At 45.1% G+C, this 71,838-nt stretch overlaps 3 protein-coding genes and 1 non-coding gene across 4 annotated transcripts in view; 1 reads left to right on the top strand and 3 right to left on the bottom strand.

Annotated features, from left to right (window-relative positions):
• The window catches only part of LOC119397350 (uncharacterized), a 9,749-nt gene extending 531 nt beyond the window's left edge, over nt 1–9,218 (bottom strand). The window contains exons 1-2 of the mRNA XM_037664782.1: nt 9,108–9,218; nt 1–1,683 (exon numbers count right to left, since the gene is read on the bottom strand). The exon at nt 1–1,683 is cut by the window's left edge and continues 531 nt beyond it. Coding sequence (XP_037520710.1) covers nt 1–1,683; nt 9,108–9,218 — 1,794 coding nt within the window. The remainder of the gene's footprint in view (nt 1,684–9,107) is intronic.
• Nucleotides 9,219–27,263: 18,045 nt separating this feature from the next.
• Trnal-cag (transfer RNA leucine (anticodon CAG)) lies at nt 27,264–27,347 on the bottom strand. The gene has a single exon. It is a non-coding gene; the product is annotated as a tRNA-Leu (tRNA).
• Nucleotides 27,348–28,250: 903 nt separating this feature from the next.
• LOC119395893 (charged multivesicular body protein 1b-2) lies at nt 28,251–57,368 on the top strand. Its single transcript, XM_037662906.2, has 6 exons — nt 28,251–28,503; nt 31,961–32,058; nt 35,674–35,889; nt 45,468–45,619; nt 48,379–48,454; nt 56,556–57,368. The coding sequence occupies exons 1-6, from the start codon at nt 28,485–28,487 to the stop codon at nt 56,595–56,597; spliced, it is 603 nt and encodes a 200-aa protein (XP_037518834.1). The 5' UTR covers nt 28,251–28,484; the 3' UTR covers nt 56,598–57,368.
• Nucleotides 57,369–62,946: 5,578 nt separating this feature from the next.
• LOC119397349 (uncharacterized) lies at nt 62,947–68,668 on the bottom strand. The gene is made up of 13 exons (XM_049416537.1): nt 68,388–68,668; nt 68,233–68,312; nt 68,012–68,102; nt 67,867–67,955; nt 67,703–67,778; nt 67,611–67,646; nt 67,514–67,552; nt 67,213–67,257; nt 67,031–67,084; nt 65,641–65,843; nt 65,208–65,367; nt 64,355–64,443; nt 62,947–62,982 (listed from the first exon to the last, which is right to left on the bottom strand). The coding sequence occupies exons 1-13, from the start codon at nt 68,620–68,622 to the stop codon at nt 62,947–62,949; spliced, it is 1,233 nt and encodes a 410-aa protein (XP_049272494.1). The 5' UTR covers nt 68,623–68,668.
• Nucleotides 68,669–71,838: the final 3,170 nt, after the last annotated feature.

Here is a 71,838-nt window from a genome sequence, read left to right as displayed (position 1 = left end):
GTACAGGTTGGGAAGGACGGCATCGCGAGATGACAACGCGAACGCCGACACGTCGTGCTGGCGCCAGATGTCTCCCCAGAGGAGCATCTTTTGCACTGCGTTGTGCATGCTCCGGAGGCTGTTTTCTGGTGCGACGCCGAACGATGACGTCTTCGCCAAGCCCCGGTGAACGTCGTCCCAGAAGGCGCGTGGTATGAAGCTTAGGTTGTCAATGAAGTCGTCGCCGAAGTCTGGTAGGTTTGCGGCAGCTGCTTGAGAGGGCTCTTCCGTGCCGGCGGCCTCGTCGATGAGGGCGGCTTCGAATGCGAGGCCGCTCCGGTTAATCCTCGGAAGCGCTTCTGAGCGCGCAGCGTCGTTGAGCCAGGCCGCCGTTCGCAGCGAATCCGCGACGGTCCGCTTGACCGCGTGAAATACTTTAGTGGCCTTCGCGACGCGCTCAGAGTCGAGCAAGAGCGCAATGTATCGTGCAGACAGCAAACTCGGCAGCATCTGATCCACGATCCCGTAGCACAGGTCCGAGTGGCGACCGACGCGGGTGCTGTCATCGCCGTATATGAGAGCGGCGAGCTCATGGCTGACGAAACGACCCAAGCCTTGGACCACGCAGAGACCCGCGACGCGAAGTAGGTCTACCTGCCTCGCGTTCGAGCCGAAAAGACTGCCCAGCACGCGCATGTGCTCCTTGTTACGGACTTCGACACGAACCGCAGTAGGTAAGAACTCCATGCCGGTCTTTTGCCTTGTTAGGATCCACAACCAGCGACGACCGGACACTAATGGCGTGAGATCGCTGGCGAAGGCGTCGATACCGTCGTACTGAGTCCACGACTCGTCTTCCGGTGACCCGCTGCCAGTACTTGTTGCTGTCAGGCCACCGAGAACTTCTCTCTGCAGTTGGTCGAGCTGCTCGCAGGAGACCGACTCGGAATCATCGCCAGGCTCCTTGAGGGTGTCGCGCAGTCGACAGATGAGCTCGGCATTGTTCTTGCGCAGCTGGCGTTCTTTCTGCAGAAGACGTGGACCCATGCCCAGGAAATCTTCGGTAAAGACAACTTGGACAGACGGTTGCTTGGACCCCCCCTTTGATGCCGATGTCAGTGGCTCGGAGACAAGTATATAAACGTAGAAGAACAGCGGGAAATGCCAATTCATCACGAGGTCAATGACCACATCGATAAGGCTTGCACGTGTGTCTACTCTGGGCCAGGGCAGGCGGCGGTCCCGCAGGAATTGTTTGAATTCGCCGACTCCATGGTTCCCTTCGGCCATGCAGCTCTTGTAGAGCATGACCGCCTTCTCGTGGTTGCTCTGCGACTGCCGCGGTGGTGAGATCCCAGCGACGCGTTTGCCCACGCTCCTGCGGAAGCTGATGGCTGAGTCTTCGAGCATGGAGCGACCTCCGAAGCTGGGTCGCCAGCGGTCGCACACGTAGCCGTGGAAGTCCTGGCACGGGTCCTGCGAGGCGTTGATGGAGGCAGCCAACGCGTTGACGAAGGCGCGGCACGGCGGGCTCCAGCACGGCAAGTGGTGGCGCACAGGACGGCTGCGCGTGAGCAGCAGCACGACGAGCAGCAGCAGCACCGCGGCCATGACGACGCAGCAGCCCAAGGTACTGCCCGTGCCAGCCGTCCAAGTGATGGCGGAGAACATCCGGGACGTCTGGGAATGCATGGGTGGACGAGACTGCGGGAGACAATTGAACACAACGATGGAATACTTACACCATAAACCATCTGTCGGGCAGGATATGTTAAGATGAAACGCTCCAGTCAGCACTGCTGCTCAAGTGACTGCACTCGTATGTTACCCGCCGCGGTGGTCTAGTGGTTATGGTGCTTGACTACTAGACCCAAGGTCCAGGGATCGAATCCCGGCCGCGACGGACGCATTTAGATGGAAGCAAAGCGCTAGAAACCGGTGTGCTCAGGTTTATAGGCGCACGTTAAAGAACTCCAGGGAGCCGAAATTTCCGGTTCCCTCAACTATACGGCGCCTCTCATAATCATATCGTGGTTTTGGGACGTAATACCCGAACAGTTATCATTATGATTACTCGCAAGTTCACCAGAACTTGCATTTGCGATTTTCCCTTTAATTTTCTTCTCGATTCGAATCATTCGTTGTAATGACAGCATGTACTTCCGCAAATTTTGTCACGAGCTAAAAGAAATCCGCCCATTGGCACATTTTATCGATGTTTTTACACGACATATTATAGACAATACCTCCAGTAGGCACAATAGTAAACACGGTCACCATATGGGCAGCGCCATATGCATGGCGAACATGTGCGGTGCTTAGACGAGTCCATTCCTTAAATGTCTTTCCCGCATTTCATTTCACTGCTACGTCTCAGAAAATGGGTGAAATCGAAGAAATAATAGGAATGTTCAAACAGCGTAATTTCCGAGCCGGGTCGGAATAGAAACCTCGCTGAAACGAAGTAAAATGGTAAGGTTTTCAGTGTGCTGAGTATCAATACTCTACATAATCTGACACATGCACATTTAGATGGCACTGCAGGATTACATGTGGTGTACGGTCACATTTAATTTGTAAAAGGAATATCAGTACGCCTTACGGGAGATCCAGTGTGGAGTACAGTGCTCGTTCAAATAAAGGTTACAATGTCGTTAAAGGAATGCAAACATATGATCAATAGGTGGGCTAGTTCCTATTGCAGTTTCGTAACAAAATTTCGAGTGTAGGAAAGACGACAGACGAAGAGTGTTTCGCGCAACGCGAGCGCTCACTAACGACTCCTTTATTTTGGGCACGGAAAACAAAGTACATATAGGTGGACGCATTGCGCATGTCAGAGGAGCAACGACCTAAACGTGTATATAAGGCGTGTGTATAACACTGAAGAATAAAGTTGAATTCACCGTCACGCACTGATGCAGGTGGCTGAATCCCGCATAGATCGGCATTCTTAGGGATCAATACAGTAAAACCTCGGTGATACGAATCTCGCGGGCTTACCAAAAATATTTGTATCATCCAAAATTCGTATCACCAGAAAACATGGAAAATTAGTATGTGACAAAAGAAAATTGGCATACGTTTTGATTTAGTGTTTCTCAGGGCCGCAGCGACGTCATGAACAGCTCTGAATGATTGCCAGTAAGTTTTTAGACGTCAACGATCATAATTGTACTCGTAAATATACGGTGCATGCGCGTGTGTGTATATAACGAACCAGATGTGCTTGTGCCCCGTGACCGCTAGTAGCCCCTTCCTAATCTTACTACGCTTTTGTGCATCTTACTACACTAGAATCTTACTACACTAGAATACTGCGGCGAAAGTGACTTAAGAGGCGCTTTGCACACGATAGATAGAGGCCCAGCTCGTTCGCCAAGGCCGTCCGCTTCGTCTCTTGGGGTCTTCGTCCACCTTTAACTGGGACTTCATGACGGAACCGCAGCCCAAGTTTCAGTCTTGATTCATAGAACGTCTAATTGCGGGAACATGGCTTCCATCGACGTGGCAGGCACGTGTTAACACAGTACAAAGACGCTGCTGCCTCGAGCATAAGAGCACGCGTCAACGCGTCGGAAAAAAAAAGCCTGACGTCAACGTCATCTGTAATCTAAACGCGAAGGCGCCTAAAGGCCTCAAAAATTCGCATGCACTATCTCGGAGGCAACGACGCGACGTTGGTGGTCGCGCATGCCCGCGCCCGCGCGTGATTGCCGGGTCATCCGCGACAGCGCGGGCAGCACCTGTTCGTACCTGTGCGCTAGCGTACGTTCGTATCAAACGTCGCGGGGTGCAAATCGGTTCGCAACAACCGTACTCCAATACATTGTAGGCTATTGGGCCTTGGCCGGGACCACAGAAAAATTCGTATCACCCCGAAATTCGTACGAGCCGTGATTGTATCACCGAGGTTTCACTGTATATAATTTTTACATAATTCTCTCGTCGTGTGTCGTTGATTCTGCAACAAATATAACTGTGCTTTCGAACAGATGTTTACGACGGCACGATATGCAACGTGACGCAGAATCAGAAGGCGGTGCACTCGTTACTTGTGATACCCTCCTCTTTATCTGTCACCTCATCAGCGCTTTAAATCATCCCAAAAAAGAATGCAGTAGCGAGTGGAATAATAATAGATGGAAACGAGAGAGCGAATTGCCAGGCTCCATAAAGGCAACGCATGCTCCCTTAAAATGTTGCATAAATGACTTGATGTGCGCCTGTTCAGGCCTCCACGTCTCCCTTGATCAAAAGAAGAATCGAGGAGGTGGAGAAGGCTGCCATCAGAAGTGTAGCCAGAAATTTTTTACAGGGGGGGGGGGGGTTCAACCATCTTTTGTTTATGTTCGTGCGTGCGCTTGTATGTGTGCGTGTATATATACACATGCACAATCGAAAAATTTCGGCGGGGTTTCAACCCCCCCAACCCCTCCCCCCCAGGCTACGGCCCTTGCTGCCATAGCCTATGACTAAGTGCAATAGAGCAAATTATGAGTGATGCTAAGGCAGCTGTTCAAAACATCACTCGAGGACATCAACCCCCGAATTTTTTTATATGACATGTGTATATATACGTGCGCATATACAAACGCATGCACGAACATACATGAAATATGGTTAAATCGCCCCCCCCCCCCCCCCCCCCGAAAAATCTCTGTCTACGCTACTAAGGCACAGCCGCACACAAAAGACAAATTAACTTGGAGATGACTCCAAACACAGACGTTCCAAAGTCCCTTCCTGTTCCACTTCGCAATCTGCTGGGGCAGTTGGCTCATTATTTTTTTAACACGAAAGTGTGCTATGCTGGCGCCCACCCAAGACTTCACTGACATCACTTCCGTCACAGAAGTGATGTCGTTAAAGTGTACACGAACAGATAATGACAACGAAAAATCACAAAAAAACGTTTCGCTGATTTGGATGACATGGGAAATCGAACCCACCCCCTCCCAGTCCGCGATGACTGCTACACGGCGCTCTACACACTGCGCCACCCATGCACATGCAGGAGGGTTTACAAGCGCGCCTTATACGTCTCAAACCTCCCTCCCCCTCCCCCCCCCCCCCCCCGTATTTTCGTTGGCGGGGCGGTGTCGCCGTCCAGAAGCGGTAAAGTGAAGTACTGCATTATGGCACTAAAGAATGCTGACAGGGAGCACTTCCGTTTCAGCACAACGGACGCTTTCGATGCATTATTGTAGGAAACTCTGCGGTTGCTGCAATGCGCCGTGCGCGATGATCCGGTTGGGCGACGAGGTAGTACGTGCTTTGCCTTTTGCGTCGTTTTAGGTTTTAGCGTGACGGCTCGCCGACAGAGTAGTGCAGCTTCCACATGCACCAACGGCGTTTCTCCGCCGCCTGCTGCTTCGATTGCGATAGCACCGGCTAATTAAACTGCTGGGTGTGTCCAGATAAGATCGAACACGAGGTCCCGGTCACCATTCCCAATTTTCATGAAATTTACTGTAGGTCTAGGCATTAGACCCAGAACAATGGCCTCGCAGTTAGCTTTGCGAAAAAAAATTTTGTTCGCCTGGAAAAAAATATACAAATTTTGGCCGCAAAAAACACTTTTCCGCCAATTTCGCGATTTCTGAATTTTGAGCGCACCTAGGGAAAAAACGGTGCACTTCTTCGTCACAATATTTATTCCCCTTAAAGAGCAAGTAAAATGCAATCTTATGAGTCTTTTATTTCCCTTGCTTGTCGAAGCACCTTTGAAGAAAAAAATCACAAACTTTGCAAATCGCACAAAATACCTTGGTTTCGGGAATTTACTGCTGCATGCACGTTAAAGTGAGGATAATAAAACTCGGTACATATTACCTTTGATACTTTTTCTCTCTTTTAAAATAATTTGCATGGTTTTATCGCGTTCTGTTTCACTCGTTAAGTGGGCTGAAACGTAAGTGATTTACCAAAAACGCCGAACTTTGAAAATAATTTTCTCAAAAAGGCCATTTTTAATTTTTTTTTAAATCCCTCTGATTGAAGTCAAGGACGTCATCTACAATTCTGCAGAAAAAGATGTTGCATTATTTTGGTTGCTAACAAGTTATAGTGCGTCGAATGTGACCATGCCAGCCTAGCGGCCGCGTCGTTCCTTATCTGCTGAAACTCGGATATAAGTTGCTAAAAATACTTGTACGTGACATAATCACAAATCAGTAGCTCCACACCAACAATGCGCAGCCAGGTGTCATGGTTAAGCAAACTTTGTCTTGGGATCAGCCGCTTGACAAACCCGCAGCAGCGGCCGCTCGATGCTGCGGGCACTCACATTACATGAGTGCCACTTCGAATGCGGATAAGCTCCGCTTGTGCGCCAAACTACGCTCAGAGGACAAACGAGAGAAGGAATGCATCACTGTGAAAGTTAAAGGCCGTTAAGTGCCAACAAGTTTCATAATATGCAACGAAAACTCTGGCGGCAATTTCCCAGTGAGCGCCTTCATTACAGCACGCATGTATTTTTTTCCCTGCTGTTATGCGCGAAGCCGCAAAATATCGTGTAAACGCTCGACTTGCATAATTTAAACTTTTTTAGCGCGCACAAAAGACAAGGACAAGCAAGAGACACACGAGCGCTAACTCTCAACTGTTTATTTTTTCAAAGGAACGATACATATAAATACCCAAAAACCAACATAGAGCATGTGCGGTGCAAGTCATGTGACACACTGTCAGAAGGGCTAACCAGAATTTAAAAAAACAAACTCTTTATCTCAATAGGTGTGCAGAGAAATGCATCAGTCACCCTTCGGTGGCTCTAACAGATAAAGAGTTTGTTTTTTTAAATTCTGGTTAGCCCTTCTGACAGTGTGTCACATGACTTGCACCGCACATGCTCTATGCTGGTTTTTGGGTATTTATATGTATCGTTCCTTTGAAAAAATAAACAGTTGAGAGTTAGCGCTCGTGTGTCTCTTGCTTGTCCTTGTCTTTTGTGCGCGCTAAAAAAGTTTAAATTATGGATCCATACCAACTTGCCCAGTTATCTGTCTTACTGCTCGACTTGCGTTGGATATTCTATCTGCGGACGCACAACAATACAGTATTGTAAAAGCGGTTCTTTAATGAAGCAAAGGACTTGGACACACTTCTTTTCACAGCCGGCTGACAAGTGTTCTGGCACGGGATGAACAACTGCAGTTTGAGTAGTTCGACCATCGGAAGCACGTATAGGTTTTCTTTAGATGTCAATGGCTTTCTTTTGTGTCATATGTTGCTCATAGAATGAACCTAATTATCTTTAGGCCATCCGAAGAGAGAAAGCAACACATGAGTGCACTACTGGAGGCGCTCACTGGGAAATTGCCGGCAGAGTTTTCGTTGCATACTATGACATTTGTTAGCACTTAACAGCCTTTAACTTTCACAGTGATGCATTACTTCTCTCGTTTGTCCTCTGAGCGTAGTTTGGCGAACAAGCGGAGCTCATCCGCATTCGAAGCGGCACTCATGTAATGTGAGTGCCCGCAGCATCGAGCGGCCGCTGCTGCGGGTTTGTCAAGCGGCTGATCCCAAGACAAAGTTTGCTTAACCATGACACCTGGCTGCGCATTGTTGGTGTGGAGCTACTGATTTGTGATTATGTCACGTACAAGTATTTTTAGCAACTTATATCCGAGTTTCAGCACATAAGGAACGACGCGGCCGCTAGGCTGGCATGGTCACATTCGACGCACTATAACTTGTTAGCAACCAAAATAATGCAAAGTCTTTTTCTGCAGAATTGTAGATGACGTCCTTGACTTCAATCAGAGGGATTTTAAAAAAAATTAAAAATGGCCTTTTGAGAAAATTATTTTCAAAGTTCGGCGTTTTTGGTAAATCACTTACGTTTCAGCCCACTTAACGAGTGAAACAGAACGCGATAAAACCATGCAAATTATTTTAAAAGAGAGAAAAGGTATCAAAGTTAATATGTACCCAGCTTTATTATCCTCACTTTAACTTGCAAGTAGCAATAAATTCCCGAAATAAAGGTATTTCGTGCGATTTGCCAAGTTTGTGTTTTTTTTCTTCAAAAGTGCTTCGACAAGCAAGGGAAATAATAGACTCATAAGATTGTATTTCACTTGTTCCTTAAGGGGAATAAATATTATGACGAAGAAGTGCACCGTTTTTTCCCTAGGTGCGCTCAAAATTCAGAAATCGCGAAATTGGCGGAAAAGTTTTTTGCGGCCAAAATTTGTATATTTTCTTCCAGGCGAACAAAATTTTTTTTCGCAAAACTAACTGCGAAATCATTGTTCTGGGTGTAATGCGTAAACCTACAGTAAATTTCATCAAAATCGGGAATGGTGACCGGGACCTCGTGTTCGATCTTATCTGGACACACCCTGCTGCAATTGATAGCTTACACGTGACGTCACGGGTGCAGCTTCTTAATGTGCTGACACTCTGACATGGCGGCTATGGTGGCGTCAAGGCAGCATAATCGCGTTGCTGTTAACCTGCTTCGCGTGATAACGACGTGGCCGGAACGTTATCCACCCCGGTGCGCGAATAACGAAAGAACCTGCATGCGATATACTGGTAACCTTAACGTGACACCACAAACATCGCGTGCCAGCATGCTCGTACTTCAACATGACGGTTTCAGTGACCGTAGGAGGAGAAACCGTAGGAGAGGAGAAACATCTGGCGTCTTTCGTTAAGCAGCTGGCGTCTTTTCGTTTTGCTTTTAGAAAACATCTGGCGTCTTTCGTTGGTTTATTTCATCAATCAACGGCGTTTTGAACAAAATTTTTATTGTTCAATCACGCACAGGAGAAATCTCACCAGGCACTACCTTGGAGGTAAACAATGGCTGCTAATGGGAATGCGAGACAGAAGAAGTCAGCTTTTAGCTAACACTTACACTTCTACTTCTACTAACGTTTCCTACTGGAACATGCAAATGGCTGCTAATGGGGAATGAGAGACAGAAGAATTCGGCTTTTAGTTAACGCGCACGCTGCGAATTTTTTATTGTTCAACAACGCACAGGAGAAATCTCCCACCGGCACCACCTTGGAGGTCAAGATCTGGTACTAGCGTTAAGACTGGTTAAGCACTACGACGGGGACGAACAGGTGCCGCTTTAAGGAGCTAAAAAGATAAGAAATACTCACGCTGGAAGAGTACTCGTCGGGGCCGGAGGGCACATGGTCCGTCTTCCGTTTCGACGAGTCGACGAGTATGGACCGCAGTGTGCCCGGCGATGCCGGCTGGCCCGAAGACATGGCACAGCAGGGTCACGGCGCTGGTCGGCGTGAAGACGAGTGGCGTCAGGTCGCGAGAAGTAGAACGGAGGCGTCAGCACCTGCGTTCTCCCGAAGCCGAAAATTCTCCGAGGCAACCTACAGGGAAAACTGCAAGCGAGGAACAAAGAATGTTCGCGCAGTCCCTCTGGCAGCAATCACGTATACGACTGTCCGCTCGCGATGGCGTTCCTTCTTCGAGCACGCTCTGGCTCGTTCTGCTCGAGCTAACGCTGCGTGAGGGTGATAAAGATGGCGATGGCGATCATCTTTGCGATGGCACATATCCGCACAGCAGAAACAGAGAATTAAACTTGATTTGCTTGACCAGTCTGTTTACGCCCGGAGGTGGGTGGCCACCTCAGTGTAAGTAGCGATGAGCTTGAACTTCTAGCCTAGCCCTGTTCACCAGCTGTGGCTGGTCTTCGGTATTTCAGCTCGTCAGCTGTACCTCCCACTGGTCTCCTGTCGGTAAGTAGATTGGCGTTGTTTGGAAATTCTGGTTACATTCCCAGGCCAGGTAGAGTGTCTTCGGCGCCTTGCGAAATTTGCGGTTTCCTCCATATGATTACATCGCATGCAGCAGTGTTGCGTGGAGGTAATTGTCCACTTGAAGTCGGTGCAATATGATGGCTTATCCTGTGTTTAGTTTGCAGTGTGGTGCTGGTATTTCCGCCTGTTCTTCTCGTAGTGTTCTAGATGTCATTGTAGTTTTTTGCGCCATTTCATCTCGTTCTGGCGGTAGACGATGTCCCGGTGGGGTAGCCCGGTGTACATGCTCTTGGGCGGCAGCGTAACCCGCTTGGTTTCCTACCAAGGATTCATGTCCCGTGCAGTGTTGCCAGGTCGAAGAGACAAAGAACAGCCAAGAAATTGAAAAAACCAAGATGGAGCCAACATGACCTAAAGGCAGTGAAATTATCCAAAGGTAGGCACGTGTGCGTGAACACTGCGACTTCCTATTTGAATGCAAGAACCTTTTTTATGGGAACGTAAGGAAGTACAGCAAGAACCTTTCAAAATCGTGACTGCTGAGATTAAAGCATGAATTGTTTACCTTAGCACAATTTCTCTGAAGGATTACGTGAAGGATTTCGTGAAGGAAGTTTCTTTCGCTCTTGCAGAAATGACACTCGATTCACGCGTCTTGCTTGACCTTTCAAAGGACAACAAGTACCAGCCTTATGGCGAAAATAAAGATGAGTACTGCATGAGTGCGCTCAATTAATGGGACTGAGGCATAATTTGTAGTAATTTTCGCAATTGTTTTTCGCGTGATGATGAAACCCGGGCACTTAATATTATCGAGTCGCAGTCCGTACCTAATCCTAAGAAATAATTCCCACGATTCGTCGAATATCGGATTCCTAGTGTCGATGAGTGCAGAGCGTCCTGTTTGCGGAGCGATTTTGATTGTCCTGTTCACTTCCAATAGGATTGAATAACGTGTTCAGCAATAGGTGGTCATTGGTCTTCATAGTCAGGCCCCATACGACAGTTTTCCCTCTAGTACCAGCCACGAATTCAAGGAGGAGGAGGAGAAATAAACTTTATTATCAAGCAGCAATTTAAGTTCCTTGGCCTAGGCCTCCCACGTGGGGACGCAATGCAAGCGCCAAATTTAATTTTGGGAGCCCGAAACAGGCCTCGGCTGCAATGTTTTGACACCGCATACTGGAACGCCAGCGGCTGCGACGTCACACGATGACAATAATTGGTTCAAATCGAAGGAACAAAGAAGTAGCCGAAGAAGTAGCCAAGACGTTTTTTTGCCGCCACCGACCTGAAAAGTAGTCAAATCTGGCAACCCTGGTCACGGGATCCAGACAATGTGCGTGTCAGGGATATGTCCTGATTCTTTATTACGTTTAGTGCGGTCGAGGTTATTCTTCCTGCCCTGAAATAAGGACGCAGAGAAATAGGGAGGAACAACTTTATTGAAGTTGTTTGCCGGTTAATGTGGATGGAGCCTCTCTTGTAGGGCCCCACTGGCTATTGGGGCTCGCCTATCTTGTTCAAGTGTCGCCTCGCCGACTGGCTGCCCTAGTCCAGTTCGGAGAGTCGCGCCTCCCACGACCACTTGATGAGTGTGTCTGTATGCAGTGGCGACCCGGTGTCTGTCGAACGCTGCGTGCGCTGATATGCAGTGTTGGAATTAGCAAAATTTTTCCGGACCAATACAGCGACAAATGTCCGTGGTGCGACTCCACACAGCAGGATAGGACATGACTTGGCTACGTCGGAGCGCCAGCACTGCGCTAGTTTTCCAAAGCAGCCGTGCATGTACAGGCCAAGAGTATGGTGAAGCAAGTAAACTAAAAACAGTGAAGTGCTCCACACAGAAGAAAATTTTCAGTAAAGATTTCACAAAAAAAATACAGGAGTCCTTGCCCTATCAGGAAAATGGGGGCGAGCTACGCTTGGCGTGGGTGTGGAACTTTCTTTCTTTCTTTCTTTCTTTCTTTCTTTCTTTCTTTCTTTCTTTCTTTCTTTCTTCTTTCTTCTTTCTTTCTTTCTTTCTTTATTTATTTATTTATTTATTTATTTATTTCGCATTGGGCAATGCTCCCAACAACTGTTTCCTTCCTCCATGCCGGATCCACGTGCTTAGCAGCGGAACACTTCAGTTGATACAGGCAACAACGACGGTCATGCATGCATTCACATGCACGCAACAGTGCAATGTGACAATCTGAAATGACCAGTCTCCTCGCATAAAAAATCAGACTCCCGTGTCGGATTCCTGTGTGTGAGGATAGTTTTACTGTGACGAGCGATGTGGTCAATCTACTGGTAGGACAAAAAATCCTCGCAGGTTGACTCATTTTGCTTAAAAACAAACATGTATAACTTGAAATTGTATTAACAGAAACATGTGGCAGAAACATGTAGGGTTACGAAGAGAGTTCACCTTAAATTGAGGACGACGCAGCGAGCGATGGAAAGGAAAATGATAGGTGTAATCTTGAGAGACAGGAAGAGAGCGGAGTGGGTCAGGGCACAAACGGGGGTTAAGGATATCATAGTTGAAATCAAGAAGAAGAAATGGATATGGGCAGGGCACGTAGCACGTCGGTGGGATAACCGGTGGTCATTAAGAGTAACTGACTGGGTTCCAAGAGATGGCAAACGCGTGAGAGGGAGACAGAAAATTAGGGGGGTAGATGAAATTAAGAAGTTTGTAGGTATAATGTGGCAGCAGAAAGCACAGGACCGGGTTGATTGGCGGAACATGGGAGAGGCCTTTGCCCTGCAGTGGGCGTAGACAGATTTTAATGCACGCGGGGTCTGAAGAGGATATATATATATATATATATATATATATATTTGTTTATTTATTTATTTATTTATTTATTTATTTATTTATTTATTTATTTATATGAAAAACGTATACGCTTCTAAAAACTGTTTATTGGTCGACGTTTCGATCGGAGACCGATCTTCATCACGGCGAAATTTAGTCAGAGACTGCTGCGCCGCGCGGTGCACGAGTCGCTCCCCTTCATAACAGACTCCTGCACCGCACGGAAGTGACGTCATGCGTTTTCCGGTTAGGCGCGCTGTTTGGATATGCCATGCATTCCCCGAGTCGGCAAGCGACAAGGCAAGCGAGCATGCCTCCCCATCGGCCTCCCGTCAGCCGGACTTGCTGCTGCTACGCTGCTGGCGGTCCTGTCCAGAACTTAAAGTCAGGGGGGGGGGGCTCGGGGGGGCCCGCCCCATCTCCATTAATTAAGGAGGGGCCCGCCCCCGCCCCCCTTCGGAAGTTCAGCTCTAGGTCTGCAGCACCCATTTGATAAGTGCTGGAGCTTATTTTTTTTTTACCAGTAGTAATTTGTACGGGGAAATTATAACTCCCCAATTTTCCGAACAATGATTTAATCGCGATTATTCGTTTTACGTGGCGTCAGCAAAATACACCCAAAAGAACATATATTGCCGTAGAGCTGAATGGAGATCCAGACACTGCACACCATAGGTTACCTCCCGGTCGAATAAGCTCCTTGGCACAGCATACTGTTTCACGAGGCACCTGAACGTGGAGCTACCTCATCGTGAATCAGTGAAGGTTGACCTTGGTCTCAGTAGGTTACCAGTCGATTTTCCTTCCTTTAGTTGTGCATTACGAGCCTGGCATAATGCCAAAGACATGCATTTTGCCTACTTTTTTTATGCAAGTAGGTGTCAAAGAAATATAGCGTTGTCGTGCCTGAGGTTCTCAGTGCAGTGAGTCAGCTAATGTATGTTCTGCGTTGCAGCTGGAGTTATCTGCTTTCAGCTCATATGTCTTTAAGGTATGAGGCCAAGTGTGGGAAACATTTTATAAAAAAAAAGCGATAAGCACAAGAGCCTATTAGTCTACATTATAAAGCACACCTTTTTAGCTCATGTGAGCATTATAAAGCAAGTCCTATTTCTTGTTAATTTTTCATGATTGAAAATTTCATTACAAATGGGCCTTACGCGAACACTCCAAATTCACATTCCTCTCAATAAAAACTTAATTTGTTGTAGGAACATAAAATAAGCCGTGTTCAGTGCAGTGAACCGAAACAAATGAGATCAGATAAATATTAAATACATAGTGATTAAATAACCAAAAAATTAAGCACTGACACTAGGGGCACCTTCGCGTAACAGGCAGTCATATCAAATATTGTGGCACGATTTTACTTATTAAAGTTCATTGCACACCTACTAATGTGATAACGAAGTGTGCTATGTTTCAATGAAAATCTTTTTTAGCAAAAAAGTTATCGTTCGCGTACGGAAAAATGCCAAAAATATAAGTTCTGAGAAAGTCAACAACAAAAGATTTGAAATAGGTGCAGTGCTAACACAAGGTGATGCGCAGCGCTGCAATCCTCGACATTTATAGCTAGTTCCATCGTGGACCTTGCTCTCGTCTGCCTTTGCTCGAGCAGCACATCGCCATTTTTAGGGGCGAAGCTCCTTAAGGCGGCACCCGTTCGTCCCTCGTAGTCGTAGTCGTAGTCGTAGTCGTAGTAGCCGTAGTGCGTAACCAGTCTTACGCTTTGACCTCCAAGGTGGTGCCGGTGGGAGATTTTTCCTGTGCGTTGTTGAACAATAAAAAATTCGCAGCGTGCGCGTTAACTAAAAGCCGAATTCTTCTGTCTCTCATTCCCCATTAGCAGCCATTGGCATGTGCCAGTAGGAAACGTTAGTAGAAGTAGAAGTGTAAGTGTTAGCTAAAAGCCGACTTCTTCTGTCTCTCATTCCCATTAGCAGCCATTGTTTACCTCCAAGGCAGTGCCTGGTGAGATTTCTCCTGTGCGTGATTAAACAATAAAAATTTTGTTCAAAACGCCGTTGATTGATGAAATAAACCAACGAAAGACGCCAGATGTTTTGTAAAAGCAAAACGAAAGAACGCCAGATGTTTCTAAAGCAAAACGAAAAGACGCCAGCTGCTTAACGAAAGACGCCAGATGTTTTCTAAAGCAATGGTTTTCTAAACAATGAAAATTCACAGCGTACATGTAAAATTAAAGTGAGCTGCAAGTCGTCATAACTCATCGAACCTTTAGAATAAAAGCGCCCGATCTCACGTCGGTGATGATGTAGTGGGCAGAATTCACGGAAGATTCACGGTTTACCGATGAACCTCCGCAGCTTCGCCCACTCATCATCATTCACTCCGTGGATATGCTGTGATTTTTTTTTCTAGCTCGCTCTGCAGCATCATTGTTGCCACGGAATGCTTTCGCGATGCGGTGCCAATTATTTGTGAGGGAAGCATTTGCAGTGTAGAGGCCAGGCTCGGTATGCCAACTTGCTTCAATATATCAAATACGCTTCTGTTACCATTATTGAAATAACACACAGTGTCCTACAAAACAAATATGATTATTGACAGGCACATACGTCTCCTTGAGCTTAAAGAACACATGTACGATGTTGCGCGTCCACCTGGTGAGAAGTTTAACTATTATGATAAAACATTTTGTATTGACAATGATATTAGAGCGTTATTACATGCTCCCATTTGATCTATGATTGTTAAATAGCCAACAAAATATTACGTATCAAGATAATCTTCTGATGCACACAAAACTGGCACTTTCAGTTTCGGTTTCGCATATGACGGGTGGTCTAAAATTTTTGCTTTTATTTTTTTACAGGAACTGCGTAAACAGAAACTTTATGCAGCGAAATAATGGGCGATAAATATTGCATGTAACATAACCAAAAACGAAAAAATGACATTTTGAAACAAAAATTCGATTTTTCCATTTGGCCTCATACCTTAATTTTAGATGCGAAGCATCTCTTGCTCGGGTGTATGTCCCGCAGCCTGGTAGTCCGCACCCACACTACGCATGCGCGACTCTCCTCCTTCCCTCTCTCCAACAGCTGCGCGTCACTCTCTCCACCTTTCTACCAGCACCTGCTTGCGCTTCTCCTGCGCTCTCGCTTCTGCTCTCACGGCGCATGCGCTACTCTCCTCCTCTAGTCTCCTCACCTTCAAATGGTAGAGCGCTGCGCGCGTTCAGTCCAGCGCTTGCTTCGGTTGACTCCTCTGAAATGCGGGCTCGACATGCCGAAATTCTCTCCTGCGCAGCGCCGCGATGAGCGCCAGTGCATGCGCGTCCCCTCCCCCTCTCTCTCCTCTTTTACGCTGCCTCCCTCTCGCGCACCTGTCGACCGCGTTCCCCGCTCGCCCTGTGAGAATTAAGGCCAGGCTAGAGGGAAGACACGACGCGCGTAGTGTTCCTCTTCGCGTTCCACGACGCGAAGTTGGTATCATGCCCGAGGTCGGTAGCATGCCCAACGAACGCCAACGGAACGCGATCGTGCAAGTGCTCCGGCTTCGCATCGCTTCATGGTCCCCTTTAGCGGGAGATGGTGTAATTTTTTGGCAGCGTCTCGTACGCCGCGCGGTGCACGAGACGATCCCACAGAGAACTGGCACCTGCACCGCACGGAAGTGACGGCACCTCATTAAAATAAACTTAAAGTAACTCACTTGGACAGATTATTACTTTATAATGTGTTAAACCTACAGAAATATTAAACAAAAAGTGTTTCACGAGTTAGTTTATGTACATTTGTTAATTAATGACATATCGCAAACACTTTAAATCAAGGGGGCACGGCGAAAGGTAACAGTTTTCTCACTATGATGTGCGCATTGTTGCGTTGCTGTTGGAAGTACTGCATTTTCTAGTTTGCGAAATTGCGATGTCAAAACATGGTGTCGTCGAAGATGAGAGTGTCCTTGCAGCCGAGTACCTCATTTTGCTTGTCGCGAGGGCAAGGTCGACGATGAAATAAATGTTGCACAGTTTGTGTGAACGTCCGGACCCGCAAGAAATCCCAGTGCGGCTGCGAATGTTCTTACTAATCTTGTGATCTGCGATGGCCAATGCTCCTGCACTGCAGACTTTTCGCAAAGTGCGAACACGTATCGGCCGTTATCATCTGTCGCTAGTTGAATCATGCTGTGCTATCACCGGCCGTGTTATTCAGCAAGGCAGACAAACTGTTCCGCACTGTTCTGTAGGTAGGTGGGCTAAGGCAGTCGGCTGTTGCCATTGGGCATCGTTTATCAAGCGCTGATCGCCTAGGGTACAGCGTAGCATAGAGCATCACGGCGACACGTCAGTATTTTGAAGCGACTTAGTCTGCCGATTACTTCGTGAGGCTGTGACGGTACACTGATCGACATAACAAGGTTTCGTGTTGCATATTTGGCCTGGCTACAAGAGGCGAAGAGAAACATTGACTGCTAGCTGCTAAAAAATGATGGCAGGAAGCGTGTCCATCATTATTTGTTATGGTTATCATCTGCCAGTCATGTCTTGCACTTGGAACACACGCAATGCGATAGTGCCAGCCGGAGCAAAATTCTACCGCTACGGTGGCGCCGGCCGAAAGCACAGACTCGCCCAGCGATAGACAAAGCATGTTGAAGTTCGACTGTACCGAAAGCCACGCATTACGCTGTTCGCGTTTCTTTTCATCGCGACAGTACATCACCACGAGCCGTTCGCGAAATATAGGCGCCAAGTGACTCAACCCTGAGACCACGTCTGTAGCAGTGCGTCTTCCTGTCATCAGAGCCTTGATAAACCGTGCAAATCAACATTCTGGACGCGGCTGCCGGATGAACCGATGCAGCCATCTGCATCTGAATTTTGTGTGTCCTCGTGCGTTCGCCGAGAATGTGCATTGATTCATAAAACCGCGTATCATAGTAAATATAGCCAATTCTGCGACGGTCACCAAACACCGAATATCAAAGGGCCTGTAGACAGGACCATCAGCAGCGCTGTAGCAGCAAGTCCGGCTGACGGGAGGCCGATGGGGAGGCATACTCGCTTGCCGACTCGGCGAATTCATGGCATATTCATACGGCGCGCCAAACCAGAAAACGCATGATGTCACTTCCGTGAGTCGTTTCTGTGTGGGAGCGGCTCGTGCACCGCGCGGCGCAGCAGTCTCTGCCTTTATTTTAGCACTGCTGCCACAATCCAAACCAAGTTCATTCATCCAAAAGAGGCGATAAATATCAATTTTATATGATGATGATGATGATGATGATGCTATGGCCGTACTTTTTGCAACGCCTTGGCGTAACTTCACTCCGGACAAAAGATAGTAAAATAAACAGGAAGTAATAGAGAAGAAAAAAGAGAAAATAGAGAAATAAATGTCTGTTTAACCTATCTTGGCTTTGGGCTGGGTTACAGTGTACAGCGAGCGATGGAAAATAAAATGATAGGTGTAACCTTAAGAGACAGGTAGAGAGCAGAGTGGGTCAGGGAACAAACGGGGGTTAAGGATATCATAGTTGAAATCAAGAAATATCGGCCGGGCACGTAGCACGTCGGCAGGATAACCGGTGGTCATTAAGGGTAACTGACTGGATTCCAAGAGATGGCAAACGCGTGAGGGGAAGACAGAAAATCAGGTGGGTAGATGAGATTAAGAAGTGTGTAGGTATAACGTGGCAGCAGAAAGCACAGGACCGGGTTGATTGGCGGAACATGGGAGAGGCCTTTGCCCTGCAGTGGGCGTAGACAGGCTGATGATGATGATGACAGTGTACTGGAAGGAGCAGCGTGGGGCAGTGGAAAGAAGGAAGCGGCTGCTCGGGGTGCTGTCGAGAGCGTCTGCATTTCGCGCGCTCGCGTCGTAGCCTGCGAAAGCGTGTCATTGCGCGTTTTACAGCGAAAGCTGTTATAAGATCATTTCACCGGCCGTTTTTGGTGCCGTAGTTGTCCGCCGCAGCCGGTGTCCGTAACCAGTATCGCTCGAAATAAGAAAAAAAACGAAATAAGAAAAAAATTCCAGTATGGAACGAGGTTCGAACCTGGGCCCTCTACGTGGAAGCCCAGTATTCAACCTCTGAGCCATGCCGGTGCTTGAAACTGCGTTGCAAAAAGGTCCTATACAGGTTTCATGTCGGGAAGGAACCACATTAGTATATGCAATATAGCGTGGTAGAAGAGTAAAATAAGCACCAAGCGTCGCACAACGCGAATTCTGTAACCAGGCGTCACACAATGCGAATTGCGCAACGAGTAGGTTGTTGAATGCTTCCAACCAAGGAGGTTTAAACCTCCTTGCTTCCAACCCATTGCAGGGCTCTGCCATAATTCTTCGTCGTCATCAGGCACAGCATGAATAAAGTGCGCATAATGCCTTACATGCGTTTAGCAGGTACCGCGGCTCTCCGTAGAATGACGAAAAATGGCACAGTGCCTGCTGCCCTACTTCTCAAAAATTACAATAATTTATAGCGTAGTGGGTTCCTCGCAAGTGCACTTGTATTGGTTGCCAAGGAAGCCCATAAGCGCATGATCCATTTTCTCAGGGTCTCAGTAAAATTACAATAATTTAGAGCGTAGTGGGTTCCTCGCAAGTGCACTTGTACTGGTTGCCACGGAAGCCCATAAGCACATGATCCATTTCCTCGGGGTCTCAGTAAAATTACAATGATTTATAGCGTAGTGGCTTCCTCGCAAGTGCACTTGTATTGGTTGCCAAGGAAGCCCATAAGCGCATGATCCATTTCCTCGGGATCTCAGTAATGTTCTTCGCCCCCCCTCCCGTCTCTCTCCCACGTCAACGTAGGTTATACAGCATGACGGGAGAGGGAAATAGCGACCGGGCGTCGCCCGATGGAAATTACATAACTGGTGGGCCGTTTAAAGCTTCCAACCCATTACAAAGGGCTGAGCCGTAATTCTTCATCGTCATCAGTCGTCGCGTCAACAAAGTGCACATAATGCCTACAGACGTGTAGCTGGTGCCTCGCTTCTTCGCAGAATGACAAATAATGGCTTAGAAGGTGCTTCCCAGCTTCGGAAGTATTGTGATTTATGGCGTAGTGGGTACCTTTCTAGTGTACTTGTATTGTAGCCCCAAGAGAGCTTACAACGGGCTCTAGAAACGCCGCTCTTCCAGCTTTCGCTGTGACTGTGCTGCGGTTTCAGCGCAGGCCTGGCGTCTTTTTTAGCATGTTTAATGCATTACTGAGTTTTAATCGGTGTCTCAACGCCTACCACGCGCCCTGGTGCACGAGTGAATATGCAGGCGTACCAAATTGAGCCCGCCGACCCAGACCAGGGAGGCGTCAATTGGAATTCGTACAGACCCGTGCACCTAGCTGCTCACTGAATGTTGTGCGATTTGCAAGCAACCCTATGAGCCGCGCAACGTCATAAGAGATTAACGGAGGTATAAAGAGTGCACAGAATTTGACCGAAAGCTGAGCTAGTTGGAGGGTTGCTTGCTGGGCTAGTTGGTTGATTGCAACATATGTAACAGCGCGCAAAACTGGAAAGGGCGACGACAGAACGCAAAGGGTAACCCGGGCCACCTTAGCTTAATGGTGGTGATGAAAACCTGAGTTCAAAAAAAGTGGTATTGTTTATCGCCACGAAGACCAGTGCGTCAGGGACATAGTTGAGGCGGTAGAGGTTGCTCGCGCGGGATACAAAAGTCAGCATGCCATCGCTTGCATTGACCAAGGATGAGCCAAGGTTTTAAAAAGTTGATAATAATTCTTTGTTGATATCGCCCTTTGCATTTAATGCCGACTATTCGATGCATTGCTTTTGTTTTTACTAATTTAGAACGTACTAATTACGGATGTGTTAATTAAATGTATACATAATTAATACTTTAACCATCGGGATCGTGATCATTAGGGCTATGATAATTACACCTTGCTTATTACCAATGTCTAATTAGCAAGACATTATTTACGATAGTCTTAAATAGCACGGTTCTAATAAACAATGTACTAATTATGTAGGACTTTATTTGGTAAGGTCAAGGGGCGTAGCCAGGGGGGGGGGGGTTCGGGAGTTCAAATCCTTCCCCCCCCCCCCCCGAAATTTTTCAGTTTTGCTTGCGTATATACACACGCGCACATACAAACGCACGTACTAACATACATAAAATATGGTTGAACCCCCCCCCCCCCCCCCCGAAAAAAATTTCTGGCTACACCCCTGTTTTCTGTATAACTTGATGGCAGTGTAAAGAAAAAAAAAGCTGATTGCAGTGTTCAAAAGAAGCGGGGGTGGTTTCGCTTCCTATAGGAAGCCTAGCAGACGACAGCTGCCCAGGACTGCTCATAGCGCGCATGCGTGTATTGTCGTTCATTTTGCTGTTGCACCCCGTTGTACGGCACGGCACTTGTGAACTAGGCGATCGACGCTTGCGTGTTCAGGTTCAAAAAATGGCCGGCTGTACGTATACCTGGTATCGTCAGCGGAATAAACACTTGGAAGTCAGGGCTCTTTACACTCTGCCTCTCTCGTCGTCCTTTCCAGTTTTGCGTGCTGTTACATACGTTGAGCTAGTTGGTAAGGATTCATCATAAAAGATGAGACGTGCATACGCGGACACGGAGAGAAGGGAACGAGACAGATGCCGACTACCAACTCAAAGGACACACTTCAGTGGAAATTGAAAAGACGAGAAAACTTATCTGACAGTGCCACCTGCCAATTCGGCACACGAATGTTCTACGTATATCTTCCACGCCATTTTGGAGCTGCTAAAGACGAATAGACATCGTCGGTGAATTTCCTGCTTTGCATACAATGAAACACTCGTGGATGGGTCGGGCCATGCAGTACGTATTGGCACCTTGAGTCATTGTCACATGTCTCCCTTTTGATTTCAGCCTTTGATGTTTGCGGAAGTTGCCTTCCTATCGATTGCAGCTATACGGTGTGTGCTTTATATCTGACTCATATTTGAAATTTAAGCATTCTTATACCGCTGACGACACATGTGTGAAAATTCTGTTTGCGGTTTATTTTTGTGGCAGATTGGACATTTCCTCTCCTACGAACCCCCCTAGCGAACTTGAGAAATTAGTGAAATGTGATGTTGTAAAAGTATCGCATGGGACTATTTAGAAGAAAGTACGACCAACACAACGCCTTTGTTTACAATTAATTCCTCAAATTATGCATTTACCTCCTTACACACTCCGATGCTTTTCGCCACTTTGGCATCATTCATTCAATGATCCTCGAAAGTTGATAATGTCTCTGTTTTTACCGAGATGCTCTTACGCAAATGAGTTCGTTGCCACATACTGGTCATCTTAATGTCTCCCTCACCATTTTCTAACGTACTTATCAGAAAGTATGTTTGAAGCGTACGTAAGCGTACTCTGCAAAGCTTATGTGAATATTAAATACATAAATAGTGCTTCTTCGTCTGAGGGCTAGAAAGTGGAGTAGCATCGGTAAACTGCGTACTTCTCCACTCCAAACTTAAACCTTCAACCATAAAAGGGGGACCACACCACAGTTTTGACAAGGGACAAACGCAGAAACAGCATACACTGGGGCGCTATTTCATTATCTCTAATTTCTCTGTTAGTTGCCGAAATTGCACTGCGGTTTGCCTGTTATGCAAGAGCAACTGGCCCAAATTCACGTTTTATGAGCCTTGAAACATCGCTGTAAACGCAAGAGAGCGCTGTCATTTATGATCAGAGTACAGTAAGAGTGCATTGTGCTGTTTGTAAACACAGGAGCGAAAAATTGCCAATTGCCCAGTGTACCTGTGTTGATCTTATGGAATCCTCCCGGCCCCACAGACTGTGGCGCAACGACAATATGCTGTTCATAGTTTTCTCTTGCGCTAAAAAGAACAATTAGAACAGAGAGACGAATACAACGCCTAGAATCCAATGTCGTCGTCTTTCTGTCCCCGTTCTTGTCCTTGTAGTGTAATAAGAATCTGTGAATATCAGAAAAAAAGTTTGCAAGCAAATTGCTAACTTGCAACAGCCTCAACAATGAAACTATAAGGAGGATTTAAATGTGTCAAAGTGTCTCAAGATACAAATGGCAAGTATCCTATCGGATACATTTATTCTGCTAATATCTTGTAGTTGTATCTCAAATGCTTATACTTTGGTTATCTTGTATCTTATTTCGATACAAATCACGGTGTAAGAATATTCAGGTGTTGACACTGCGCGCGCCTAAGCGGCCAGATAATGTTCGGTCATGGGTCCGTTGAGCGGGGCGCCATCTAATGGCTCGAGGCGGAGAGCGCCCGCGAGTAGCCTAACCACGGTAGTGCCGCGTGATCGCCGCCGCGCTCGCCGTGCCCTCTCCTCTAGCTCTCTCGATTTCGCCCTTCGACGCCGCTTAGCGGCGCCGCCGAGCCACAACGCTCTCTAGCATACGCCCTTTCACTCGTTTTCGGTCTTCTGCTAAAAAGAATCACGAACGTTGACCGAAGTTGTTGCTACGGCAGTAACGAAAATAACAATGAAATAAACTGTCAATACGACTCTTCCATGACTACGCAAGCACTCGTTTTATTTTTCCGCATAAGACCCACCCTGTGCCCATAATATGTTTTCGCCTTCATGAGGAACTGCCCCTACCTTTCAGATGTTTCAGCCCACATACAAGCTTTATGAGGCCTACAATAAAAATTTCGCTCGCACTGTGTGGTGCGTCTATTTTGACAGTCGAAAGTTTCAGACGCAACCGAGTCTGTTCCACTGCTCCAGACGATCCCTGTCGAACGGCGCTTTGAAGAGAAGCACACACTCCACGCAAATCCGATAGCCAGAACGGCAGTTCGGTACGGAGCACGTCCTACCCATTGCAAACACCTTTCAGCAGTTCGTTGCCACCCTCGTCGATACAAGAGCATAAAACCACCGTGCATAAAACGCACACAAACAAAAATCCCTGGCTTCAAAACAATGTGGCTGCACATGCCAGCAAAAGGCACATTATCAGCAGCATGCGGAGACGACTGCCCCGCTTTTCGTAGTGCCCTCCAAGAAGGCGCCGATGAAACTGCAAGTGAACTGATAATAACCCGAACATTATCTGGCCGCGCGTGGATTGCGGTTTTTCATGCGTTGGGGGAAGAGTGTCAGCACCTGAGTCTACTCTTACACCGTGATACAAATGCAAGGTATCCTTGCCTAGCCCTGCTACTGCATGAGTATACTAATTCATTTTCTGACAAAGTAATATAATCTACTTTGCAAGTCTTTTTTTAACACTCAATAAAGGACAACTAAGAGCTGCTGCCTTTCATACTTGCCCTGACGATACGCACGAACACTGTAAAGGCTGTAGTCAAGCTAACACGTTTGTCCCACTCCACCGTTTTCATGAGAACAGCAGGTCAATTTCTTAATTCTAGACGTAGACATGCAAAGAAACACTCCACGAGCCTAATATTTTTAAATTAAAATCATCCAGCTTTATTCGCTAATGCCACTGAGATGGCAAGACAAGTTAAAAGAATTAAAAGTTCTAAAAGTTAAAATAACATTACAGTATATTGGAAGTAAAACTTTACACAAAGGTGCCCACTCTGTCCAATGTTCAAGTCATGCAAAACTTGGATGTTTCATTGGAAAAAAGATTGGTCATCTTCACTACTTTCAACATCTGTGCCCTCCACTTCCGCATTGAAATCTTCACAGTTTTCTTTCAGCCTTTCTTTCTGTAACTTTGCCTCCAAATTCTGCAGTCCTTGTGCCACCATCTTTATGTTCAGACTTTTTTTCCTATATTTTTCAGACTTTGGTGTCGAGGATTCCAAATTGGTAGCATAACGTCGCTTACGGATGCTACGCATGATAGCAGCTGCTGCTACTGGCGATTCTGATGAAACACTGGATACACTAGAAAATGAGAACCGGCTTTCCGGGCTAAGAAGTGGGGAAAACAGTGGAGGTGTTTTCATTGTAGATGTGTCGATATCGAACAGCTCATCACACTTTTCTGTCACGAAAAGGTGACCAGGGATGTTTCCACCTACATATGACCGGTGCATGTCATCACAAGCTTCCTTCGCTGCCAGTGCATCTGCCAGCTTCTTGACTGCGGCCTTACGTTTGAGGGTGCCCTTTCCGGCTGTTATTGGCAGAAGTGCCTCCGTGCATTCACTTGCTTTGGGCTTCGGAGTCCGACTTGCAGACTCTGTGCTGCGACCTCGCTGCCATGGCTGTGGCTTCACAAAAGGCTCACCTTGTTCAGAGCGACCCTTTTTCGGTGCACCTGAGACAACCAACTTGGGTGCGTTTTCAGTATCTGCCTGAACTACAGACGTGGTTGCAGACTGCCTTGTTAATGCTGTTCTTTGGTAGTTCCGTGGATGAACCCTTTGGTCTGGAACTTTATTCCTTTGGTGCGACTTCTCTTTCGCTAGTATAGTATCTACGCTGTCTGTTTTAGTGACAGCGCGTGACGGACGCTGCTGCTTCTCGAGTCTAGTTGTTGCTTTCTTCTGCTTTTCAGATGCGTTGTCACGGGACGTGCGACTGCTGTTTGTAGCACCTGTTCGCTGCTCATCACTTTCTGCACTCTGAACATCGTCCAAGCTCTGCTTACGCGTAGCTGGCGACATATTCAGCAACTTGCACTGATAGCAGACACCACTTCTTGTCCGCACGCAATCATGTCCGCATTCAGGGAGAAGGTCAGAAGGCGTGCTGCTGCTCGGTGAAGCTCCCGGGGAAAATGCAACGCGGCTTTGTAGTCTGCGCCGCTGGAAGTTGAACGCGCCGTCTCGCTGCATCTTCTGGAAACTTCTATCAGTCGACAAACGCTGAAGAGGAAGTTACTTCACTGTGCTTTTGGCTTCACGGCAGTCCGGGCCATTTGAGTCCTCTTGTTCATGCCAACCCCGTACGACTTGTCTCTGCAGTTCCGTGGTACATGCACAAATGCATCGCCATGCACAAATGCGTCGCTTGCCAGAATGCGCCCTTCAGCAGCCGAAACTCGGTCGAACTGCTCCGCAGGATATACGTGCGTTACGTTTGCTGTTGTTCGGAACCGGCCTGTCCTTTACAATAATTCTTCGGTCCCAAAGTCGTAGGCGCTGGAAGGCACAATTCCCCACTCGATCAATCGCCTCATCCAGGAAGAGCTTACTGCAAGGGCCACACGTTCAGACGCTGTCCGCTACAGCGAAAGCTCGAGCGCATATTCGCGTCAGAAACTAAAATTGTGCAAATGCATGTGCGGGCAACGCCTCCTTTACCTTTTAAGTAGAGAAGGCGCTGGGCAGAGCGACACTTTCGTCACGTGACGTGATAAGGCGATAAGGCTTGGTTGCTCTAGTGGTGATTTTAGAATGCTGCTTAAATATGTCCGATGTTGTTTTCGTGGTTCGTGGCTTTTGTCAGTTGGTCTACTCCAGGAATAGTATCGTCCTGCGCCGAAAACGTGGCACTTCTTGCGATGACGATTATGTGACCATTTAACGCAAGAACTGCACTTTGGCACTGCAGATTTAAATTTCGCGCGCCGGGCGCACCTTTCGATCGTGGCGTTTTTTGGTGGCGTCATTGCAAAGGTAACCACCGTTCTTCCATTATTTTGCTGCGAAGATGGCACACTACTTCATTCTAGTACACCATAGTTAGGGAGTGTGTTCCAATTAGAGTGTACTAGAAACCATAGAGTATATTAATTCAATGCTAAAAACAAGTGATGCACAACTATCGATGGTACTATCGATACTATCGATAGCTGCGTCACTATCGAAGCTATCGATAGTGAAAATACTATCGAAAGCCCTATCGATAGTATAAAATCAACAGCGCAAACTCATTGTCGCATAAACTTGGTTCCCCGCGCGCGTGGTACATAGTGGAGCCGGGGGAGCAGGGCTGAAGGGCGAGCAAGCTGACATGCTTGTGTACTTCGCCAGAGTGCTTCGCTGACACGTGGTCATAAAGTCAAACTATTCAGCTGTAGCGGAAAGGAAGCCGTTACATGTGGTGGAACTGCGCGGCTTCAAATTTATATTGGATTTTATGATTTCAAAATTTAAAAAATTATCAAGAACTTTAAGTTTGTTGATTGTAAGGTGTAGCTGGCTGCTTTTGAATATGAATTCATTGATGGACATATTCCGCCATTTTCACTGCGGATATAATTTATTCCTCTCGCCAGAAATTGCTCATAAATTAAGCGAAGCTGACAGTATAGGCTATCGCAAATATTTTGGCAATATGGCCAACCTCGCACCACTCTGGATAGCTTGTCACGTGGCTGTGAGGGCGAAGAATGCTGCAGAAAGACTGTGAAATACGAAGCTCTTTATTTGGGCGAACTTGTGGTTCCTTTCCCTCGCCTTGTGTACATGCACTTTTTACCGAAATAAATCCAGTTGGAAGTCAGTGCTCTTTTCCCCTGTTTGTTCTGTTGTTAATAATGGATCCATGCCAAAACACCCGAGCTCCAACTCTTTCGAGAATCAGATGCGCAAAACCAGACAACGAGGTGAAGTTCTTGTTTCATTTCGCGCACTGAATTCTTCACGCGCTCGTTAATGTGTAGGAGAAGAAGAAAGAGGAGGAAACGAACGTCAACTAGGCGCGCGTCCGGTGCGATAGATATGCGCGACGAAAAAAAAAAACAAAAGGAATGTCACTCAGCTCTTGTGCTGGGATACTTCTGTTCGATCTAGTAAAGTGTTCCATCGAGCTAAATTTAATAACTTCTTCTTGAACAAAAAAAAAAAGAAAAAATTTTTTGTCAGAAGTGGGATTCGAACCCACGCCTGGAAGACCAGACTGCGACCTGAACGCAGCGCCTTGGACCGCTCGGCCATCCTGACAACACGGTAAGCCCGCCTGGTTAAACCAACCAAACCATTATGGCCTTTAATCAAATAGTAAAAATTCTCTAGTAATTAAAGCAATGGAGAAACTTAGCGGCACTGCAGCGCACGACTGCACTATCGAACGGCTAATACAGCAACCTTGTTGCTGTATTCAGAGGCTTTGTTGGAGACCAGCCAGGTATGTTCTGCATATATGGCAAGTTCAGCACACTGCACATTGCAAAGTAACCCTTGTTTTATGTGACTCGTGTCTCACGACAGCGCGATATGATCGGTGAAAAATGTGGACAGCCCGCTTTGCCGCAGTTTCATTGCAGGGCTCCCAGTTCGACATTCCAGCTTGCCATTATCGAGCTGGTCTGAAACGATATGGGGTTAACTTTTATCCAGACAAGTTCGCCATTCATGTCCTTCATGACCATGACGCAACACTCTTTAAAAAAATGGCGCGATGCGATAGCGCTGCGTTCTCCATGAAAGGCGAGCAAGACAAATTGAATCAGCACACAATCTGATCAGAAAGCCATGACCGCCATTAGGCACCTCTTGTGAAAATGCGCAACAAATTTACGTCACCGTTACCTTCTTTTTTATTTATCTAGAATGAAATGGGTGATCCCACACCGGCGCATTGTGATCGTGATCTCCATCGGGTGGCGTGACTTGTTTTTTCTCTTACTCGAGGTATTCTAGTTCACTGTACTCGAGGTAACCGCAGGAAAGCAAACTAACTTCACTGCCGAGAAGCCTCAACGGCTTGCATTCGTAGCTGTGATTCAAACCAGTGCGGTTAAACAAACTTATTATGAACTACAGTGTATGAACTTTACGGAAAATTCAATACGGCTACATTTGGCCGGAAGTTTGGCTTTCGTCGAACATAGCGGTGCTGCACTTCAGTAGCCATTCCAAGTCGTTACGGTAGCCGCTTCTGCCGTATGTTTTCGAAGGCGCACGGTAACAGCCAGTTTGTCGTCGCAAGTTTTCTTCACTTGATGTTACAAAGTGTGCGCAAGCAAGATTCCGCGGTCGTGTTGATTACACCGTCTCCCTTGAAGTGTTGTACGGCGCATCGTTCTGATTGTGTTGTGAAGCGTAAGAAGCGCCCGAGAGTGACTCATCACCGAAGAAATGGCTACGGCCATGGAAAGTATCCTTTCTGTCAATGGCTTACGTCACTCCTTTTCAATCGGAAGTTTTCCTTTTCTCTTATATTTTTTCAAGGCGCGTCGTCATGTAGCGCTGTATAGTTATGTTTGTTTTCTGGTTTCGCGTGTTTGGCTACGAACGAGTCGAGCTGTAAAACAGTGTGTTAAAAACATGCAACTGCTTTCGCTTCACTGGCGTAAAATTTTATCGCTGCTCGCGCTATCGTAGCAGTTATGTCAAGGGCGTTGTATTTCAGGTTCGTTCGTGTATTCGCTTGTCTGCACTTTTCTGCTTCCACTAGCCAAGTTGTTAATGCAGTTGTCCATAGATCGACATAGCGGTTCAGCGCTGTCGTCATTTGCCGTTCTCGAGTGGTCGGGTCAAGCGCTTCGTACCGTACTCTGTGTCGAGGAGTTCGTGACAGGCGTATTGCTTGCGTCTGCAAGGACGTGAAGTTATGCGCTAACTAAGGCAGTGTAACTTGCATTCGCCTTGGATCTCGAGTTTGGCGAAACGGAAGTATGGGTGCGGTGACGTTTGTCGTAATGGCATTGAAGATCCGCCTCGCAGTTACGTATCACTGAGGCAGTTGACATTTTTATTGTGGGGCTCTAGGGTCCGCTTTTTCACGAACCAAAAACGGCCATCATGGAACCCGACCGACCTTTTCCTCTTGTCGAAACCTAGAATCAAACATGATAGGGGATAAGATAGCATCCTCTCTTCACTTCCAAAAGCGTCTTGATTATCTTATGAGTGATAGTACAGGCCCCTGCTCTCCTCGCTTGGATGTTGACTACACTGTGGGAAATAGATAGCAGAACACATCCTAAACACTGAAGAAAATGTTACTGCTTGGCTGCTTCTCTAAATTTTAATGTGTGTTTCAAAATCTTTCCGGGACAGTGACAGTCTTGATAGAAAGTGGCCTAGTAAATATCAATTTAGTTAATGTACAGCCCCATCCATCCTGTGTAGAGCGCGTGAGCAGCCGGCCTTGCTCTAGGGGCAACACCATGCTGTGGTTGCAAGGTCTGACGTGGTTTGCCCAGGATCATGCACGTTCTAATAGACATGCAGACATGCTATGTACGAGTTATAACATTGAAGAGTGCCGTTGTTTAATTGAATTTGCACTCGGCCTCAGGGCGCTTGCAGCATCTCAATGCACAAAGAATGACACGTTTGGGCTGAAAACACGTGCCTGACTCTTTCAGAAAAAAAGCTGCACACTTTGTGGCTGTTCGAAGGTATGCAGTCGCATGAAAAAGTGATAACCTCAGGTAATGTGCACTGCCAGCAAAACAAAGGCACTAACCAACATCATTACTGGTTTAAAGCAATGTGAGCAGATCTGCATGTTTATTAGGCCACGCATGCTCCTAAGCACACCACATCAGAGCCTGCAACTGCTGCAGAGTGCCACCCCGAAAAGCAAAGCCGACTGTTGAATGCTCTACACAGACGTGGACAGGGCTGTACGTGCTTTGGTGTTTCTGGCAAAACAGTAACCTAGTTGAAGGGACACTGAAGTGAAACAGTAAATCAGGTTGTGCTGATAAATTATAATCTAAAAACACTACTGGTTGTTAATTTCACCATCATAGGTTTATTAATACAGGAAAAAATCAAGGTCGAAAACTCGTTTTCAGATTTCGCTGAAAATCTCCGCACGTGACATCAGAGATATCAAAGCATTTTTTCGTATTTTCGGGACACTGGCTCCACGAAATTTTCTGAAATTTGGCACGTTAAGTTTCTGACCCCCTCATAGGACAATGTACTCCATTTTTATTGATTAGGAACTACGTAAGCCCAACTAGATGCTGTCAAAATTTATGACGTCACGATGGTTGCTGCGGGACTTCAAGGTGGTGTTGCCACTCGTACTTTATTTTTGCACTTTTTCTCGCTCACCAGGCATCTTCTCGCTGCAAGCATGGTGATTTTGGTGTTGTGAAAGAGTAATTTACTGATATGAGCAAAATTGTTTATTTCTTTAGTGTCTCTTTTAACTCTTTCAGACGCCACTTCTGAAGAACCGTCTGTAAATGTGTCAAATCGATACAACGTTATTTCAAGGCTCTCAATAGTCTATTGCAACGAAAATAATGTCATGATATGTTCATTTATGTGGGTTATAGCAACTAATCCTAATTAAGTTGTAATTAAATATCTATTTATCCTGAAGTCATTGATGCTCTCTTTCAGCATAAATAGAATGAAATCTGAGGCCAGAAATGTAGTGCAAGTTCATTTTTAGTTATGTCCATATTGAGCAAGGAAAAATTATACTTTTCACATGGCTCACAGGAAGCGGCAAGTCGAACGACTCGTCGAACATGGTAGTGCGTTCAGCAAAGTGATCACATGCAACAATACACTGCAAAATGAAGTTAAATGAAGACAAATTTATTATGCAGGAGGTTCGATTCATCCAGAGCTCGATATATATCTCTCTTTTTTAGCCCCTAGTTTATACAAATAGCAAAAGCAAGTGGTGTACACAATTGTGTACATAGCTGTATCACTGGGCAGCCTCAAGCGTTCGTTTGAAGAGATTTTGCATTTTCAATAGTCCTATACTAGAAAGCAGCTGCACAACAAGGGAGCATTTCTATGTGGGCGTATGACCAGTTCTTGAAATGGTGCATAAATTGCAAAATGTTTGAGATACCATTCTTTCTTTTCAAGTGATCCTAATCATTGGTGAGTAGGAATGTTTGCCCCTCAGTCAGGGCAACACTGCATGTGATATTCTAATAACTTTTTGAAAGGGTGCAAAGGATCAGCTAGGCAGCATCTGTTCAGAGTAATAAAATGTCACTCTCTCCACTCCTCTCTCTCTTTCCAGTCAAGGAGCTAGCTTCACCGCAGCACACATAGAAGCAGGCCTTTTCAGGTGTTAACACTTGTGTGCAATTGTTACACGAAGACTCGCTTTCTTTCTGTTTTACAGTAACAGCTCTTCTGACTCCCAGTGATTGGCACGTCCGTGCGCCCACCTGTCTGTAGTCTATGCTTCAAAAATTGACGCTGCCGCATTATAGTTTCATTCAGAGTGTTCTGTTTTCCCACAATCTCAACCAGTGTTCCTAAGCTGCACTATTTAATAAATGCTTTGATAAATAGCACAAGCTTCTGAGGCTAATGTGTATGTGCTGATGTGCACATGCTTGACACTTCCTAATGTCAGTTGTGTTTTAGTTCTAGTGTTTCCTAAAGCCACCTGAAACTGATTTCGTGAAAGGAGGCCATTCTAATACCGCCAAGACACCACTAAAAATATTAAGCCGTTAGTCACAGAACTACGGAAATGTAACCTTTAAACAAATCTGCCACAGATTTCAAAGTTGTAGCCATCAAGTTATTTTTGTGAATGGCCTAAAAGAGGCACTTGTATAGAGCGGACATCTGTCTCACGCTTGAGTGCGACTTCCTTGACAAAATGAGCACAGAGCACCTCTTCAACCTCAAGTTTGCAGCCAAGGAGCTCGAGAGGAATGCCAAGAAGTGTGAGAAGGAAGAGAAGGTGGAGAAGACCAAGCTGAAAAAGGCAAGTCATTGCTGTGGCCCTTTTACTGTGGCCCTTTTACTGGACACTTTGCAGTTATAACAGAGACAGTTTGGTCATTGCAAGCTTCCAAGGGTAACCAGTGCGAGAACTGATAAATTGGCCGTTTCCTCAGAGGGCCTCTCACGAGGTCATTTGGCAAATTTTAATTACACACTGGAACTTGTAAAGTGCTGTCTGTGGAGTGTTTTACCAGAGCAGTATTTGAAATCAGGTCAGTACTGGAACAGTTGTTAGATTTTTAACGGCACTGTCACCATGTGACCAGCAGGAGATAAGGGTGGCAATTTGGGCTTGTTGGTATAGCATTTGATGGTAGCGCAGGCTAAGGACAAAAGAAAGACACATTGGACACCACACAGCGCTGTGTGGTGTCGAATGTGCCCTTCTTTTGTCCTTGTCCTTAGCCTGAGCTTCCATCAATTATCAGGAGGAGATAGCCACTGTCAGCAGAAACACACTTCCCATTTTTCTGTTTCGATTTGGTTTTGTTTGTGGGTTTAATGTACGAAAGCGACTCAGGCTATGACATATGCTGCAGTGGAGGGCTCCAGATGATTTCATCCACCTGAGATTTTTCTTTTTTTTTTTTTATTTCATAATATGCTCCGGGCCAAAGGCATTATGGAGGTGGGGGGGGTGGAAACATGATTTTCTTTGCTGCATTCTCCCATGTGCCAGAGATCCTAGGAAGCGTATCATGTTCCCTAACGAGCCTTGCCTCCTCCTTTGCTCGTTATTTGATATTGCTCAAGTGCAGTGACTAGTCATGTTCAAAGCAGTGCCAGAAGTGTAGGGCATAAGTAGTAAGCGCCCTCATAAGGAAGGGTGCTTCTGTTTTAAATTTCAACCACTTTCATGCCACGCAACTCTTTCATGCTTTGCACACTTGCTGCTGAGCGATCTGCACACTCCACTGGTTTATTTGAAATGCCCAAGCCCAGTTAGAATCCACTTCAGAAGCAATCAAGACTGGGGCATTTTATCGGCATGAAGAGCTAATAAAAAATTGTGTTTCTGCTTTTTCATCCCTTTGTCTTGTTTCGCCATAGTGTCTAATGTTACTCGTCTTGGTCAAACTTCATTTTAGGTGTGCCTAATTATAACACAGACATGAATTCATTGTAAGCATTTACAATAAACTTCCATTGAGACAAACTCTCTCAGGATGGAACTCTTGTATACAGTTGAAACCCGCAATAACGAAATCGGCGGGGAAAGCATAAAATTTCGCTCTTGCTGGAATTTCGTTGGTGCGAGAATGCGGCAGAAAAGACATGGATTTTACTAAAAACACATTTTATTTCCAAAAGTCAGTAAGTTTGCTTTGGTGGGCCTTACCATGCAGCAATTTCATGCCTCTCGATCGGGAATCTCGTTTGCCATGGCACAAAGTTTTCCTCATGCACTGGTCAGTGACGGCGGCACTGCGCTGTCATCAGTACCGTCATCAAGTGCGCCTACAGGCGAACCTTCTTCCGGCTCTGCTGGATCAGCGCAGAATCGTGGACAGCGAGTGGCACGCAACGCCGTATTCTTCGGCGATGTCTATTTTTTTCCTGCCCTTTTCCAACTTCCGCTTTCTCGTTGGAGGCGGCATTTTGCATGCAGCGAAATCGGACGAAGCAATCGCAACACACAGTTCACGTTGCACCAAACGACCAAGCAAACGCTCCACAAATGGCTCCACCAGTGATGTTCCATCCTACGCCGAAGAATTCCCTATTTCGAGGCATGAAAATTCCCTATTTCAGGCATTTTTCCCTGCATACTTCGAAAAAAATCCCAGCATATTTCCCTGCGCTTGGTAGTAATGCGCGCGAAGTGCGAACACACACACGCACTGACACATGTAAAATGGATGTGTGTGAGATGTTTACGACTATTCAAATCATGCCTAGTGCCTGTGTTCCTGCACAGCACAAAAGCATGGCCTTCTTAACCTCATGTCCTGTACGTACTTGGGTTTTGAGCCGAACACCCGGAGTGAACAAGAAATCGCTCCATATAATTATTGGAAACAAATTTTAAGAGCTCTGCATTTGCGTGCTGCATGCGCCACAACCGATTGCGGAAATTGATGAAGTAGCGCACAAAGGACACAAGCTCACCCACATAAAATGACGCTTACACACCCAGCGCTTGCCTCTGCCTCATTTTTATATGTGCATGATTGTGTCTTTTTCACGTAGCTTCATCAATATCATGGCTCACCAACGAGCCCATTATTACAAATTAAGCAAATGCAAAAGCAGAAAGCGCGCTGCGACTGCTATGTTTTTGTCATATTAGGTAAAATCATCATTGCAGAAATTCCCTGCAGTATCGCAAAGATTCCCTTTTTCTCTTTTGATCAAAATGACGGCTGAAAATTCCCCGAAAAAGGGAAAATTCTCTGCACGGAACATCACTGGGCTCCACACACGCGACCATGTGTGCACAAAGCCGACAAAGCCAAGCACAGAGCCAAGCCAACGAACGAAACTCGATGAGGAATGTGGATTTGGCTACGTAGTCCACGATAATGAGCAGGTGTTTCGGCAAGCCATCATCATCATCATTGTCGCCAGCTTTATGTTTTTTTGTAAACAATGATGGCGGCTGCTTCCCAAGTGAGCTGTAGGGATAGTTTTGCACAATTTAAATGTAGCATGAATGCATTTCAGCAGTTTTCGACTGTAGTTAATGTTGCGAGAGTAGATTATTTGCACACTCGTGTTTCAAAAATTTCATCAATGAGGGACTGCGGTATGAATATCTTTCGTAGTCGCGAGTTACGAAATGCATTGACTCTTATGGGTGTTCGCCAGTGCTCCGAAAATATTCCATTGCGGTGAGAATTTCGTTCCCTCGGGATTTCATTATCGTGGGTTTCGACTGTATACGGAACAATGTGGGAAGATCTTTTTTGGCTTTCCAGAGACTCCATGTACAAAAGAACTGTGTTTAATACAAACTGCCTCACGGTTAAGATTAACTTTTGTGTAAACATTTAACAATTCGCGTCTTCACTGTTTGAACTTAACTATGGCAGCCTGCTGGCTGCCACCTAGTTCTGATGCTCATGGCAGAGGACATCACAGTCACGTGTTCTGGGAGCGTAATGAATTCCGGAGAGCTTGGAGGCCAAAATCACCATGGTGTCAAAAGTAAGGACATATATGTCTACATTCGTGATGGCACAGGGATTTGTACAAAAAGCTGCAAACAACTACTCTGGATGGGATAAAATGTTGTATGAGCACTTGTAGCTATTTCACTATTACAGAGGCGAATAAGTGCTCCTTTTGTACGTACCTTCCACTTGCAAACCTACTTCACTCTCTGTTTTCAAATACTAGTGCCATATTTGGACGCACTTGGCATGTTGTCACTTTTGATAAGACAAACAAGTTTCCACGCTCCGCTCAATTTTGTCTTAAAAGCAGTTTACTTGTTATATGTTGATATTGGTGAGAATCATTCAGTATATCCGATAGTAATTCATTACATTCGTGTTTATTAGATTCATGCTGACAGGCGCCTCAGCCTTTTATTGGGGTGTGCATTCTGGTTGTATTCTAGTGCGCCATAATTAATTTCTCTTGGTCCGTGCAGGCGATTCAGAAGAACAACCTCGAAGGTGCCCGGATTCATGCGGAAAACTCCATCCGGCAAAAGAACCAGGCCCTCAACTACCTCCGCATGGCATCGCGGGTCGATGCCGTGGCGAGCCGTGTGCAGACGGCGGTCACCACCAAGAAAGTCACCAGCTCCATGGCCGGCGTCGTCAAGTCGATGGACGCTGCAATGAAGAGCATGAACCTGGAAAAGGTGGGCGTGCTGGTCGAGATATGATTGGTGGCACGAGGAACGAAAGACACTCTCGTTTTTCTTCCAGGCACTTAGTTTCAGTTTTCCAGGGGTCCAGAAAATGGCTTTTAAAAAGTACAACTGGTACGAAATCGATTATTCTGGTTCAAGTTAAAAGTTAGATTGGATATGTGTGATATCAGAGAATGAGTTTACTTAAAGGAGTACTGACACGATTTTGAGACATTGCAAAAAGGACATTTTTCGTATCCTTGGTGTGCAGTGTTAACGCTCTCCACACACCAGAGTCGTACAACACGTATGAACTATTCTGGTTCAATTTTAAAGTAGGGATGTGCGAATATTCGAACTTTCAAATATTTTTCTAATAGTGTTTGCTGTTCGATTCGATTTGCACTGGAGTATGACTATTCGAAGTATTCGAACTTCCGGAAGATAAATACAGTCAAAGTTCAATTTTTCCGACTCCCTAGAAACTGCAAAATTATCCGAAAATTCGGGCAGTGTGAATAAACAAATTCATGCTTTTTTATTCCGCTCAAGCGGTCAAATCGCCACGCTCACGTCCGAAATAGCTTCAATGCCTGCCACTACACTTGTCAGGCATTTTGGTGCGCACCCAGGTTCTTGTATGCGAATATGTTCGGTACCTGCTGTGAACCCCGCTTAACTATGTGCCAACCGCCAATTGCAAATTTGTGTCTCGTGATGGGTGCCGCCGATACCAGCAAAGCGTGAAATAAATTACAGGTCACTCGCACGGAGCATTTGGAACCGATGACGCTTAACACAAAACCCTAGCAGAAGAGCGGGACGACTCGTCCGGCTTTCCCCGATGCGTGTGCGCACATAAACGATGCGCACACGCATTGCCGAATTTCCGCCGATACGCAGCATTTGCTGCCGCGTGAAGCCGATCGTTCCTAGTTGTGTGCAGCACATTGCAAACTAAGCTGACGCCGTCACCGCCAGGGCGCTTGCTGTATCGTACGCGAGTGTTTGTCATGAAAGTGTTCGTGATGCCCACTCCGTTCCTGACCACAAACTTGGTGAGCTGCTTTCATTCGTGAAGGCAACACGACTGTGCGGCGCACTTAGCGGTTTCGCAAAAAGAGGCATCATGAACGGTGGCACAACCACATCCACCGCTGAGCAGTTAGCTGAAGATGCTTATCAGAATGGCCGTCAGCGATTAAGCCGCACTGGCGCGTTTGCTGCCTGCCGCCGTCACGCCTCCGTGCATTTCCGGTGCTTATCCGTGAAGACATGCCGCACCGGCCGCACTGCGCAGTGACAGTGGCCCTTTCAAATTTTCAGTATGCTTCTCCCCATCACACAGTGGCATTGCTTAAAGCCACCTTTTGGACTCTGCTGCGGCCGCAAATGGATCGACTCACGAAAGCGCTATTTCAAACCAACGAGATGACAGACGCGGCAGAAGTGAGGGCTTTAATTAATGCCATTTCGGACCTGAAATTTAGGCAGAAAGTCCGACAGAAGTTTCAGCGTCCAAAATTTCGGCAGAAGTTTCAGCGTCCAAAATTTCAAATGTTCTTATACATTGACGTCTATGAGGCAGATTAGGACCTCCGGACTCGAAGGGAGCACTCCCTTCTCCGCCAAATCATTCGGCCTCCACAAAAGTTGAAGGAGGAGAAGACGTTGAGGAAATAGCGTCTTTTCGTTTCACATGTAAAGTAGGGGTGTGCGAATATTCGAAATTTCGAATATTTTTCGAATAGTGTTTGCTATTCGATTCGATTCGCACTGAAATTTTACTATTCGAACTATTCGAACTTCCGAAAAACAAATGCAGTCAATGTCCGGTTGAAAGTGACCCCTTCAGAGTTTCAATATGCTTCACCTCATTACACTCTTGTGTTGAGGCAAAGCTGTCTTTCAAGCTCCGTTATGGTCGAACTTAGCCAAGAGACAAAGTCCGGTTGAAAGTGGTCCCTAGATTTTTAATATGCTTCACCTCATCACACCCCCGTATTGCGGCAAAGCTGCCTTTCAAGCTCCGTTACGGTCGAACTTAGGCAAGAGAGAACGTCTGATTGGAAGTGGTCCCTAGATTTTCAATATGCTTCACCTCCTCACACCCCCGTATTGCGGCAAAGCTGCCTTTCAAGGGCCGTTACGGTCGAAAGCCAAGAGACAGTCAACGTCCGTTTAGAAGTGGTCCCTAGATTTTCAACATGCTTCACCTCATCACACCCCCGTATTGCGGCAAAGCTGCCTTTCAAGCTCCGCTACGGTCGCAAATGTATTAACTCAAGAAAGCACTGGTTCCAATATGGAGATGAAAGATGTGGCAGAGTTGGGGGCTCAGTTAATGCTGTTTTGGACCTGAAATTTGGGCAGGAAGTCGAAAAAATCGGACGCCGAAGCTTTTTAGCATCCAAAATTTCAGACGTTCTTATATATCGATGTCTACGAGGCAGATTTGGAACTCCGGACTTCGAGGGAGCACACCCTTGTCCGCCACATCAGTTGGGCTTCCACAGAAGTTGAAAGAGGAGGAGAGGCTGAGGAAGTGGCATCTCTGCCTATCACGCGTAAAGTGTTGTCGGCAACACTTTGGCTGCACCAAATCATGTACATAAATACAATTCGGCCTCTACACTGCCTCATTCTTGATAAGAAAGACAACTATGAAATATGACCCCACCAGCGCTTCATCAACCTAGCGAAAAGAAACACTTTTATGTTGCTATCTCACAAGAACATACTTAGGGATTCTCTGCAACTTTTTCTGTAATTTCACTTCGAACTATTCGAAAAATGTTTGAGAAATATTCGAAAATTATTCGAAAATATTCGATTCGATTCGCACCCAATCTTTATTATTCGAATTCGCTTCGCACCCAAAATTTTGCTATTCGCACAGCTCTAATGTAAAGTGTCTTCGACACCAGATTGGTTGCACCAAATCATGTAAATAAATATAATTCGGCCTCTGCATTGCCTTATTCTTGAAAAGACAATTGCTAGGGAACACCACGCCTCCAGCGCTTCACCAACCTATCCAAAAGAAACGTTTTCATGTTGCTACCTCTTGCTATCTGTTGTTCGATTTGCACTCGAACTTTAATATTCGAATTTCCTTCGCACCCAAAATTTTGCTATTCGCACAGGTCTATTTTAAAGTTTTCGTCACTTAGTATCTGCCAGCCAGCCCCACCACAACGGACATTATCCTGACGAGTCAACAGAGTTCCACTGAGTTTGCAAACTCTGCACGCTGCATGCAGCCTAATTCACAGAAATCACTGTCGGGGTCGCTGGACGACAATTCACTCATCGTTGTTTATGTGCACTACGAGCAGATGACAGATCTAGTACTGGAATATTGGCAGCGCAAACTAACGGGACACAGAAAGGGAACACAAACAAAATTGCACTTGTTTGTGTTCCCCTTCTGTGTCTCGTTAGTTTGCGCTGCCAATATTCCAGTATGAACCTATTAGCCTCGAGAATGAACACTGGCGGCGCGGCAGTCGCGGCGATGTGACGTCACGGCAAGGACTCGCTTGCTCCGCTGCCGAGGCTCGCCTTTTTCTGCTCCCGCCGCGTACCCGCTCTTTCGCGATACGGTGATGATTACTGCTCATTCTTGCGATGCAAATTTAGAAGGTGGAATGCAAAGGTAGAAGGTGGAAGTTTCCACTATTAGCGAAAGTTTAGTAAGCTGTAGAAAGTTTAGATAATATAGCTTATAATGGACGAATTCCCGTCCGAACGGAAGATTCAGCGTGAAGATGGTGATGCACGAGAGCAAGACGTTCGTTGTTTTCACCGCGTACTCCAAGACATCGGTGCTAAATAATTTAAGCTAATGGTTCTAAGTTCATTACAACTTGGCGTAGACTCCACGGTTAAAACACGCGTCCCGAAGATTACAAATTAAATTAGGACGTTTTCAATTCACTAACTACATTGTGGTTTATCGTACAAGTTATGTCTGCCTTTGCAGATTATCTAGGTGATTTGACAGAATTGCGCTTTCTGCTACAGGAGACTTTAGATAAATCTGTCTATCTAAATAATCACTTAATAGTACATCCGGAAAATTAAACAAAATAATACTGTCACGCACACAATGGTTTCGGAAATTCTGAGGTGTTAGTATACTTGGATTATGTAAACATTTTTTCTCAAAACTCGTCTGGGATTATGTGGCCGTATACCCTGATTTGCTAAACTGCTGGTCCGATCAACCGCCAGGTCACAAGCGGTAATGTTAAATTCATGTGGGAGTACAGTTGATAGCAATCGCCTGCAAAACGAACGCCTGAAAGTCGAAATGAGTGTTTTGGACTGTTTCGATGGCACTCTCAGTGACGTGGCCCACGTATTAATTAAACGTCATTCGCCTTAATGAGTGAATTAATGGTCTCGCACGTCATGTCCACATAAAGGTTGATGATGCTCAGGGGTGTATCAAATGCAAAGAAAATTAATTTACGAGCTGGCTACCTAAACTAGTACTTATACAAGTGTAACAGCGCCGTTGCTACGATGCTGCATGAAGACAGAATCTGACAGCAATAAGAAGTTTCCGCAATTAACTCAACTTTTTTATGTTGTGAAATGAAGTCGCGAAATTATTGCGAGAAAAACGTGAAACTAAACAACACGATGAGTGAGCGAGTACACAAGAAAAACATACACAACAACTGCGGCGGTATTTTCGGGCGAGCGCTTTCGAGATATTTTGCGAGGCTCAATCGCTCTCGTAATCGTGCGCGAGGCTTGGCACACGGGCAAGAACGCTGTCCGCCAATCCCAGATGCGTCCGCTGCAAATAACACTTGTGGAGGCGAAGCCATCATATTTTTTTAAAGGGATCGCCCGTGAACAACCCAACCTAATAATGTCTTGCGTGTCAAGACTACGACACGAGTGTGAGACACGCTGCAGATTAATTTTGAGCACCTCGAATTCTTTAACGTGCTCCTGTATCTAAGCAGAGAAATGTTGCTTTTCCCACCTGTCGGAATGCGGCTGCAGTGGTCGGGAATCAGACCCATCCCCGAAGTTAGCAGCGCGACACAACGACAAACCTGATCATCCCTTTCAAAGTGTGCACGACGGCGCGCGGGCACCGCTGGGGACTGAAAAAAAAATGCATAAAACTTTTTGTCGTTTTACTAGGAACATTATAGATGCTGTTTTCGTCATTCATCTGAAGCTTGAGACAGGCAAAAAGCCAACGTAAACAGCGGAACAGCGCACGAAGCAAGCGCGCGATATGCCGGCGCGTCACGGCGGGCGTCGAAGAGTCCTTGCCGTGACGTCATCCATCTTCCGCCAGGCGGCGCCACCCCAATTTCTCGGGGCTAATACCAACTAGCCCACCTTTCAACACTTCTGCAAATCTAGTACGTTGCGAGTTGCTGTCTCCCCATTACGCACAATGCAATGACACGTCACTTAGAAGCCACCCCCTCGATATCGAAACTGAAAGTGTTTTTTCAAGCTAGTGGTATTAAAAATATATTCGATGCATTGCCAGGCACCACAATACTCTTTTTAGGGTTCTCGACACCAGTATTTTTATTTAGAGCAACAATCCGAAAATATTTAAAATTCATGTCAGTACTCCTTTATGATAAGGGCCCAATTAACTGTCAGGATAATTAATGAAAATTAATTGAATGAGTTTGTTGAAAGAGTAATTGGGATTGTCGCAGCACCTGGCAGAGCAGATTCCTTACCACGCACATTTTTTACTGTCTCAGAGATCCGCTTTGGCAGCGTGTGAACAGTGTTAACCCAGGAAATACACCAGGCCACACAAACGCCGCCGTGCGAGTTCCACTACCAGACACCTAAGTCGAGGATTAGGGTCACCTCCAGATTTTTTATTTATTTAGTTTAAAGGGGCCCTGCAACACTTTTTCAACATTGTCAGAAAATGCTGCAAAATGGTAGTCGAGGCTCCTGAGAACACGCGAGCCAAACATTATAGTGCAGCACGCGGCCTGCAGTTTGCAATCATCACACTGAAGGTAAGCCGCACGTTCAAAGAAAAAAAATTACACCATCTCCCGCTAAAGGGGACCATGAGGCGATGCGAAGCCGGAGCACTTGCACAATCGCGTTCCGTTGGTGTACATTGGGCATGCTACCGACCTCGGGCATGCTACCAACCTCGCGTCGTGGAACGCGAAGAGGAACACTATGCGCGTTGTCTTCCCTCAAGCCTGGCCATTCATTCTCACAGGGTGAGCAGGGAACGCGGTCGACAGATGCGCGAGAGGGAGGCAGCGTAGGAGAGGAGAGAGAGGGGGAGGGGACGCGCATGCGCTGGCGCTCATCGTGGCGCTGCGCAGGAGATAATTTCGGCATGTCAAGCCCGCATTCCAGAGGAGTCAACCGAAGCAAGCGCTGGACTGAACGCGCGCAGTGCTCTACCACTTGAAGGAGAGAAGACTAGAGGAGGAGAGTAGCGCATGTGCCGCGAGAGCAGAAGCGAGAACGCAGGAGAAGCGCAAGCAGGTGCTGGTGAGAAGTGGAGAGAGTAACGCACAGCCCTTGGAGAGAGGGAGGGAGGAGAGTTGCACATGCGTAGTGTGAGTGCAGACTACCAGGCCGTGGGACATACCCCCGAGCAAGAGATGCTTCGCATCTAAAACAAAAATGTGCTCAAGGCCATGATGCACGTGTGACGTAACTTCTTTCCCCCGTGCCACCCCTCCCTGCTTAGCTTCTAGTGGACTCGTTGGGATGAGAGAAGAGAGAAAACAATTACAGCTTGCGACAAATCTCTAACTCGGCTCATCCATCACGGATTCTAAAAAATTTTTGTGGCGGTCGATTCGTCAGGCAATAAACTCTTTAATAAAGCCAATCACTGGTTACTTGGAAAAGTGTTGCAGGGCCCCTTTAAAGGAGCTGACAACTGGCCAGAATGTGTGCTGAGATCCTGGTGGAAGTGGAAAGACCATGAATTATAGCAACAGAATCTAGCATTCTTTTAACAATTTGAATAGCATTTGTATTTTAACTTCGTTTGAAAGTGGCAAAAACTAGAACGTTGCGCCGGCTTGTGGAGAAGTCTTGGTACTGTGCAAAGGATTCGTTCGGATTGCTTTTCATAGTCTGCTGTTGTTAGGTGCACCATAATTCATGCACATAATTGTATTGTAAGGCATCGCCACTTTATTCTTTGCTGATAAGAGTTTAAACTAACTGATGCCGAGAAGTGGCATTGACTGTGCTAACTAGTGGAACTTGAAACTTATGTGGAGCCACGGTGCAGGCGGGCATGCATGAGGGCATACCGAAGTGCACAAACACAAATTGCAGCAGCAGGTGCTTGGTAAACACAATGTTACTTTCTTACGTTTTTTAGACACAATATCAACAAGAACTAACAGACAGTAATGCCAAGGAAAGTATAGGGGATGTTATTTGTAATAATTGGGATATAAATGTGAAGAAAGTAAAGTGGACGAAAAGATAACTTGCCGCCGGCAGGGAGTCATCTTCTTTCTTGTGTTTGAGCGCGTATTATCTCTCTGTACTCCACAACGGCAGTTTCTTGTGATATTAGGCGGCTGTTTCCCAGCAACAACCAAGTATGTTATAATTCACTATGCTGGTATTAATTACACATTACTATTTTGAGAATATCAGGCACAGACATCCTCATTGATTTGGCTATTAGTGGTCCTTTAACTTGGCAAGCAAATCTCTAGTAATCCTACAGGAACACTTGCCTCTTGCTCCATAGTGTATATTTTGCTAACGTCGACGTACACCAAATAACTCTGTGCATGTTTGCACCTATTATTTGTTGCCATGTAAATAGTGGTTTGTTTGTGATGTGTTGTCCTACTACTGCTGTCTTAATCGCAAATTTGACTTGTAGTTCGTATAGATAAATAATATGTCGAGAGCTAAGTGCTTTGTCTAGAATATTGAATAAAGAGCAACAATGTTTTCGCAAGCCTTCTTGAACCAGTAAAAGATAACACTCTGGGCAAGCTTTAATGGACTGGGGATATCTTAGTAACAATTCTGTGTGGTTTGGCCTAATATTGGACAGGTTAACAATGGCGAAGCACTAGTTAAAAAATTAATGCACAGGAAGCAGAAATTAAGCTCATCTGATATCGCTGGTACATGTAGACTGGCTGCTGTGAGCTTCTTGCAAAAGTCAGATGAGTTCAGTCATTCTGACCCGTTTACAAATGTATGTATCAAATGGAAATTTGTGGAGTTGGAGGCCTGCAGCTGGCAAAGAAAGGAGTTTTTTGTCTGCTTAATTTTTTTGGCTTTGCAAGGAACTGCTCACTCCAGAGTACACTCATTCTACAGTTTGAGGTTGACGAACTGGAAATGCGAATTCTATCACTGTCTTCTATGTTAAGTTACGCTACATAATTTTAACAACGCTCAGGTAAGCAAACACAATCACGGAGACAGAGTAATTTTATTTATTTATTTATTTATTTACAATATACTGCAGACCCAATAAGGGTCCAAGCAGGAGGGACAGAAGAGTACAATGTAAACAGATATAAAAAAAGATAAGGAAACGAATACTAAGATTGAATAATAACACAATTCATTAAAAGATGTAAAACAGCGCATATTCAACAATTTGAAGGTGAAAATAACAAAGAATATTGCAAATGCACAACAATATTGCCGCGCGTCTTATTTTTCATGAGTTGAAGCTTCACCCACAAAGACTGTGGGCACCGCGCTGCGCAGGCCGCACCGCGATGTGTATGAAGCTTCGGGATTGTTTTAGAACGTTCCGTTAAAATGGCGCGCTGCACGCGAATGTTCCAGCTTTGTTGAGAGATAACGCCGCCACCAGCAATATCGCTGGAAAGTTCGATAGCGCCTGTATAAAAGCCGACACGCTTGACCACTTGTCATTTGATCGACGGTCGACGCTCTGTACGCCGCTATCAGTGTATTGCTGTAGTTTGACTTTCAGTTTCCCGGCCACAAGTTCGGCCAAATAAAGAGTTTCATCTCGGACGTGCTGACTGCTGCCTTCGCCGACGTCATGACCACGTGACAATATTGTAGGTCCAAATAATATATTAGCAGAGTAACAAAAGATGCACAAAAAGCAATGACATATTCAAGAACTAATTGCATAAATAGCATAAGTGCTGCATAAACTAGCTACGGATGAGTCATTCCAGTCAGTTATGGTACAGGGGAAGAAAGAGTATTTGAAAAGGTTAGTTCTCGGGAGATAAGGCGTTTAGGATTCTGCATGGCGATGTCTCGTTTGGCGTGCTACAAGTGGCTTTAAGAAGGGATGTGGTCTAATGAAAAAAATGATTGCTTTTCAATAAAAAAAAAATGAATTTTAGTCGATGAATTTTCCTTCGTAGTCTCAATGTTTGGATGTTGTTAGCTAGCATAAGGCTGGTTGGGTAGTCGGTTGAGCGATATTTAGAAAAAACTAATGTCTGTGTGACCGCACTTGTTTATGTGTGCCTTTTTACTACTTCAGAGTAGTGAAACTTAATCATGCACGATCGTTAACAGGCTTGAACATGACTTTTCGTTTCATCGCCCTCTTCTTGTCCTTTGGCACGCAGATCTCTGGCCTGATGGACAAGTTTGAGAAGCAGTTTGAGGACCTGGACGTGCAGGCATCCTGCATGGAGGACACCATGAGTTCCACCACCACGGTCACTGCCCCACAGCACGAGGTCGAGGGCCTCATGCAGCAGGTGGCCGACGAGGCTGGGTGAGTACACATTTCCGCATCAGTAGCACATATCCGAAGCCCCATAAGAGTCGAGTGTGCACAACCATCGCCACAACGATCCTACATTCTCTTAGCAACTATTTCTTGATCAATTTTGATTAAACTTGCTGAGTTTATGTATATTTGTATGCTGATTTCCATGACATAATTATTTTTCTAGTACAATGCATAGTATAAAACATTTTATGCACTTTTTGGGAGCATGATCGTTTCTAGACTGAGGTAGTTACAAAGTACTAAACTTACGTATCACAATAATCTGGAGTGAGAACAGTAAGTAGTGCAACAAGAATGGGTACACTGAACTATCACGAACGAAATCCCGGCCTGATGTCGACTATTTCGTGAATATTCGACATACCGTAACGTCTGTTCAGATCGGTTTAGAACATTAATTCTTGTTCTGTTGCATACAGTTCTCATTCCGGATTACTGTAATATGCTGATTTACTTAACTATCTCAGCTTGAGAAAAATCTTGCTCCCTAAAGCAACATGCGGGTGCTGACACCACGTTGAAGTTCCCTCAACAATCGCCGTGACGTCATAGATTTTGACAGCACCTAGTAGGGCCTACATAGTTCGTTACCGGTAAATATGAACTACATTGTCCTCTGAGAGACTTAGCACACCAAGTTTCAGGATATTTCATTGAACCAATGTCATCAAAATACGAAAAAACACTTTGAAATGCGTGACGTCACATGCAGATATGTCGGCGTGAAATTTATAAATGAAACATTCACCTTGATTTTCTCTTCAAGTAATAAACCTATGATGGTGAAATTAATGACATTAGAGTTGTGAGCGTATAATTGATCAGTCTAAACTGATTCATTGCTTCACTTTAGTGTCTTTTTAAGGAAGACAAATAAGTGAGAAGTTAAAGCAGTGCTAGAGGAAGCGCTGGAACATTCTCCAAGCTTTTTGGTGCGGCTGTGAACATGTGTTGGTATATAGGTGTGTTAAGAGTAATAAGTAGAGCTGTGCGAATAGCAAAATTTTGGGTGCGAAGCGAATTCGAATATTGAAGTGTGAGTGTGAATCGAATCGAATATTTTTCGAATATTTTTCAGATATTTCTCTAATATTTTTCTAATACTTCGAAGCGAAATTGCAGAAAAAAAGATTGGAGAGCATTCCTAAGCACATTCGTATGAGATAGCAACATGAAAGTGTTTCTTTTCGCTAGGTTGATGAAGCGCTGACGGGGTGGTGTTTCATAGTTGCCTTATCAAGAATGAGGCAATGTAGAGGGTGAATTCTATTTATGTACATGATTTGGTGCAACCAAAGTGTTGCCGACAACACTTTACACGTGATAGGCAAAGATGCCATTTCCTCAGCCTCCCCTCCTCTTTCAACTTCTGTGGAAGCCCAACTGATGTGGCGGACAAGGGTGTGCTCCGTTCAAGTCCAGAGTTCCAAATCTGCCTCGTAGACGTCGATATATAAGCAAATCTGAAATTTTGGATGCTAAAAAGCTTTGGCGTCCGATTTTTTGGACTTCTTGCCCAAATTTCAGGCCCAAAGTAGCATTAATTGAGCCCCCAACTCTGCCACATCTTTCATCTCCATGTTGGAACCAGCGTTTTCTTGAATTAATACATTTGCGACCGTAGCGGAGCTTGAAAGCTTTGCCGCAGTACGTGGGTGTGATGAGGTGAAGCATATTGAAAATCTATGAACCACTTCCAATCGGACGTTCACTGTGTCTTGGCAAAGTTCGACCGTAACGGAGCTTGAAAGGCAGCTTTGCCGCAATACGTGGGTATGATGAGGTGAAGCATATTGAAAAATCTAGGGACCACTTCCAATCAGACGTTGACTGTGTCATGGCAAAGTTCGACCGTAACGGAGCTTGAAAGGCAGCTTTGCCGCAATACGAGAGTGTAATGAGGTGAAGCATATTAAAAATATGAACGGGTCACTCTCAATCAGACGTTGACTGTATTTGTTTTTGGGAAGTTCGAATAGTTCGAATAGTAAAATTCCAGTGCGAATCGAATCGAATAGCAAACACTATTCGAAAAATATTCGAAATTTCTAATATTCGCACACCCCTAGTAATAAGGTATGCTTGAACCCACTTACAACCATCTTTGCACAAAGCATGTTTGATGTTGCAAGTGAATTGTAATAGAGGTAAAGATCGAAGCTTTGTGTGGCATGCTCCATGCAGCCATCTGGTGTCTCCAGCCTTATCAAGACACAGCTGCATTGCGGTTTCTTCCGTACATTTTGGGTAATGAAATTGAGCAATACATTGGGTTGTTGTTTTAAGGGAACTGCTGCCTTATAGACTCATTAGAGAACTTTTTTGTGTGTTTGTGAAATTTTTATTTTCTGAACGTTACCACCCCAAAATTGTGAACACGTTGCTGCCGGCATTAGACATTGACATTGCCCGCCTAATGCTCAGTTGAATGAAATTAAGCCATGCTCTTTATCTGCAACATTGCTGAATTTTTCATTTGTGTTGTCAAAAACTATTATCCCATTTTCTCGTTTGTGCTGCCCTGCTCTATACTTTTCATTTCTTGTCTTCATGTACATTATGCTAAAGATTTTTTTTATTCACTTTAAGTGTGTGCAGAAGTCATGCCTCTTGTAGGACAGCTGTGGTGAAGTAGGTGCCCTCTATTTATTCCATGCTGGCATTAGGCTTTGTTTGTACATTCCTGTGTAGTTAATTGCAGCATCAACAGTATTGTGATCTGTTTTTTCACTTTTATGCAGCCTGGAGTTGAACATGGAGCTGCCCCAGGGTGTCAACAGCACCATCGGCCAGTCGACAACGGCATCGACAGAACAGGTATGCCCATCCAAGACTTATTGTTGGCTGATTTACCAGAAACATGATCTTACCAAATTTATTTGTTCCGTGCTTGTAACGTTGAGAGGAAAAAATGTTCCGAGTTGTGTTACCTGGTGTGTCACTGCTGTAGGGTTAAAGGGAGCAAGAACTTTGAACTTAATGGGTCCCTAAACCACCACCCAGAGGTCGAAATTTGGTTGCCGTGTTGCAGTTGTGTACGAGTCTGCAACGAACACGTAGCTGTGAGAATTTTTTCGAAATGGTGCCGTAATAGCGGAGCTACACGTGTTTGATGACACAAAAGCGGTCCTCGCTCGTTTCGCTCTTTCCTTCACTGTGCTCCATTTGTCAGCTCGTCTCTCCTCCTGGCCGAGTGCTCCTTGTCACCATGCAAGGAGAAAGAGCGGCAAGCTTGCATACCTGCATGCAGACAAACAGGTTCTTTTTGTGGATGATATGAGCAGGCAACGATGTTGACGTCATGGTGAACACTGAGGGTCTCAGGATTGCCAAAAGGACCGAAGAGGAGAAGAGATTGTTTTTTTGAATTTGTGGGGCGCCCGCGGCTTGTAGCGCTGCCACGTTTGGCATTGTTGATCGTGACGGCATTTTGAACTTGATTCGCGCGTTTACTTGAAATGTTAAAAAAATTATCGGTGGTGGTTTAGGGGCCCTTTAATGACTAACATGGACCAGATGCATACATTAGGTGGAACAGGGCTCATATGTTTCATAATCATTTAAAATTTGGAATGACAGTAAAGAAATTTTTTTTACAACAATTACAGCTTACTTTTGTTTTGCTGTGAGCACAGGCACAGGTGGGGGGGGGGAGCTAAGTAGGCCTCCTACTTTTACTCAGTCGGGACCTGTCCCGCCATTGTTTAAAAAGCAGGGTTATGGCCATCGAGGTTTTTAACGATAATGGCGGCCAAAGGCCCCTGATGTTGCAATCCCAGAACTGTTTTCTTCCCATCATTACTCCCGGAAAGCCAGGGACCAATAACAGCTCATTGCGAGAAGCACGTAATCGCTCCTTCTTAATTTTTTCATCCATTGTGAAGCGTGTTGTCTTTTGGACTCAACCACCAGGGTTTGGGGGGCGCTGCAATGCAACTTGGGCCCTCCCCCCCCGCCTAATGGGGAACCCTGTGCACGCCTTGGCAGAGAGCATTGACGAGTAGCGCAAGGAACAAGAACAGTGAAGGCACAAGAACACAGGATGGGTGTAACTAATTGGAAAATCTGTTTTTCCAATTTATCTTGTTGCATAGTGTTTTCTTGTTCACTTGCATTGTATCCCTGTTCCCTGCGAGTTTGTTTGTGCTTTTTTTTCTTTCATTGTACAGTTCAACCCCTTTATAAGAGACGCGTTGGGGAGCAGTTTATGTCCCCTCATATGAGATGTCTCTTATAAGCAGGCCACCACATTGTCATTTTCTGATCAACCCTTATTTCGATGTAGGCACACTGATGTCTCATATATATTCAATGGTTTGTGGCATCAGTGCCTCTTACAAGAAGGGGCTCAACTGCTGTAACTAAATCCCACTTACTCAATACCTTTTGGGCTTGCGAGATATTTTTTAACAAATGAAACAAATAGCTAGGTAATGTATTGCTTTTACAGTTGAACCCCTTTATAAGATGTAATGATGTAACAGACCATTGAGTACTATATGAGACTCCAGTGTGCCTACATCAAAGTAGGGGTCGATAAGAAAAGGAGAACACGGCAGTACCATGCTTATAAGGGACTGCTCATATAATGGGCAAGAACTTCTCCCCAGTGTGTCTCTCTTATAAAGGGGTTCAACTGTGTTACTGGTTAAGTGTTTTCCACAGCAGTAGACCATAAAGTACCTTAGCTGTGGTTGTAGTTCCGGAGTCACTAAATGAAGTAAGACACAGTTGCAAGCTGTGGAGTTAAAATGAGCACACTGCATATTCAGTACATGAACAGATTGTGGAGGGAGAACTGAACTTATGCTCCATAATAACAAATTTGCCTCAATAAGCTTCATTGCCACACAGCAATGTAATACAGTGAATAATACGAATACAGTAAAAGATCGTTAATTCGAATTTCACCGGACCGGAAAACTGTCCGAATTAACCGAATGTCGAAATACCGAACTATCAAGAAAACAATAAGCAAGTGTCTATTACATCAATGCATTTTCATTTTCTTGTTGGATACGTAAACCTTGTACAGCACTCACAGATTCAAACGCGACATCCATTTCTTTGGTATAACGACTGGTATGCGCAATTGCTCAAGATAACCACACCACGTCGCGACGAATCTGGTCTCTAAAGATTATGTTGGCTCTGACCTATGCGTTAGAATCGAAATTGTGCCGATATGACCCCACCTGAAGACGGAAACGAAAGTATGTGCGTTACTTAGCCCTAAATTGTCCTGTTTCAATCCGTGAGTACTGTACTCATTTTACATAAAAGCACCGTAAAAGCCGCAATTTTCGTTATTCGCGACTTCGTTCACAATGTGACGTAGCAAGCGAGTTTTATGCCAGCATGAAGCTCTTCATCTTTAACAGCTTCCAACATATGCGTTTTGTGACATTGCACGCGCATTGCCCGTTGTCAAAGCGAAGGCACTGGCCCGCAGCCGTTTCAGTTGTTCGCAAACGCCGTTTTCGCTCCTTTGCGTCGCCTATTTTCGACGCTTCGTAAATGCCGCATTTGAAAGATCATCCAAAATAACCGAGTTGCGACCAAGTTTGACTGAATTAACGAGAGTTTAATGCCATTAAACAATACATATGCTTGCTGGGACCAGAGAACACGTCCAAATTATCCTATTTTCCTAATTAACGGATGTCGAATTAACGAGCTTTTACTGTAGCGGAAGAAACCAAGTGCTTTGAAGTGAAGCATACAGCCTGCTGCCATTCATTGTCGGAAGACTGCTACGCTGCTTCAGGGACATGAAATGCCTCCCAGTTTGATACAAGCATTCCACAGGATAGCATGGACTAAAAATAAACAACTTTTATTGCTCTCACACGGCTTTAAAGAAAGTCAATAGATCTCACTATTCATAATCTTGAGAGACTGTCCGAGATAAGCAGTACATTGAGATTAGGTTCAGTCAGGCATGTTTTGTAGTTGGATTATCAGTATATTTCACGATTCTTTTCTAGTTCGGCATATCTGGTTTGAATGCGTTTAATAGCTCTTCTACAGAAAATCTTCCAATTGACATGCAGGTAATTCATATACAAGATACACCTGAAGCTTATCTCGAAATTCTGCACACCTTTGACAGTGTCACATTATTGTAAAAGTAGCTGAAGTTTACCGATTTCCTCTTCCTAGTTCTGTTGGAAGACATAACAGTTTACTTATTTATTTTTCATTCACACCGTTTTGTGAAAGGCGCGTATCAACATGGGAGGTTTTTTGTTTCCTTGAAGCCGTCGCGGGGGTAATATGGTTATGTTGCTCGGCTGCTGACCGAAAGTTTGCAGGTTCGATCCAGGCCGCGGTGGTCACATTTTCGATAGAGGGAAAAAAAGCTGGAGGCCCATGTAGTACTTAGCTTTAGGTGCACATGAAAGAACCCCAGCTGGTCGAAATTGTCCAGAGCCCTCCGCTATGGCATGCCTCATAATCATATTGTGGTTTTGGCACGTAAAACCCTATTAATTATTATATTATTTAACTTTCTTGAAGCAGTGTGGCCATCCTTTCTCAGACTACAAATGGCTGCAGGTCGTACACTTCACTGCATAGCATTTGTTGCTCTCTGTTATTGGTATTCTTCACTGCCTGACATGGCTGCTTTGTGATGAAGCTTACTAAATCAAATTTGTTATTATGGGAGCATAACTGGAATTTTTCCTGTGCAATTCATCCATGTTTTGACGTGCACCTTGCTCATGTTAACACCATAGCTTGCGCTGCTCTTCATGTTCAAAGCCCTCTTTGGCAGCTTCAGCCGAAACGGTACTGTTCCATCGTCATGAATATTTACGATGACACAAGTGATCATGTCTTGACTAGGAAAAGTCGCTAGCAATTGCGCAGGATGGTGCAGGTACATCAACTGTGGAGTTTTTCTGGTAGCGGGACTTAAACATCCATCATAGATGATGCCCTCACCGAATTCTGGTGGCCAATTCGATCGTGGAGCCACCAAGCAGGCCAAGTCGAGCCACGTGAAAAGTCAACATGGCCGCATTGAAGGGCTGGTTCGCAACGTACAGTGCGGGAACGGTCCCACAGTTGCTATGTAACGCGGGGCTCCCAATGCATTGGATCCTATGGGAGCTATGCCGGGGCCGGCCGAAAACAACGCAACAGCCAAAAAAACGCAGCATCTGGGAATGTAACAGCGGGGTTCTACTGTACAAATAGGGAATTGGTCAGCAAAAGGACAGTTTAATGCCAAAAGAGTTAGCCTAACTTGTCGAACCTTGCCATGTAGTAAATGCATAGATCTTCTTTTTCAACAGAGCAAGTTGCCCATGGCGATGTTTTCATCGTGTGTTAATGTCCAAATTGTGTCGAAAGCATCTAACACATCCCGCGGATTAGTAGTCTTCTCCCTGTGGCTTGTTGCCTGTTTCTCAGTGTCGCCGGTTGCATGCGTGCTGCTCATTGACCAATTCCTCGTGAACAACCACATTTTCATCAGCACTAATAAAGTCTTCGACGCCAACGCTATCGGGAACCTCGATGTTGAGAGAACAAAGCGTGCGCCATGCTTCAGTCAGTGATTTGGGCACTACGCTTAGCACAGTGGCACCTCCATCTTTGTGCAAATCTTCAGGTCACACCGTTGAAGACGTACATGATGGCTCTTGGGTAGCACGGAAACAAGCAACATATTGGTAATAACAACACCAATGCAAGCACAGTGTGGTTGTGCTTTATGAAATTTAAGTGTGAACAACTAAATTTGAGCCGATTTTGGAGCAATATGTTGATCTTGTGGGAGCAGATAATGTGTGCGGAAACGTCCCATCAATTTTTGTTGTTGCGCGATTGCAGTTTAACAGCACTTCATTGTTCAGACATGCAAGATACATTAAATTCTACAGGCATTCACCGGGGACAAAAAAATATTTCATTGTTGTGAGAATTTCTTTGTTGCGTGATTTTCATTATTGCGGGCTTTTGACTCCACAACTCATGTGCCCCATCTGTTAAGTGATTTCAGTTTATAGAGATTTCACTGCCCTGTTAGTTTTCAGTGTGGGCTTTTAATGGATTTAATTACTTGGTATTGTATTTACCGAATCTAGGCTGGCCTCAATTGTAGGCCGACCCCCCCCCCCCCCCAAAAAAAAATTTGCAAGGTAAAAAAAAAAGAAAATGAAATTATCGTAAATGCAAGCTCTACAAAACAAAAGGCTTTTTGATTAACAGCAGAGCATGCATTTAATTAAACAAATGTGTTCATTGTAGGTGCCTCTAAAGTTCACTGTGTCATCCATGACATCATTGACCTCTTTTTCACTAACTTCTTCCCAAAGGGCATTGTTCTCGCTTCCATGTAGCGCATTAGGAATGCTGCATTCTCAGAATGCCCTGATGATCATTTCTCATTTCTTCTGAAATATCATTCAACACTGCCACGATCCAATTCGCGAGCTGGCTGAGCGAAGCATGCTTTATGTGCCCAGTTGGAGTGAATCTATGCTCTTCCGATGTAAGCCGACCTGTGTAACACTCACGAAGCCTGTCCATGAAAGGCTTCTGAACGCGAACGTCAAGTGGTGGGATTTGGCCTCTCATGCGGCGAGGAATTGTAGCGATGTTTTTACCACCTCGAGAAGGCGTGGTCTTCACAGCACTCGAGCTTATGCACTGTCTTTGGCACACAAAATGAAAAACAGTTTCATTTAGTTCCAGATGACATCTTGTTGTGCCTGTCCTTCATGTGCTCCCTAGCGGCTTGGTGTCTCTCGAGTTGCCGGCCAAGTTGATGCCGCTACCTGCTAAGATTTCTTTGTGTACGGTGCTCAGGAAGTGAACGACGACAATTATCGGCTAAGTAACATACGTACTTTCATTCACACTGACTTCAATTTCTGCCATATCAGCTTAATTTCTACTCGTCAGAACGATCATTACTTTTAGCGGCCAGCGTCACAGCGAGAGGTAATGCTGCATATACGGTCGAACCCATTTATAATGAACTCAAAAGTGTTGCGAAAAATGGTCGTTATATCAGTAGTTTGTTATATATGGACTTGCCCTTGAAAACGTGCGCTTAGCAGCCAAGCTGTTTTTTTTATTCTGTGCACTTTTATTAAAGTGCTAACAACCCCTTCAGTGACAGCTGAGCCTTTTCGCACCGTGCAGCGACGCCCGCTGCATGCTCACGAGTGAATTAACCGCCTTTGCAATGAACTGACGCCGTTTCACCGAAGTGTGGTACCGCCACGTGGAGCCGATCCTCCTTGGCTAGTTGCGTGCAGCGCGTCGCCTACTCGGCTCGCGGAGTCATTGCAAGGATGTTGTCGTATGCCGTATGCGCACGTTTGTACAGTCACGCTCAATATGACTTGCCACACGGGAGTGCGTGGCCTCACGAGATCAAAGATGGTGCATGGCCTCGTCACCCATTTCCAAAACCAAATGAAATTTTCTGTAATGGGGATCATCCCCATCGCGAGAACTGCTTTTTCTTTCATGGAATAAGGGCAAGTTGAAGCCATGCGCAGTCTTCCAGCTCGTGAGGCCACGCGCTCCCACGTTGCAAATCATATTGAGCGCAAGTGTACGTTCCTCATGCCTGCTTCACCCTGGACCGTGCACAGGTGCGGCGAGTAGCTTGTTCGTTCAACGCGGCGAAAACAAGCATTTTGCGAGCAACGCGCACTCTACGTCTCTGCGATGCTCTCGCAGCCCTGCACTACGATGTGCGGTGCACTTGAGTTGTCACCTAGTCAAACACGCAGTATACGCTCACTGTCAGTGCATCGAGGTTTCTCAGTGCCCGCACCGCTCAACAACAGCGAGCTACTTTCATTTCTACAAAGCGATGCGCACATTAAGCGGTCTCACACGACGCAGCGGCGGCAAACTTGCGAACGGCAGCGTGGCGCACTTGTACCACTGTCAATCCGCACAGTGTACGGCGTACGCCACACGCTCAGCCGAGCAGATATCTACAGATGACGTTGATAAGGTTGTTGGCTATAAGTCATAATGTCACATTCATCGACGGCCACCACCTCGCCTTCGCTCTTTTCTAATGCTTATCCGCGAAGGCATCGCCGCAATCGTGCGGAAGTTGTAATCACCGATCGACCGGTCTCTGCCGTTACCGAAAAGATAGACAACCTTTTGCGGCACATTGTGGCGTCGACGAGTTTAGGAACACAGTGAACCTTTATGCGATGAAAAGTTATCGCGGTTATCACTTCTTGCATTTATGCCTTCTTGCGTTCTAAGGCATTGTTTGGTTCATCATAGGTGGTCGTAGCTGCAAAGAACGGCGTCGGGAAAAATTACTGTGCGAAAACTGACCGCAAGGCTTCATGCTGCCTCCTATATGTTTTTTTTTCCTCACTGCCATTCTGCCACTGAAGGAACGGCTGGAAAGTGAGCGACCTCGCTCGCAGCGTCCGAAATCTGCGTGTGGTGCTCGCCGATCTGGGATATCTTAGTCGCGAGTAAACTGGAGCGGGCCACGCGCGCGCGCACGCCCCTCTCGGGCTTTAGAAGCCATGTTTCAACTTTTTTTTTTCGCTTCATATGCACCAAATCCTTACCGCAACTATGTCTGAATTGTTCATTGTAAAAGTAGGAGGTTTTGAAAAATGTTCGCTATATGTGGACACAGCTTCAATGGTTACCATAGGAATATCATAAGTGCACCCAAATATGGTCATTATAACCGATAGATCATTATATGTGGGATCATTATAAGTGGATTCGACTGTATTAGTTGTTATACTAAAAAATTTGATCCCGCATTTCAATTGGTGAGCACTGTATTTCAGTTTCTATCCCTGAGGGCTTTGATTTTCACTGATACATATCCACTGTCCTTCATCTTACATCCGTCCCCTTCCCATCAGTATTCATCTACGTACAATCGTTTCATCTTGTCTCGCAGGACGAGCTCACGCAACGCCTTGCCAAGCTGAGGCAACTGTGATCAACGTTTCTGTGCTCGTCAACTGTTGCGCACACACTACACGAAGCTGCACGGACAGTCCCATTTAACGGGTGCACGGCTTCTTCTTTTTTTTTTTTTTTTTCTCCTCGTTATCTTGTGTCTAGAGCAAGACAAGCTTGATCTTCCAGAGGGCAGCAGCGCTGCATCTTTAATGCTGCAACCAGATGAAGCACTTTCGGAAACTCAAAACCCTGGAGCCATGCTGGAGTTGGCTTTCCTGTGTAGTGCGTTGCAGGTTTTTTCCTCTTTTTTTTTTCTGTACATAGAAAAATTTTGACAGCGGTGTATAGGTGTGTAGATGCCCGTCTCGCGCAGCCGGTGCTGCCATCTTTCATATATTCCACGCTTTGTCATCGCTGAGGTGAAATTAAAATTTTTAAGAGGCAGCGGCTACCACCAACCAATTGTGGCATGTGTGCTTGCTTCAGGGGGCAACCGATATTCCTGATTTATTTCGACGGCCATAGAACTTAACAAATTATGTTCTCTCAAACACACCTATCGGACATGCTCTGTGGTTTTATTTTTTTAGCAGCGGCTAGTACAACAAAATGAGGGCAAAGAAGGAAGCCGCAACACCAGCTGGAGTTTTGCTGTAATGGGAAGCCCACAAATTGCTGTAGCATTATCCAACGAAGAGCCCGTGAGCTGATTATTATTGCCATATTTATAGGTTCCTAGATGTTTGCACACCGCTGTTGTTGGGAATAATCATTTTTAAGCGAATAAAAGAAGCTTTTGCAAGTTGTATTTCAATGTGTACTTCTGTGCATTTTCTTTCTTAATTTCTTGACTGTATTACATTGTTTTTCTGTATCCAGGCTTTGGATATCATTGCTTGAAGACTATGGTCCCAGCAAGCTGAACTATTGATTTGTGGTTCTGGTACTTGGGCTTCAGTATTGATACATTCACCGAGAAAAGCATGGTGGGTGATGGGAGCACAGTACAAGAGTTCAGTGAAAATTATCAACATATAAGTTTTTTTGGAACATTTAATCTGTACTGTCTTGTCGGCAACATTGCCACATAGTGAGACATTGATGTGCGGCGCCAACAAATTAAAATTTCGAGGAAATTTCGAGAAAATATTGTATGCTCTAAGTAGTACATCATTTACGTGAGGTCACCTCCTTTAAAGGGGTACTGACACCTTTTTTTGAAGGTGAGTTTACTCTGCGATACAAACCTCCTGTATGCAGAAACGGCTCTGAGCAAGTGTGAAGCTCAGCAAATGCTGAGAAGATATTTTATTTTGATAATAAAGTCAATTTTTCCATGGCGCACCGACCGACATCGACACTAGCTTGACGTTGGGCTACAGTACTAATTCCGGTGACTTCACGCAGCTGTCTGGCTAGTTGTGATGACGTCAGGTACCAACACTTCCAAGATGGCCGCTTGTGCGTCGCCAATGGAGCCACAATGCGGAGCGGCCGTGGAAACGTCACAATATATTGTGCGAGCATGTTGCAAGAAGCTCATACAGTGTTGTGACACCTCCACCAGATACGTGGTCGTGGCGTCGATGAAGACAGCAGCCAGCGTGTTCAAGATGAAACTGTTTATTTGGCCGAACTTTTGGCCGGGCAATGAAAAGTCAAACTACAGCAATACACGCTGTACACTGTTAGCGGTGAACAGGGCGTCGACCGTCGAAAAACTGACAAGCGGTGAAGCGTATCGGCATTTATACATGTGCCGTCGACTATTCCAGCGTTATCGCTGGCTATCACGCAAGTTCTAGAATAAGCTAGAATATTCGAAATGCTTGAATATTCGCACACGCCTGGTTGAAACCTTTGAAAACCCTGGAATTTTAAAATAACATTTTCAGAGCCTTGAAAACACTTAAATTTTTTTAGGTCCTTAAATTCCTTGAACTTCGTCAATATACTTTTGTTCAGCCAGTTTTTAGCAGTTGCTTTTAGAATAGGCCTGTGCGAATATCCGAGCGCGAATTTCAGTTGTCGAATTCACTTCCACATTAATTTAATGTTTGAAAGTATGTGGAATGAATGAAGCCGCATCTAACCTGCCTGAAAAATGGTTACACACTAGCACGAGGCTGCTGTGTTGTGAAGCCACCTTGTCAGGAAAAATCCACTGCCGCAAAGCCACACTTTTGCACTTTGGCCTTTCTTCTTTTTTAGGAACATCTTATTAGGGTGAAGTATGAGAAATTTTAAAGCATAACGTATCCTACCACTACTATTCAAATCTTGCTGCCATTCAAGTTCACTTCAAATTATTTGACAGTAATTGCCATTTGCTTCGAAACCAAGAAGGTTGTATTCACACGAGCCTACTTCTAAACAGGGGCGTAATGAGGATTTTTTTTTTTTTGTAAGGGTGGGGTGGGGCAGCGCTTCGAGCCCGTTTGTAAATATATGACGGTGTGCATATATACTCATCAGCAAAACTTGTACATGGACCAGTTGCTACTTGCTGTGTGAGATAATGGCCGCTAAAATGACACGAAGTAGGTTGGAAGTGCTGCCCACGATGTCATGTTGTGTTTCTTTCCTGCTTTATTGCATCATTTTTGCAGCCATAATGTTGTATATATACTCATATATGCTGGAAAAATTTTAAGGCTGAGGTAGATCCCTCTCGCCCCCCCATCTAGCTATGCCTGTGCTTTTGAACGAATGACTACTATATGTACTTGAGCCAACAAGGCCTCCGCTGCACTCCATTTTAGTAGCCAAAATCCAGTAGACGGTTACAGTGGCAGCACCAACCAAAGATAATTCCTGCATTCATTGTGAGAAACACGATGAAACACTCGCTCTTTGGAATAACAAATGAGTAGTGGGCTTTCTTCGAAAAAAAATTTTTTAAGTGATTGAGCAGGCAGAGGTGTCAAACAAAAGCTGCACTGAAGAAATACATATCAAGTCGAAGAAGAGGTTGTAAGTAACAATTTCCGATTTGAGAACTTGTGCCGACAACTATTCTGAGCAAGCAAAAGCCACAAGCGACATCACTTTCGTAGTAATGTGAAAAAACTCAAGAAAAATGGCAAAAGAAAACACTCTAAAGCTTTCAGAAATGAATTGCAAGTTGGAGGGAAAGTTATGGGAACTTAATGGCACAGGTAAGGAAAGAATTGAAAAAAAAAATAACTTTTTTTTTTCTTTGCAATTGTGGAAGGTTGTCCCTTTATGCATATTTGCCACATTCGTGCTTTTCTTAAAAAGTCCTTTTTGTGGCTGTAAATTAGTTTTTCCAAAAGCAAGTAGTGAGTGAACAGGCACCCCAGGACAAGCTCCTCGTATGTGCTCTGCGCTTACGGCCCATTTTTCTAAAAAAAAAAAAAGACTGTGTATGAAAGCCTTCTCTGGGAACCAATACAGCTCTCTCGTAAATGCGAATAAATGCTGGCGGCGTACTGAGGTGCTGAGCGCTGAACCAGCAAGCTCTTCGTCGTTGAACTTCTCAGCCTTTTCAGCGTCCTTCGAGGCGAATCACGTGCAGGGTGACAACGGGTATGCTCTAATTTGGACATGAATATTATTTGGGATGCAATTGCTGTCATTTGCTACAGCAAACGAAGGAAGGAAAACGGGAGAGAGGAAAGACAGGGATGTTAACCAGTTTGGCATAACCGGTATGCTACCCTGCACAGGGGGAAGGGATGGGGGAGATTGAAAGAAGAGTAAAGATGGAGAGAGGGGAACACACACGCGCACACATAACTTCACAGCGCAGAGCGGCAGTCTTGTGCGGTATGAGGCATCATTAAAAAGTCTACAGCCGCTCGTGTAAGTCTGTTGTCCCTAGGAATTTGAGCAATGCCTTGGTTGCTTGAATTCTCGATGACTTATCAAGATGACATTGGAGAATTGTTTCTAGTGTCAACGGTCTCTTGTGAAGACGAGCGAGAGCGAATATCAGGTATCGTCTCTGTGCAGCGTAGCGAGGACAGTCGCAGAAGATATGCTGCAAGGTCTCCTCGGTGCCGCAGGCGTCACAAAGAGCGTTGTCGGCCATCCCTATTCGAAACGAATATGACTTCGTGAACATGCCGATAATGCTGCTCGGTCAGCTTTGCAAGGCGACAAGGAAGAGGCTATACCCCTTTCAATGTCTGATGCTGCTGCCATGCTTCAAAGGATCGCAAAGAATATTTCGCACTCAACACTGAATACCTCAAGAAGCCAAAGCTATCGGCAACACCACCTAAACGAGTTGCGGCGACTTCAAATACCATCTGGATTCCGCCGAAGAGAGGCCACTCTGCCGCTTATAGCTAAGAGTGGCTTTACAGCAAACGAGGTTTCAAGCGAAGGTAAGTGGCTCATTAGCTGCTTACAACTAAGTGCGTGCCACTCAAATGCGCATGAACCACAGCACCTCGCGACACTCGCCTACAACAACCATATACTTCACAACTCTCTGGTCTCGTCATGTAGTCTTCTATGTTTCTGAATGACACAGACGCAAACGATGATAATGGCAAGCACAAAAAGAAATTGCAAAGCTTGCCCTAAGTCGCGCAAGGCTTGAAACTGCGCAACTGGACGATTGTGAAGTCTAATCTGGTTGCTTCTAGCTTGTTGCTAGGCTTTAGCTATGTGATGCTAGGTTGCTTCTACGTTGCCTCTAGGTTGTTGCTACGCTTTAGCTAGGTGATGCTAGGTTCTTTCTAGGTTGATTCTCAGCGCAAAGGTTCGAGTTAAACCACAGACAGTCACAGACACGACACGGATGTCCAAACTCCGGAGACAGAAGCTCGCGCTGAAACCGAGCGTTGGCACCTCTCTAGATCTACAGGCACGTCGTCGTTGGCGTAGGGCTTCCATCGCTTGGGGGTCTTCTTGCAGCCGCCTTTCCCTTTCCCTCGTATTCTGTCGTTGTACGTACTTGGAGTCTTCGGCTCGCCGCCATCGCAATTCGCAGCCATTTCTTGGGCTAACTGTTGCCCTCACTTTTAGTGGACTAGTGGTGAGTAGTGGGATTTGCCCAGTTTCTGTGGTACATATATATACCTGTTTATGATGATGATAGTTTTCTCCGGTCATACGTTTTACATCCAGCTGTAACAGCTTCGCTGTCAAAACGTGTGCAGGAGTTGGCACGCGTGACAAGCACAGTTTGGTGCGATCATGTGACCAGATGGGTTTGCATTTGAGCCACTCCGGATCAACCATTCTCGTTGCTCTTTGAAAACTAAAGGGGTCCTGAACCTCCCCTCACGTTTGGAGAAAAAGAAAAACATGAGGATTCTTGGACTCAGGGACCCTCCCACCTAGGGTGACCCCGAGCTTATGAGCTCGGGAACACTGTTTCGGCAAATTGGAAAGCAGACGCTAGTGTGAACAGCTCAGCCAAGTCTTGCTGTGGTGCGCGGCAAGGAGAGTTCTCAAGCGGAGCGCGCAGTTGCCACATTCCCAACCCAGTGAACCACAAATATTGTGTAGACATCCATGGTATGTTTCTCGTGGACGTTGTAAATGTCTCTTAGATATCCATAGAAATCCAAATTACGAAGATTAGATGTACCCGCAACTATAAAAAGCTCGACCGAGTAAGGTTGCAGGCACGTTACACATGAACACTGAATGGACATTTAATAGATATACATAGACATTGTCATTTAGTAAATAAAAGCTTTCTTCATGCACTTCGCACACTTACCGCATGTAGTTGGTGTGTTAGACCTGCGGTCCCATGGCAGTCTTGCTTATTGCCGCTCGGCTATACTTTATAGAAAGCATCAAAGGCGTGAGGCTGGCCGGATTGCGGCGTTGATGCTTTCTATAAGTATAGCACACCAGCTAAGAGCCAGACTGCAGTGGGAGCGTAGGTCTCTAGCACACAAAACTATACATGCAGCAAGCCTGAGGAAGTGCATAGAAAAAAAGTTCTCATTCACAAAATTTTAGCAATGTTTGGTAAAGAAAGCCCCAACCAGCCTTGCATTATCATCAAGCACAAGCTGCCGTCTAACCTGCATGTTTATGCTGAGTCCAAGACCTGAGAGATTTATTGCAGCAGACAGCACATTGTTTTCAAACACATTTATTGAACATAAAATGAAATCAGTCTTTGAATGTAAGGGTAATGTAAGTGAAGTTATGGGAATAAATTATTACTGAACAGAAGTCTTCAACGAAGTTCACTTTGAAGGCTTCGAAGTTATGTGAATGAAAAATTACTGAACAAGTCTTCAACAAAGTTCGCCTTGAAAGCTTCAAAGTTATGTGAATGAAAAATTACTGAACAAAAGTCTTCAATGAAGTTCGCCTTGAACGCTTCGAAGTGATGTGAATGAAAAATTGCTGAACAAAAGTCTTCAACGAAGTTCCCCTTTAAGGCTTCATCATGCTGCATGGCTACTCATCACAACCACTTGATCCTAAGAATACAACAAAAAAGAGAGTCAATATAAGCTATCCAAAAACAGCGAAAAGAAATGCTATAAGACATTCCAAGCATGAGCATACCAGCAGTACTGCTACTCAATATTACCATGAGAAAGAAATGCTTGGCTTGGATTATAATGCCCCACTCCTCAACTTAGCAGAAGAAATTGAGAAAGATGATGCATACTGCAGAAACACAGCAAATGCAGATTAATAATGCATACATGAGCAATAACCACGTTACTCATTTCAGCATATGTAAGTATAGCTATTCCTAGAAGCTAAAGAGCACTCTGAAATGCCCTTGGGCCTTAAGAGTATCAATAAATAAATACAAAGACCTTTCACTAATTCGTGCTTCGTTGTAAATTTCAGTTTCGGAACATCATACTACAAAGAGTGATGTTTTCATACTAAAGTGCAGCAGATAAGAGCTACACTGGACACACATTTGAGTTTCCAGTGTATGCCTAATTGTCTGCCACATTGTGTCATAAAGTTATGGGATAACATTCAACTTGTTGAAAATTTCTCAGAGGCAACTTAACGTCCAAATATGATGAGAAACATAACCATTAAAGGGCTCAACAATTGATCAGAACATGTCACAAGATTCTAGTGGAAATGAAAACTAACTTTCGGGACTATTTTTATCATGGTGCTTGTGATTTAAGTAGGAAGTATAAAGTGCTATAGAAAGTTAAAAAAAAAACGCATGTACCGCTTCTGCAGGGAAGGCTTGGTACAATGCGACAGAGAATTGAGCTAACTATGCAATTTCTTGTCATTTAATACATTATACTTCTTGCTTAAACTGTGGTCTTTATGTCACACAGCCATGTGCACTTTATTTATTCCATAGCATTACAAGATAAAAAAAAAATGTTCTGAGAAGCAAAGCCAGCATCACGGCAACGGTGGAACAGCACACCTGCTGTGAACTGTGGTGTCCATGATTGCATGGAGATGCACTCAAATGCTTTTGTAGGCAAACTTAAGAGTGATTACATATACTGTAGTCTTCATGTGAGATACAAAGAGCTGTTTACTAGTTTTACCATAAATGGGTGCCACCACTGGATGAGCAGAACTACTGATATAGCCTATAAACTCTCGCAAATGCTGGCATATGATTGTTATCATGCTCACATATCACTGTTTCTAGCATGTTTTCCAAGCACAATTCTCAATCTACAAAGCAGATAGAAAATTTTAAAAAACGTTCTACAGTGCTTTCCATTTACATCACACTGACTGGATACTGTGACCAATGAGCTTCGATTGCAACAGAAAAAAACTGGGCACTGCAGAAATTAACTGTCAGTTCCTTTAAGCTTACTGCAAAATGCATAGCAGGTTTATTACCTCTTGCTGCATTCCTGTGCCTTGCTGGGGCATGACAATGGCTGCCTCTATGGCAAATTCATTTGCAGCGTGAACCTTTTGCACAGCACCTTTGAGAAAGTCAAAGCAATAACTGAGAGACAAAAAGTGACACCAACTTAAACATTCAATCAAGCCAACAGCCTGATTTTCTTTCCGATGACAACCGTCAAAGGCGGATACAAGATTTTGTCCAGGGGGGGGGGGGGGCAGCTAATGAGAAGTCTGATACTTAAAGCTTTAAATTTGTAATAAATTTGTAAATGCAAGTGACTTATTTAGTAATATTTTGTCCACTATGATTATATTCCCCATGTTGTTCCTTTATCGATCTTAGCTCTACTTCCATGTTCAAAATGATGTATATATTTCACTATTCTATTGATTGGTATAAATATGCAAACGTGACTGTGCTGCCGTGAACCCTTGCGATAGGAGCAAAAACAAAACCAAAAGACAGCTTTCTTTCACCTCTCTTCCACCCGTTTTTAAGAGGGACTAAACACGAAGTTGATTCATTGATAACGACACACACACTCGGCTTTCAAGAATTAAGGAGGGGAAGGAGTTAGGACATCTGGCCCCCCCCTCCGGATCCACCAGTAACAACACTATAACAACAATACCCCTGCGTAGAGTAGCCAACTGGACTGCTGTCTGGTTAACCTCCCTGCCTTCTCCCTTTTCTGTAATCCTAGAAGCAAAAGCATGATGCTTAAAACATTTAAAGCAAAGTCCAAATGGCAGCCACCTGACAGTTTTTAGTTGAACGGAGAGACCTCTTTCACCAAGGAAACAAGAGAAGCTATCAATCAAGTACATGAAAAACACTTACTTATTATGCAAGAGGCAAGACGGAGCTCGCTGAATCTACGCTTTCCTTTTTTTCCAAGCCATGAGAATTCCGCTGCAAGATTGTCACAGAGCAGGTAGCAAAGAATTCTTTTTGTGCACGCAGCCGCATTGATTCCACCTTTGTTGGCAAGCTCTTCCACCTGAAATAGAGGCAAGCCAATATACACTTATCGAAAGCATGCAATTAAAAACTGCACATATCTCATGAATATATATAAAAATAATGGCTTTACTAAAAGAGTACATCGACTACTTCAAATTTTCTATAAATATATGTAACCTAGGGGACAAATTAAAATTCTATTCAGTGGTGGCTGAGGATTTACACACTGCACTAGTGTTGAAAAGAAGGAAGACATTAGGTGGCCCTCAGACAGCAAAACACACACAACACACAACCTCAATGCACTTACAAGCACATCTTTCATCTGGCCAGTCAACTTGTTATCGAACTGTTTCAGTGACTCGTACTCCGAGAACGGGCTGGAAACTAAAGGTGCATTTCCTTTGGCAGCATTGGACCGAAGCCGGCCGATCAGCCCATGTATAAGTTCCCCATGCTGCTTTTGAACCATTCGCAGCACTGTCAGCTTCACGAGTACTTCATGCTGGAACTCTGAAATAAAATGGTACAAAAAGCCTGCAGACCCCTAACAACCAATCTTTGTTTGTGACTTTTGTGCTAATTTGTAGCTCTGATAATCCCAAAATTGAACTTCAAATATTGTAATGCATCATAACTATCCAAGTATAAGTATGATCAATTTCGACATCACTCAAAACTCCCACCTAAAATTATAAACTAGTGGCCTACCACAGGGGAGTGCCATAATGCCAGATGTGCTAAGGTTGAAGCTTGGGCTAGTGAGTTGGTAGATAGTGCGAAGAAGGGGAACAGCGCTAAAATTTTTTAACAAACACAAAGAAAGACGGACGACGTGGATGGCCAGATGTGGTTGCACTTTGGCGACCTTGAAAGTGCATGTGAATGCTTTAGTGGAAGTTAGGGTGTGACACTCCAGGCAAGTGTTAGCGCGGAAATTCCTGTAAACAATTAAACGACACAACACACCCACCTGCCGAGCACCCACATTTCTATCACGAGTGTGCCCTTTTGAAAAAAAAAATTCCTTGCTACAGTACTCAAAAAAGCCATGCACTGGTGCCAACAGCCAGAACCACATTGACAGCAGCCACACAACAGAGTGAAGAATAACGCTGCAAACTTGTCTGTGAGACTGAGAATACTCTCATTCATCGTTAAACATCACAGGAGGCCCCTGTCCTAATCATACTAGTGACAATATCCAGATGTGCTGCCTACTCAGATGAACAGTCACGGTTATTCAAAACCAAATTAAAATTTCTCAAAGGCAACATTCACCACATTAATTTGGAACGATGTGCTCAAGTCAGTAATGCCTGTGTACGCTAGACAATCAATGAACACAAACATTTCAAGCTTTAACATTCGATGTCGGGAGTCCTTTACAGAAACTTCATGTATGCTAATCAGTCAGGCACACATGGGAAGAATGAATAGAATGAGAGAAAAACGAAGGAGAAAGGCAGGGAGGTTAACCAAGCTTGGCTTGGCTGGCTACCCTACACGGAGGTGGAGGAATAAGACAAGCTTTACTTTAGTGAATACGTGAAAAGCTGTATTGACAACAAAAAACAGCACACTAATTCCTCTCAAGTATACTAGCCCTACATTGCACCTGGCAACATGAACATGCATCCAAAGTTGCACCTTAACCAGACAATATCTATGAAAATCTCATTAGTTGATGCTGAACGTACCCTCTGGGGTTAGCACCTTCCTGTTTTTTGCCCGTGCAGGAGGTGAAGCCATGGCTGCAGACAAAACATGAAAATTTTAATGCAGGTTTGGTTAAAAAAGTGTCAGTACTGGACTGATAAGTTTACCGGGGGCACATATATAACTGAAAACACATGACTAACGAGAAGCTTTCACAGTTTACCAGAGTCACGCATGCCAGCTTCAGTCTCCTGGCCATCCAGCATCTCTGCAAAGAAAGTGCTGCAACGTCACCCAGCTGCCCAGAATATAGGGATGACTAAATATCCATTCAAGGGAAACTATGCAATTTATTGTGTTGGGCTCCTAGCAGCCCTACAACTTGGCCTAGAAATCTTAAGTTTTAGATACAGCTAAATTGATTTACATGCTTCAATGGCGCCTTTATAAGGATACTTTTTTAAAATTACATATAAGTTAATATATGCTCTCCAGCATAAGGAAAGTGGAAGTACAATGCTTACCACAACCATCTTCCGATTCGTCAGAGTCACTTGAAAGATCTGCAAAGTATTGAGTAGTTAGTCAACTGAAGATGAGGCCAGAAATGTGGATGATTACCTTCAGTGTTTTCTGCCGGAGTGTCGCAGTCTCTGTCTGCAAATTCAAAACCATGTCAGACAAGAAGCACTCTTAAGGACTTATTTGCTTACGTGTTGAACCAGATGGGCCAGGAAAGCTGCTGGGGGGTTTCAAAAGAGCATTGAAGGTGTGGCTTGGCTTTGACATCTTAAAAAGAAATATGCAGCATTGACCGAGTGTGGCAACAAAGAGAGACATAGTATGACGTATTGTAAAAGGGTGAGCTGCTGCTTGCCTGTCCTTTCTGTTGGTTGCCAACCTCTTGCAACTGGTTTCCTCCTTCGTGAAATTCGTCGCAAGCATTTGCACAAGTGTTCTCCATTCCTGCATGCAAAAAGGAATATTACAAAAGAGAATAATCTCTTCGTATGACAACTTACGTTCATCTGTGGACGGTCCATTTGAACCAGTGAGGCGTGAATGAAAAGTAGGCACTTCATCATCGCTGATGTAACGACTTGGCTTTGACACCTTATTAAAAAGACAGAACAACAGACTGTGGGCTTTGTCTCGAAACTGCACAGCAGGTTCGAGGAGTGGGGAAAAAAGAACATAAATGCGATATGAGTAGCATGATGGTAAACCAAAGGGTCAGTCTAACCTTCCGTTTCTGAAGGTGCTCAGATTCAACATCAGAGTACTGAGCTTGATCCAGATTTCTACGAGCCTCTTGATATGTGCCTATAATAAGAACCCGCATATTCAGAGAAACTGCATGCATCATACTCAAGTTAAAGCTATCCATAATAAACTTACTGTAGGTAGTTTTCACCACAATGCTGTACATTTTCCAGTCTTTGTTGGGGGCTTTTGCTTTTTGAACAGTTGCCATTTTGCAGCCAGGTCCTGGTGGCCAATAGCATTTGCCACCAACAATCCATATGTTGGGCACAACAGCTACTGTTTTCTCTTCAGTAAATTCCACAATGGAAAAGCGCATCTGTAAAAAATTGTCTGTGACCACTCTCAGACAAAAAATGAACATAAACATCGACTGGTTAAAATTTTTTCGCAAAAGCTAACGCGAACAACTGCCTTTGTTTACAGTGTTCTCATATTTCAGTGGACATATTAGACATCTCATCTGCCAAACTAACTTCATAAAAAAGTAACAAAATTATAAATGTTGTACAGAAATTTTTAGTTGCAGAAGCTACAACATGACATAATGTCAGCACCACCTTTCTTTATTCAGCTACTATCAAACACTGCCGGCATTAATACACTCACTTAAGTGGCAGCATGAAGAAACATCGCTATGCTGAATGCATTTTTTAGAAGAGATTAAAATATTTTTCTATCAGAATGTTAGCACAAATTTCAGTTCTTCGTTGCTGTAGCCTGCATTCAACAAATTAGCAGGGAGCTAGAACATAAACAGCGTTTATTCTTTCAACATAGGAACAGTGTTCGAGCTAGCTCGTATGAAGTAAAGGTACAACTACAAACTTATCATGGTAAGGAAGGATAACCAGCTTGTTCTGAATGTCAGTGATTGACCAGCACTGGACATTTGAAAGCCTGTCAACAACAGCAATACTGAGCCTAGTAGAGTCAAACGGTTGTGTGTACAGTGGTTTCACTTCTAGAAACTGCCTTCCTACAATGCAAGGGCTCTCATCTTGGCTACTGTGTGCTATAGCGTCAACAAGGGCAATCGCATTTCCAACTTTGCAGCAGTTGTTGGCTGCTTTAAGGGTAACCGTAAAGGAACGAAATTTGACTGCCTTATATTGAGGGTTCATGCAGCCTGTAGGGGTAACAGCTGCCTCATGGCTACCAAGCAGCTCATATCCATCAACAGTGCAAGATGAGAAAACGCTCTGTAGGTTGTCACTTTCTTTTAACCTGTTGTACAATTGGCGGAGGGGACAGCCTGACCGGCGAAGAAGCTTTTTGATCATCTGCAAATTGTTTTCGAAAGCAAATGCTGAAAAAGATTCTAAAGTACCATGCACCTTTGCATCAGCAGCAAGATGCAAAAGACAGTGAACATTGTACGAGACATTTGATGCACCATACAATTCCACAAAGCCATTGACAAAATGCTCCAAAAGAATTTGTGCATAGTCTGCATGCTCATGACAGAGAGAAGGTGTGCTAAGGATGTTTGATGCTGCATGCAGTGTCAAGAAATTAGCATAGGCAGGAGCAGAAAGGTTGCCTTCAAGTACCACAGGTCCAGTGTAGTGCAAGAGCTGTCTGAACTCAGTAGCTTTCCACCTGTCTTTTTCATCAAATGACCTCGGTTTACGTGCAAACTCCTGAGGAACATGCTTTTCAAGAGAACAGCTGCGTTTTGATATTTCTGTTCGGTTTAGTGGCCCGATTCGAACATTGAGAGGTCCTGAAAACCACAGGTTCACAAGTTTACGCGTAACACCAAGATACAACAGATGCATTGGATCAAGTGGTGCACATATGATGCAGTCTATTGGTAGCTCAGTCAAGATTGTTACTCCTAGATGGTGATCCATGTCCTCCTGCTGACGAAATGACTCATCAGTTCTAGGTCTACCTACTGTTGCAGAGAAAGCTTCTTTCTCACGAAAGCTACCCTCTGCTGTACATTTTGGACAGCCATAGTAACTGCTGTGTCCTTTAATCTGGAATATAAAAGCCCGAGCCGGCGCATCACAGATGATGCTTTTGACTTTGATTTCTGCTACTTTCCCAGATACCGATATACCAGACTGAAGCAGCTCCTTCAGCTCGGAGACAAATGGCTTCAAGAAGTCATTAGCACAGTCTGGCTTTGAAGGACCCACAAATGCACCTACAAGAAAAGGTTTCTGCAAATCATCAGCCAAGTCTGGGTCACGGACACAGCACTGCACTGGCCAAAGCTGCTGCTTCGAACTCTTTGCCAAAGGAAGCCCATCTATATTAAAACAAAGGGGTACTACATCTGGGACACGCTCTGCGGAGCCCAAAATGTGTTCCAGCCCTTTCCTGAGCCCATAATGACAGTAGGTTCCAGGAGACAGTTCTACAATACCTGCTGCAACAGCAGTGTTACGGGGGGTTCCCAACAAACTACGAGCATCGCTTGGTAAGCCACTGAAGCAATCATGTGACCTTAAGAGCCGCAAGAGAGGCGTCAATGATCGCTGAGTTATGTTATGTTCCACCGCCCACTTAGCCAGACTTTTCGCGAAGGTAGGTGACTCACTGCTGACGTCACGATCTCTCGTTCCTCGCGATTCCAAAGCATTAGACCCAGGAAAGACATTGAGAACGTTGCACTCTCCTCGTCCAACGCTATCCTCATGTTCCAGGCCTCCATCGACCCCGTCCACCGAGACTTTGCTCTCGCTATCAAAGTCACCACCGCAATCGAGTTTCGATCCTGCTTCACTCGATTCGCTTCCCAATGAATACTGCATAGGCATAGTTACTCGAGAGCTGCGTATTTTGCCACAACTTTCGCCTCGTGCTTGATGCTGGAGATACGGTGCATGTGACGCTACGGAGTCACGCTCTGCTAAAGCTTCAAACAGACTGTCAACTTCACAACGGGCCTTTTTCCGAACATGACTGTGAGAAACAAATTTTGACATTATAACACAAGTATGACACTACGAATTAACAAGCAAAAAAGACTTTCGTAATTCAGAGCTTGACACGTGCACTACATACACTTCTTGGTGACTAACACATGAAACACTCAAGGTATAGTTTTCATTCACATCACAGCCCGCGAAGCACGTACGCCAACCCGCTAACTATAGCAGCTACAAACGCTACACGTGCAATACCGCGACACACGGGTATATTTGGAAACATATACGTTCACCATGAAACACTGAAGGCATAGTTTTCATTTACAACACTGCCTGCGCACGACAACACGTTAACTTTCAGCTACGAACGCTACACAAGCGATACCGCGGCGCATATTTGACTAACACATGAAACACTCAAGGTATAGTTTTCATTCACATCACAGCCCGCGAAGCACGTACGCCAACCCGCTAACTATAGCAGCTACAAACGCTACACGTGCAATACCGCGACACACGGGTATATTTGGAAACATATACGTTCACCATGAAACACTGAAGGCATAGTTTTCATTTACAACACTGCCTGCGCACGACAACACGTTAACTTTCAGCTACGAACGCTACACAAGCGATACCGCGGCGCATATTTGACTAACACATGAAACACTCAAGGTATAGTTTTCATTCACATCACAGCCCGC

Source organism: Rhipicephalus sanguineus, chromosome 6 (genome assembly GCF_013339695.2).
Source record: "Rhipicephalus sanguineus isolate Rsan-2018 chromosome 6, BIME_Rsan_1.4, whole genome shotgun sequence".
NCBI lineage: Eukaryota > Metazoa > Arthropoda > Arachnida > Ixodida > Ixodidae > Rhipicephalus > Rhipicephalus sanguineus.
This window is presented reverse-complemented; position numbering and strand designations above follow the sequence as displayed.

What these genes read in the sequence shown, in the direction of transcription:
- LOC119395893 (XM_037662906.2), top strand. An exon ending in AGAGCATGAACCTGGAAAAG is followed by an intron (nt 35,890 to 45,467) that starts GTGGGCGTGCTG and finishes TTTGGCACGCAG; the next exon opens with ATCTCTGGCCTGATGGACAA. An exon ending in CAGGTGGCCGACGAGGCTGG is followed by an intron (nt 45,620 to 48,378) that starts GTGAGTACACAT and finishes ACTTTTATGCAG; the next exon opens with CCTGGAGTTGAACATGGAGC.
- LOC119397349 (XM_049416537.1), bottom strand. Translation starts at nt 68,622, where the DNA reads ATGTTTATGTTCATTTTTTGTCTGAGAGTGGTCACAGACAATTTTTTA. An exon ending in TGTGGTGAAAACTACCTACA is followed by an intron (nt 68,313 to 68,387) that starts GTAAGTTTATTA and finishes TTCTTATTATAG; the next exon opens with GCACATATCAAGAGGCTCGT. An exon ending in TCCGGCAGAAAACACTGAAG is followed by an intron (nt 67,553 to 67,610) that starts GTAATCATCCAC and finishes AATACTTTGCAG; the next exon opens with ATCTTTCAAGTGACTCTGAC.